General features: G+C 29.5%; 3 protein-coding genes and 1 long non-coding RNA gene across 6 annotated transcripts; 1 reads left to right on the top strand and 3 right to left on the bottom strand.

Moving 5' to 3' along the window:
• Positions 1 to 29,069: 29,069 nt before the first annotated feature.
• On the top strand, positions 29,070 to 35,862 carry LOC129315363 (uncharacterized). Its single transcript, XR_008594465.1, has 3 exons — positions 29,070 to 29,281; positions 35,369 to 35,584; positions 35,668 to 35,862. It is a non-coding gene; the product is annotated as an uncharacterized LOC129315363 (long non-coding RNA).
• A 352-nt stretch (positions 35,863 to 36,214) lies between these two features.
• On the bottom strand, positions 36,215 to 42,722 carry LOC129315362 (uncharacterized). 3 transcript variants are annotated; one of them, XM_054958998.1, is made up of 10 exons: positions 42,108 to 42,722; positions 41,552 to 42,024; positions 40,082 to 40,147; positions 38,478 to 38,560; positions 38,256 to 38,377; positions 37,559 to 37,642; positions 37,179 to 37,277; positions 37,051 to 37,094; positions 36,799 to 36,942; positions 36,215 to 36,470 (listed from the first exon to the last, which is right to left on the bottom strand). In XM_054958998.1, the coding sequence occupies exons 1-2, from the start codon at positions 42,624 to 42,626 to the stop codon at positions 41,581 to 41,583; spliced, it is 963 nt and encodes a 320-aa protein (XP_054814973.1). In that variant the 5' UTR covers positions 42,627 to 42,722; the 3' UTR covers positions 36,215 to 36,470; positions 36,799 to 36,942; positions 37,051 to 37,094; positions 37,179 to 37,277; positions 37,559 to 37,642; positions 38,256 to 38,377; positions 38,478 to 38,560; positions 40,082 to 40,147; positions 41,552 to 41,580. The 3 variants fall into 3 exon arrangements, with proteins under 3 accessions (XP_054814973.1, XP_054814974.1, XP_054814976.1); XM_054958999.1 differs by lacking the exons at positions 40,082 to 40,147; positions 41,552 to 42,024; positions 42,108 to 42,722 and having other exon boundaries at positions 38,478 to 38,715; XM_054959001.1 differs by lacking the exons at positions 36,215 to 36,470; positions 36,799 to 36,942; positions 37,051 to 37,094; positions 37,179 to 37,277; positions 37,559 to 37,642 and having other exon boundaries at positions 38,109 to 38,377.
• Positions 42,723 to 42,797: 75 nt separating this feature from the next.
• Positions 42,798 to 44,751, bottom strand: LOC129315113 (disease resistance protein RPP2B-like). The gene is made up of 3 exons (XM_054958661.1): positions 44,343 to 44,751; positions 43,007 to 43,281; positions 42,798 to 42,911 (listed from the first exon to the last, which is right to left on the bottom strand). The coding sequence occupies exons 1-3, from the start codon at positions 44,727 to 44,729 to the stop codon at positions 42,896 to 42,898; spliced, it is 678 nt and encodes a 225-aa protein (XP_054814636.1). The 5' UTR covers positions 44,730 to 44,751; the 3' UTR covers positions 42,798 to 42,895.
• LOC129316483 (TMV resistance protein N-like) lies at positions 44,730 to 45,860 on the bottom strand (the record flags this gene model as incomplete). Its single annotated transcript, XM_054960907.1, has 2 exons — positions 45,601 to 45,860; positions 44,730 to 45,444 (listed from the first exon to the last, which is right to left on the bottom strand). Coding segments are annotated over exons 1-2 (975 nt in total), but the record flags the coding sequence as incomplete, so codon positions are not given.
• Positions 45,861 to 72,089: the final 26,229 nt, after the last annotated feature.

The following is a 72,089-nucleotide window of genomic DNA, read 5'->3' as shown; positions in this document are numbered from 1 at the left end:
CGATATCGGTTCCCATTCCTTATTGTTCTTATATTACCTTAATTACAATAGTGAAAAGGTGGGGATCATATATGATAAAAAGAATAATGAAAATCTTTAATTAGTAGGTCGGGACCTTGTCTCCGAATTCCGTAACATGTTGCGACATCCACATTATTTTAATTTTTTAAATAAAAAAACATGTTTTTTTGATCAACAATAAAAAACATGTTGCCATGAAGGAAATTTTTTTTTATAAAAAAAAAATTAGCCCGTTGGATGCTTGGATTAAATGGCTAGGAAATTGATCTAACATAATTAAAAGTCTCAAGTTCAACTCCTGAATATATAGTAGTGATCATTAAATTTTCAATACGAGATGCGTCTCCTAAAGAGATACACATGCCAACTAAATTAATCTAAATCAAAAACATATGAAACCAGAGGGAAAGAAAAAAAAAATCAGAGCAAAAAGGATCATGGGATCTTGTTTAGTCAAACTTAGCATGAACGACAAAATGTATCTCTCACTCTGTTTTTTTAGGCAGTCACTTCAAGATTAAGATAGTATAAATAACCAGATAATGTAACCCTAAAATTTCCAAGAAGCATGAATTGTGGAGATGGTGCAACGAGGGGTGCAAGGTCTATCTGTGTTTGTGACGATGGTATTGAACACGGCGGCAGTTTTAGTGAAGGAGCTTAGCCGGAGCTTAGCTGTTGAACCCAACAACGGCGGTCCTCGGCCAACTGTAATGGTGAGATCTTTCAATAATGTTCGGTTCATTTGCTTCATCGGAAAGGATTAATTCAATACTATATATCGTTATGGCTTGTTTTGAACCATCCAAAACTTTCAGACCCCAAAAAAAAAAAAAAAAACAACCCATCCAAAAGTGATTTTATTTTAGCGATCTAGATCTATTTTAAATTATACTACTCTAACTTTTAATATAAGATGAAGTTAACAAACTTCACACTTATTAAAAAAAATGGTTCCTTATAACCTTAAAATTGTGAAAAAAAATTATAACTTCTAATTTTACCCTTGATCTATGCAATTAATGGCCGTCATAAATTGTAGTTTAGGAATTGATCAAATGATAATAAACAAATAAAGGATAAAATTTAAAAAAGCATTAATTATTCTAAGTTCATCTTCAATTTAGAATAAAAAAACTTTCAAACATTGTTTTATATTAAGGACCTGAAAGAGTATATAGGGAGGTTGTCATTGGGGGCGATCTCAAAAGGAACATTATTGCATTTTGAGCTTATAGAACTCTAAAATGTTTCAGCAAGCCTGTAAGATTCAAGTAAAATTGTGTTTTGATGAGTTAAAAGGTCAAAAATACCCTTGCTTTAAAAAGGTACATATGTCATATATAAGAAATGACTTGGAGAAAAAAAAATCGCGCCAAGCTCAATAAGTAATAACTGGATTATCTATGTGATGTAAATATTTTAAGGTTGCATACGTAGTAGATTTTAGTATTATTTGTTTGGAATGTTGTAAGTCTCTGGAGGATAATTGAATTTCATGTTGTGGAAATATGAATGTTGTCTTATTAATGTACGACATGTATTTGTAAATTTAGAAAGTGTTTATAATTTGGTTTACAAAATACGAATGGATTAATGAGTTGATTGTATATTGACATTAGAAATGACAAACAATTCTGGATACATTATTATCAATATCAGAATTTTTGTAGTTGATAATTTTTTTAATAGCTTGTACCCTAATTATTATCAATTCTGGACACATAATTATTTTAATTTCATCTTTTACTTAGAAATGACAAACAATTCTAAGGTGTTTCAAAGAATTAAGTATTTTCATAGGATGCAATGACTAGATATTTACTTGTGAAAACATGAGCGTTTACATGTCAATATATCTGAACATTATTTACTTGATAGCTTTCTGGATAGTTTGTAATACAAAGATGAAATAATCATATATTAGCTTGTCAAAATCCAAACATATACTTCTCAATTACAAATATTTAATTGCCAAAATCCATCTTTATTGACTTTTTACCTTGGAACGAAATTTCACTGAGTCCTTTGGGCCTACCCAGAAGCTTCAAAATTCTATGGGACCAAAATGTAATAATGTTCCTTTTTTTTTTTTTCCCTTTTGTAGTAGTATGTGTCTGAAACCAAAAATTTGACTAATTTGATTTGAGCTAGGTCCAAACCTTTAATTAAAAAGATACAACTTTCTTACCAATTGAACCAAATACTTGTTAGTGCAATAATTTCCTTCCTAGAATCCTAACCACAATCTACGTACTATATGTGTGTATATGTGTGCATGTATATATATTAAAATGATAATTGTTTTAGTGAAAATTTTTTGAAAGGTAAAAAAAAAAGGACAAAGCTCAATAAAAATAAAAAAATTAAAAAAATTCTGAGTGGTCTGCTCTTAAAAGGGCACTTGGTGAGCACTATAATCACATGACTTCATCTCTTTGTTGTGTTCAGCAGATGGAGACAGCTTCTAACAGCAACAACCGTAAACGCTACTTCTACTCAGGAAGACGACTTCCTTCTCCTGTGTTCTTCTTCTTCAATTTCAATATCTTCAATTTCTCTCATCATCAACCCTTTTCCTCCAATTTCATCTTCGCTCCCATCATTCCAATTCTACTCAGCTTCCTTCAAATTCAAAGTTCAGCAAGTACTAGCTCATCCTTCCAGCTTTACCCTGTCACTTTCATGTCTTCTGTCATATGTTCAATAGCATATTACTTCAGTTTTGCAGCTAAGTTCATGTTTCCTGGTTTCGCTGCTCTATTTGAAATTCTCATGTCAGACTCTGGCTCTTTAGCCGTTGCCTCTTTGACATCTTTGGTTCTGCAACTTCCATGGTGGTCCATTTTCTTTATCCTCTTATTTCTCGGAGGGTTCTTTAAGATTCTCAAGAAACTTCATGGCGATATTCGACATCGTCCCCAGCCAAGAATCACACTAACACTCTTACCGTTGTATAATAATGTTGTACTCAACCACTAGAATAGTTCTTAGTTCTTACCTTTGTTTAGGGTATTTTCATTTACCTTCTCCTTGATGAAGTTCTTTGTTCTTGTATTATCAAGGAAATAAAAGAGTAGAAAAAAATAATAAAACAGATATTAAAAAAAGTAGAAAAAAAATAGATTTAAAAGGGGAGGCCAATTTGTCCTAAAAATAACCCTTTCAAAAGGAGGTGGACCTTTCCACTAATTTTTTTTTCCCTCATGTTGTCGTGGAGCATCCAATACCGTAAACTTATCCTAAATTGAGTTGAGAGATAATTATATTTAATATGATCTGGACTAATTTAAATGTAGCCAGACCTATACAACTATTTTTCTAGTTTTTCTTTTCATATATATAGCAAGGTTAAATTCAAGTATTATCAAACCTATTAAGAAATAGCTATTTTAAAAGAAGTTTTTATAGAGACCTTATGTTTAAGTGGCTAGTCATTTTCTTTTTGGTAATAAAAAGTTTAGGTTGAGAGCTCAACATGGTCAAGATATATGTCTCTTGGTTCAAATAACGCTTACAAAAATGCTTACAAATCACTCACCAATAAAATTTTTATATCGATAACGTGATTTGATTCTATAACATTGTAAGTTATGGATTACATTTTTGTTACCGAAACTAACTTAAAAATAATATCAACATAAAAATTTATATACAATAAAAGAATTTGAAACTGATACAATAATTTCAGTTTTCTAACTAACCTAGTTTAATTTCTAACAAGCCTAACAAATGAAACTATTGTTATTTTTCTAACATTGAAATCTAACTTTCTATCACAAACAGCCAATAATATATTCTGACCACTCTTCAACTAAATCTTCCTTTTTGTTTCATAGTAAAATGCGAAGATCTTGCTTCAACAAAATACTACACAAGATATGAAATAAATATATAAGTAATTAACATTATATTAACTTAATTTCAAAGCTTTTGACTTACATTTTCAGGAATGATTAACTCTTGTTATGTGATTACTTCTCTCATAAACTTCATAACATAGTATCCACACTCTCAACCTTGTAATTGTGTAGGTAGCTATAAAACAATATAATATATCATTATCAAAATATGGTAGAAATAAATTCTAACTTAATTTAAAATACTTTAGGGATGAAGTTATTTATATGATACAAGTATTTGCTATCAAAAATCTGGTAGAGTCTCCCCTATAACTTGAAAGTTCTAGAATTTTTCAAAAATTTTACATTAATTCAAAACAACATATTCATAATAAAAAACATAAAATATCAATCAAACAATCATTTAGATACGACCAACTTGTTTTATTAAGAAAATAATACAAAATTTTATTCTTTTCCATGAATAAAACTCAACAAGATCAGGTCTTTCGATGTTTGAAAGGAGACCTTCACCACCTTAATAACGTGCTACAGCCCTATTATATAATGATTAAGCATATCAAGTAAAAATTAATTGTTATAATAAACATATATAAAGAATATAGAACTAAAAACTTATTGATTAAATGATATTCTCATAGATTTGTAGTTCTTAAAGTCACTATCTCTTAATGAGTTAAGATAATAAATCACATAGACGAATGAATTAATACAAACAAGCACCCAATGTTGCCTGAAAAAATAAAATATTTCATTAACTAAAATGTCAACTAAATTTAAAAATAAACAATAATAACAATTTACCCTAGATTGTGAGGAGCTAAAAATAACATGTTTCTTTTGCCTTTGGCTTTGAATATATTAGTAATCTTTTGATAATGGTTCTCAATACTATAGGTATTAGTGTTGTGAGGGCTAATAAATGAAAATTTTGTTATCAATGAGCCTAGCACCACAAAAGTATGATAGAAGTATTTAAAATGAAAACAAATATAATCATTCAAAACTAAAATTAAATAAATACCACAATAAACAATAAAATTTAGAAAGTACCTGATATATAAACTAATTTGTATGGTTTGTAGTCAATCCTTGGTCAGAATCTCGTTAATATTTTTAGCTACTAACTTTTCACTAATCATTTCACCATAAATCTCCTTTTCAAATTCTACTGCACAGATCTTATTTTTAAATGTTGTCCACATAATCACTTCAAGTGCATTTTGATGAGGATATTGCAATTGAGTAGATTCTGTGCTGGTCTTCCTTGCCTTAGTCACAGAGATAGATTCTTTCGACGGCCTTCCTTTCGCTTTGATTGGCTTCTTTACAACTTTTTTAGATTTTGAGGACTACAAGATGTAAAATGGATTGGTAAGGCCATAAAAAAACATGAATGATTTTAAAGAACCATCAATTATTATACCTGTAACTTAATGAGCTTTGTAGGCCAAGTCACATAAGTTCCAATGGCATAAAAAATCGTGAATATATCCTCATCTTCTATTTGCACTAGCAACTCAGCATCATTTTCTATTGAAATAGTTATAGTCACCTTTAAGTGATCAGCAGGCAATGGTCTGGAGTGTATAGTAACACTATTGCCATTATACACAGATCCGAGTGCCACAACATGATAATGTGGTGATTATAACCATAATTGACATTGAGACTCACCCTAAAAATAAAAAAAATTAATATTTTAGGAAAATGTGAAACATAATTTGTGAATAAAGAGATGATAATGTAAAGAAAAATTATAACCTTAGGAAAGTCTTCTTTAGTATGTAATGAGCAACTATCTTTATCATTGGGGCTACCTTGTGACACATTTACAACTCCAATCATTTGCTTAAATTTCTTTTCCATTCAAGCTTGAAATTTTTTTCCATTCTCGCCTCCATTTTTGCCATCCTTGCATTAAAATCATCTTTAGTAAAAATTTTGGACCAACGTCCAAAGTAGGTGCCTTGAAAAATGCCAAATCCAACTCCTCTAATGCGACCAGAGACCTTTGGAGCTCCCAATGCCCTACCAAGGACATCCACATGTTCACCCGCATCATCTTGTGATATTGATTGTGATAATGCTTCCTGTTAAACAAATTGTAAATTGATTATTAAGTAAATAATATAAATAAAGTAATACATTAAAATATCAATACTCACACAATCCTCCCAGACTTTTCAAGTGCGTTCATCAGGTAATTTTTCTTCTTTATCTTTTCGAGCAGTCTTCCAAACAAGATCTTGAGAAAGTGGAGCATTAGGTCCAACCTTTTCTCTCTATTTAAAGAAGATATTAGAATGATTAAAAAATATTTTCTTATATATAAAAGTAATATCAACAGACAATATTAATTAAAACTTACCAAACCATGCTCAATATTTAGATAGCTCTTTCTTGCCACTCTATATTGAAAAGGAGTACTTGCGGCTCTAGAGTAATTGACCTGGCTGACTTGCTAAAATTCAGACTGCTAGCGCATTTTAATAAATTTATCCCAATGCTCTTGTTGGATCTCTAAATATATTTTAGGAGGATGAGGATTGAATTCTTCATTTACATCTTTTAGATGATATGTTGTGAGAGTAGCTTGAAACTTTCTATGAGCATATGCTGCTTTTCTCATGATATAATGCCTATGACTCTCATCCAGGTCAAAAGATATACACAGATCCTCCTATATATTATTTTTTTCTTCTTTAAGCCGTGGGTCCTTTTTCTTTCTCCAAGCTGCAATGCAACAGGGCATATAATAACGAACTAAGACCCTTATGTAACTGACTAACTGAGGAGACTTAACTAATTGGCCCCTATCATTCCAATTTACTAGTAATTTAAAACTAGCTACTCGAGCTCGTATCACTACTTTCATAACAGTTTTACCCCACTTAACCTCCTTGAATGCTTCTTTTTCAGTGGGTAGAGCATCATTACTCTTCTCGGGTGGGGTAGCCATTTACTTGAAAGAAAAAAAAGTAAATTTTTAGCAACTAAAAGTAAATTTTTAACAACTAAAAGGAAATTTAAATAAAGATCTTACAAGTGTTAAAATTTATTTTTTCTTTTTCTTTTTGTTTTTTTCTTTTGTCTGTTCCACATATCCCTTATCAATCCAAATCCCTTTCACGCGATCTTCTCTAATATAGAAGGCATTGTTCCCAGTTGAAACATTAAATGTTCATGATGTTCCTATGAAAGGGTCATCCTCAACATTGAAATTTTCATCCTCTTTATTCCCCACTATTTTATTTGTTAAAAGAATAATTAATCAATTTTTATGCACTAGATTTGACACATAAAACACTTATTGAACTTGTGATGCCAAAATGAATGGTTCATCTTTATGACCCACCTTATTAAGATCTACTTGAATAAAACCCAACTCATCAATTCAAAAGCCATTTTTATTGTCAACCCATGTGCAACAAAAGACAGGTTCACAAAACTTGATATAATCCAATTCACAAATGTACTCTATAATCTCGAAATATGACATCATCGCATAGATTGGGTTCTTCTCTTTAAAACTAGAGACATGCATTGATTGAGCTATAGGCATTACACCACTATTTTGCATAGTACTCCGAGCATCTTGGCTTTTCGTATAAAATGTAAAGTCATTAATTACATAACCTGTATAAGAAAATACTTCAAATTTGAGACCCCTAGAGATGTGAACTCTAAACCAATATATAAAATGTTAGTTGTGATATGTTGCTAACCAAGTTTCATTTTAACCTTTATTCTGACTCTTAACTATTACCTTGTGTTCGTTGACATATGGTTGAACTTCTCAGTGTTGTGTAAAACATACAAGTGAACTTGCTCCTATCGTGTCTTGTCTATGCTAATGAGTTTCTTCCCAATGATTCCACCCTATTCACCTGTGGTGTCCTTTGTGTACTTTGGCAACCCCATGGCATCCACATTATAGAGATATCCTGTGCATAATTCAACTGCTTCTTCTATAATGTACCTCTCAATAATACACCCCTCGGACTGACTTTAATTTTTTACATATTCTTTTAATACTTTCAAGTAACGCTCTACTGGGTACATCCATCTCAAATAAGCAGGGCCACATAACTTTATCTCTCTAACCAAGTAAAATAATAAATGAACTATGATGTCGAAGAATAAAGGCAGAAAATACATTTCGAGTTTGCTTAAAATCATAGTTATTTCATAATCTAGCTTTGGCAATTTCTTCGGGTCAATCACCTTGCTACAAATTGCCTTGAAGAAGAAACAAAATCTAGTAATTGTGGCTTGCACCTTCTTCGACAAAATGGATCGTATACCTACCAGCAACAAATTTTCCATGATGATATGACAATCATGAATCTAGAGACCTACTAGTTTGAGGTCTTTCATGGATATGAGGCTACTTACATTTGAAGAACATCCTTCTGGCACTTTAACTTCATGTAAGAATTCACAGAAAGCTAATTTTTCCTTTCTAGACAAGGTGTGAGCTGCTAGAGGTAAAAAAATACATTTTCCCTTCCTCTCTAATGACAACTCTTTTCTTAACCCTATGCCAATCAAATCCATCCTTGCATTAATACCGTCTTCACTCTTTCCTAAAATGTGGAGTAACGTGCCAACAAGACTGTCATAGACATTCTTTTCATTGTGCATTGCATCCAGGAAATGCCTAACATCTAGGGTCTTCCAGTATAGTAGCTTAAAGAATATGGACTTCTTTTTCCAACCATTCTTAACAATCTTACTTGCAAATGGTTTTTTAAATTCAATATTTAAATCTTTGACCTTTTCAAAGAGCTGCTCACCAGTTAATGGCATAGGAACTTTACCTTTCTTTGAGTGGCCATTGAAGGCCTTCTTCAACCATCGGTAAGGATGTGTTTATGGCAAAAATTGCCGATGACCAATGAAGACGTTCTTCCTACAACGTTCCAATCGCACTGAACAAGTATGCTCCTCACAAATTGGACATGCATCTCGTCCTTTGATACTATATCTTGATAAATTGCCATAGGCAGGAAAGTCATTTATGGTGTCAAACAACATTGCTCATGGGATGAAATGTTCTTCTCTATACCCATCATAAACTTTCACACTTGTCTCCCACAAAATCTTTAGATCTTCAATCAAAGGAGCTAAATACACATCTATATCATTTCTTGATTGTCGAGGCCCAGAAATCAACAATGATAATATCATAAATTTGCACTTCATGCACAATGCTAGAGCGAGGTTATAGATCATCAAAATAATCGGCCATATACTATGAGTACTACATTGCATGTCATGTGGGTTCATTCCGTCAGTGGCTAGTGTGCCCCAAACTCAAGGTATATAAGATCAAATGTTTTTCATTGAGGAGAATCTGTACAGTGCTGTAGCTTGCCACCTTAATTCTCTTATCAACATGCCATGTTAAGTGTTTAGCATCTTCTGCAATGCTGTATAGGCATCTAAATCTTAGTATGATTGGAAAAAATCACAATGCCTTTGCTGGGCTACATCCATTTCTCTTGTACCATGACACATCACATTTTGGACACTTATCTAAGCTTGAATACTCTTTTTAAAAGAGGACACAATCATTTGGACATGCATGTATCTTCTCACAGCTCATCCCAATAGAATAGAGAACTTTTTTAGCTTTGTAAGTATTAGGTGGAAGCTCATTGTGCTCAGGTAACATCTCATATAAGAGTTCAAGCAAATCTGTGAAACTCTTATCACTCCATCCATTCAATGCTTTTAGGTTGTATAATTTCAAAATAATTGATAGTTTTGTGAATTTTTTACAACCGGGGTACAATGGTTTATCAGCATCACTCTTCAAACTCTTAAACATCTCAAGACAGTCCTTAAGATTCTTTTCAATCATATCAATCATTTCATTAAGACGGTCAACATCATATGTCCCACTATCACGATCAAATGCTGAGTAACTCGCATTATCCCTCCAATCATTTGTATTATTCCTTGTCTCCCATGCATGGTCCAACAAGTATAAGTTGGATCAATTCCATTATATATTAAATGATCTTTCAATTCTATTGGCTTACTCTTTTTCCATATCAACATTTCAAACAAGGACATATGACTCTATGGAGGTCTTGATCACAACAAAATGTAAATTTAATGAATTCATCCACACTATCCCAATATTCTCTAGATAGTCAATTAGCCGACATTCACTTACGATCCATATCACTAATATGATTATCAAAATTCAAGAAACAAAAGACTTAGATTTCTATTAAAAAAAATTAATAGTATCTTCCTTAAAAGAAGAACCTTCCAAATGATCAAATAATCAAATTCCACAACACAATACATTTAAACTAAAAAAATCAATTCATCCAAATAAAAATTTAGTAGCATAATGCATCTAAATTCTATCAATCAATTGTAATTTAATTAATAACAATAATATCCCTTAAAATAATATTTCATAAATAAAATAAAAATGTGCAAGTAGTTTCCTCAACTTTAATTTAAATTATCAACTACAAATACTTCATAATTCTGATATAAATAACTTTAATTCACAGATTATCTATAATATTAATTATTAAAAAAATATATATGAAATTTATTCTCAAATATATATATAAATATATCAATATATTACATTATAAATTAATTATTAAAAAAATACCTTCACAGTGTAGTCTTCACGGCGAAAAATGGCAATCTTCATGGTAGCAATGGAGGTTTTCGCGGCATCGCTTCCTCTAGTGTAAAGTAGCAATGCATGGCGGCAATGGAGGTCTTCGCAGTGTCACCTCCTCTAGTGTATAGCTGCAATGCAGATTTGGAACAGCAATGCATATCTAGAACAACGACGCAGGAGACTTTGTGATGTGATGCAAAAATGTAGAGATAGTGATGAAATGAAGATGGTGGTGATAGCAATGTAGAAATAGAGAAGGCGCGGTGCAGAAACAGATGGTGTGACACAAAAATAGAGACGACGCGATGCAGAAATGGATGATGAACAGCGACGGATGACAAAATGACAGAGGATAGATTGATACAGTAACAGACGAATTGCTCTTCTAGTGACAAATCGAGAACTCGCTGGGAATGCATGGTTGTAGCAAATGAGAGAGAAGTTTGAAAGATACTAAATGAAGAAAAGAAATCTAATAGGAAAAAGGAAAAAAAAGAGCCACTCTTCAGAAGCGCTCATCAATTGAGCACTCTGGAAGACTTGATCTTGCGAAGTGCACATTGTAGAGCACTTCGAAAGAGCTCTCTTCCTGATATCTAAGAGTGCTTTGGAAGATCGGGAGCGCATTGATGCCTTCTGGAGCACTCTTACATGAGTGCTTCTAAAGGCCTTTTTAAATTTTTTACAATATTTTATTTATATTAATTAGGAGCGCTATCTTGTTGAGCACTTTTGAAACCCTAACATATAGGAGCACTTATCTAAAAAAGCACTTCGGTAAATTTTGCATTCACATTTTAGAGTGCTTTTTAAAGAAGCACTCCTAAATACCCACTCCTAAAAATATATTTTGTAGTAGTGATTTTTCAAAAATCCCTCTCCAGCAAATTGCCCTTGAGCCTCTCATGCATATGACAGTAGTATTAAATGTGAATGAGAAAAAATTGCACATGTCTACAAGCAATGTGCACAATGGAAGACTCTTGCATCTAGTTAAAGATTCTGGCATATATGACGGAAGAAATGTTACATTTGTCTTGAGAACTTGCATACATATATATATATATATGGTTCGCAAATGTTGCAAATGCCTCAGTCACATCATTTTTCATGCAAAGTATTCTTATATCCAAACCTCGGTTAAAGGTCCACGCATTATGGAAAATAATGCTGAAGAATTTGGCTGATCATTTGATAACACGATTTAGGATCAAATTACTTTGCTGATCATTTGACTATAGGCCTCAAGTGTTTTCCTTCAATTTACTTTGCTGATCATTTGACTATATGCCATCAAGTTTATGCTCAAATTTTAACATGGTTAGAGAAAAAAAAATTATTTTCCCAATTAAAATTTGGAATATAAGTTGGAAGTGAAAATTCATTACAACGGAGTTGCAAAATTGAGAAACTGAGTTGTAAATTTCTGAAATCTAACACTTGAGACTTAATTTAAATTTATTAATCCTTTTGGGACTTCATTGTCATTCTCCCTTTTAGTTTTGTCCCCAATTATTATAAATAAAAAATTAATTTCTTTCATAAATTTATAAATACTTATTTTTTTGATAAAAAAAGTTTTAGAAAACTTGTTATATTTAGGAAGGTAGGGAGTATATTAGACTAGATAAACTAGGTATTAGATTTTAGGGGGAAATCATGTCCCCTCGTCCAAGCCTTGATGTTTTGGTTTTAATGTGAATGTGAAGACCAAAGCCACAAAAATTGTCCATTCTTTCCCACAATTTTCAACAAACTAGTCAATATGGTTAAGTCTATGAAGTCATTGATTGAAGACTGAACACTTTGATTGAAGACAACATTGAAAAGAAAAATTAATTTTTTTATCTTTATAATTCACTTATATATACATAATTTTAAAAATACTCTTCCAATTTTATTTATAAGTATTTTTAACATCCTTAATCAAAATTAAAAAAATTTAAATCTTATTAATTCTATTTAAAAATTTAATAAATTTTTAATATTATCTTCATTAAATATATATATATATATATTTGTTTTAATAATATATTTTTATTAATATTTAAATGGAATGATGTGACATAATTAACCCAACACCCGCTCCTTTTATAATAGTTTGAAGTGATTGGGGGTAGCATTGATGAATATAAACCAACGGGCCAGCCATATTTAATATTTCTAAGAATAATTAAAATTGAGACTTATTAGATACAATAATGTAGCTTTATTATATATCACGGACTTGCCAGTTGCCAGGGTTTGCTTTCTGCATTATGACATACAGGAAAATTGAGATCAGCTTCCCTCCTCCTTACCCTCCCTTCCTCTCATCCTAATTTAGATCTGTTTGTCCAAGTTAAATATTTTAATTTTAATTTTAATTTTATATTTATTAAAATAAAAAATTATAAAATATTTTATTAAATTTGATCAGTAATCTAGACTATTTGATTTAGCATATATAGTCTAAATTTCATATTAATTTTTTTATAATTTTAATATTAAATATGTATTGTTCAGAGTATATTTAAATAATTAATTTATAAAAATTACAAAAATAATTATTACATCTAATTACTAGTTTGTACAGTCTATATTTAATATAAATGGTTCAAATTTAATATTAAAATCTTTTAAAATTTTAATATTAAATATGTACTATTAAAAATATATCTGAATAGTCAATTTATAAAACTTATAAAAAATTTTAATATTATATTAAATTTGGACCACTTATATTAAATTTAAACTATCCAAATTGTTGATCAGATTTAATAAAAAATTTATAATTTTTTATTTTAATAAATATAAAATTAAAATTAAAATTAAATCATTTCATCAAGACCAATCAAATTATACGAATTTAACAAGGATGGGAGGAGAATGGGGGGATTGAGGAGGAGATTGGGTGACTCCCAAGAAAATTGTCCAAATCTCTTGAACTTGGCTTCCCTCCTCCTACACCTCTTCACATCCTCTATTAAATATGGATCATTTGAATTTAATATAGTACATTCTTGATGATTTATCACTTTAACCTTTTTTTATACTATTCATTTGATAAAATAAAGATAAACATAGAAAATACTAAAGTGTCCTATAAATATGACTAAAATTAATCTTTTTTATTTATCCCACAAACATGATTAGAGGAGTATGAGAAACTCGTGCTCATTTTCTCAAATTATAGATGATGGGGGATTTGATAATAGTATTATATTATTGAAACACTTTTTTCACTGTATAATTTTTTAAACTCTTGTTCAAAGTCAGGCTTTTGGATGTACTTTCTCTGTCTCTATATATAAAAAGTTTTTTAAAATGTTTTTATCCCTAAATAAGAGGTTATCAACATATTTTTAATAAATGGACCATTATACCCTTATTACAATGGAAAGGGAAAGAGATAAGTATTTATAAATTTACTTTGAAAAAAAATTCATTTTGTATTTACAATATTTAAGAATAAAATTGAAATATTGATGTGCTTTTAAGTAGATAACTAACTTTTATTGATTCATGTGATTTGGTTAAAAATATTTTATATATAGGAATGTAAGGAATATCTTCTTTTGCATAATTTAAATAGTGGTCCTTCTAAGAGTTGATGTGTCTACCTTAATGTGAATGTGGAGACTGAGACCCATGAAAATGGCTTATTCTTTCCTACAATTTTCAAAAAGCTGATGAATAAGGTTAAGCATACATCTTCGAAGTCATTGATTGGAGATGGAATAATTTAAATGAAAAAATTAATTTTTTTAATCATTGTAGTTACAATTCACTTAAAAGTCAATTCTCATAATATTTCTCTAATTTTATTTATAAATCATTTCTAATATATTTTATTAAAACCAAATAATTTTTAAAATTTATTAATTTTTTCTAAAAAATTAATATGCTTTTAACTTTATCATTATTACACAATCACACACACACACATGCTTTAATAATATGTTTTATCCCACCAACATTTAATGGAGTGTAAAAGAAAAAATTTATAATAAAAATTTAATGATGTGAGTAATAAATAAGATAAGAAAAATATTCTCTCTCTATCTTCTAAATTGGACTGGAGGGAGTATAATTTAGTGTGCCTCAAGTCTTGAATTTTTTACTCATTCATTTATATAACAATTTTTGAGATAACCATAATATAATGGGTGCTATATAGTGGAATATAAGACAAGTGTTTGAAACACTTGTCATATATAATAATGATGTATAATATTAGTTTTTTTAATATGTTTATTTATAGTAATGATGTATAATATAAATTTTTTTAATATTTTTAAAAGCAAGAAACTAAAAGGTATGTTATATGATAGGTGTTTTAAACACCCATTATCTATGTTAATATTAATTTTTATTATTATGAAAACCCCAATATGAAGCGTTATGTGATGGGTTTGTTAATACCCTCCATATGTTCATAATTAAATAAATGATGAGTATTTTAAGCACCCATCATTTTTTTTTGTAAGCATCACCCAACCTCTCAAATATATGACAGATTTTATTTTAATCATCATTTTTCTTAATATCATATATATAGATTTTTGTAGAAGTGTTTGCATGTTACATTTTCTAACATTACATGATAACTTGTAACTCAATTACTGAACTTGTTAAAGGCATATAGTTACTTGTTAATATATATATATACTTTACGTATAATTTACTAACATTACTTGATAACTTTTTAACTCAATTACTATATTTGTTAAATGTGTAATGCCACTTATTAATTTCCCATGGTTACTTGTTAAACTATTTACCTTACATGTTAATAAGGTTATTTTAGTCATTTTGCCTTACATTTTAATTTCAGTTGAGGTTTAAATTCCTACGGTGAAATTTTGAATTAATTTGAGCTTTATTTATAGTAATGTCACATCCATGGTCTTCTAATGAAATTCTGCCAATAATCTAATTCTGAGGAAATATTTCACAAGACTTTAAAGAATTTCTTAAAAACGAAATCGTGTTGTGTGTGATGCAATGTGAAAAGTACTAATTGAAAGAAAGAAAGGATGAATTATAATAGCAGGCTTCACATGGAGAGCCTCAAAGAAGTCTTTCATTATTGCAGTAATGGTCCCCACAAGTGAAAAGGGTAAAATATTTGACCACAAATTTCTAATGTTGATATAAAGCTTGCAGCAACCATGATCGTGGAAAGACAATGTGTATCTCATCAGCAAAAATACTAAAATACTCCACTTCAATCTTTTTTTGTTTTTGGTTTTTTTTTTTTTTTGCATTCATCATCCTTAGAATATAAGTTGTTAAAGATTCATGGATGACTTTTGAATTCCAATACATGTTGGTCCTTGTGACCATTTTCCCAAAATAACTTACAATAACCACATAATTCACATGGATTATTAGTTATTACTTTTTTTTATCCACAAGTATCCACTTATTATTGGAGGCAATCATATTTAAGGTACTATCGGGAACTAAATATTGGCACTTCTCCCAATGAAAATTCAAACTTTAGTTTGTCATATTATAAGAAATTAGCTTCTTCAACTAGATCTAACCCCATTAATCCTTATTATTATTTTATATTGGCATGTTTTTGGAATGATGAAATGGATAATAAGTATTAACGAGGATGCATGATTGGAAATGGATGAATTATAACAATGAAAAGAGATATAATAACGACAATATCATACTATTCTTAATAACAAGTTTGGGTATTTTAGAAAAAATGATATAATATGATAGATATTTTTAGGGGAGGAAGGGGAGATTAATTGCCCTTAAAAATTCATGTGTATTTGAAACAAAAGGAGTTTGGGTAAATTTTTAGGGAACATAGCATCCAAGGACTGGTAAAAAAAATTAATATCAATTAAGGACCAATTGACTTCAAAATTGCACTGTAGTCCCTTGGTCCTTGACTGATATTAATTTTCAATGTCAAAAGTCCAAACTGCCCCTCTAATTAAAAAAAAAGGAGTCATTGGAGCTGGTCGTTGGACTACCACTGGCGGTGAGGTCGCTAGAGCCCCTACCACCAACAGGGTCACTGACGGCAAGTCACTAGAGCTTCGGTGCCGTCAACATTTTATTTAAGAAATAATTAATTTTGGTTGTCAAGGAAGGGTTTGATCCCATGACTCTTGGCCACCTAGAAAGCTTGGTGGCCTGGCCACCAAGCCCTTTAATTGTTTATAGCAATATATATATATATATATAAGTAGTAAAACAAGCTTCTAACTACTTCCATGTCATAACATAATGGTGTATTATTAATTTTTGAACGAAACTTTTTATTTTATAAATGTTAGTTATTAATTTGACATGTCAAAAGTTTGAATGTATTGTTAGTATTCATGACTAACATGTGCAGCTAACCATTTCCTATCAGTTTTTCTAACTTATTAAAACCAAAATTGATTGTTGTTAATGTTGAATGAATTGTTGTAAAAATCTAAATGTACACTTATTGATGAAGGACTAACACATATTTATTCATTTTTTTAGCTTGTTAAAACTCGAATAGACTGTTGTTAATTTAGAATGAATTGTTGCCAAAATCTAAATCGATACTTGTTGTTGCTTTTCTAGCTTGTTAAATCCTAAATAGATTGTTCTTAATTTAAAATTAGTTATTATTAAAACCCAAATGGATTCTTTTTTCTGAAAGACTAACATGTACAATTATGCTTATTTTATATGTTTTTCTAACTTATTAAAACCTGAATGAATTGTTGTTAATTGATCTAGATTTTGACAACAATTCATTTTACATTAATAACAATCCATTCGAGCTTTAATTTGACACAAAGGTCCTTGGATGCTATTTTCCCAAATTTCTACATAGTGACCGAATTCATAAGTTATTTAATCTTAATGACAATAACCGTAGTACTATTCATAGGACAAAAGTTTACAACTAAAATAATATTTACAATTATTTACCACTCGAACAACATAAATTTAATTATAAGTAGAATTATGAGTATTTATCATTAGAAATAAATAATTTTAAAATTTGGTCCTTAAAATGTTCATGACAAATGTAATCATTAAATTTTATTAATTTAAAGTTAATAATTATCATTAACATGAATTTCAAATTTTTAATAATCACTTTTTTAAGATAAGTACATTAATTTTTTTAGGGCTTAAAAAAAAAAAAGAAATGTCAAGCCATCAACCATGTGAACTAGCTGGATGCACCAACGCTATTATGTGACTTTATATCTGGCATTGGCAATAATGTTTTTCTATTTTTTGAAGAAAAATTATAAGAATTTTTTTGAACTATGCATTTTGTTTTGGAAAGATTATTAGAAAGCATCACTTATTATTATTTTTTTGGGATAAAGCATACATTAGTCAAAAGCAATTAGAAAACAGAATCATCATCTGAGTTTACATTTTCATCCACCACCACCTTCTGTGAAAAAGCATCACTTTTTTTACTCCAACATTTTGTAGCACTTCATACGGAAGCCCCAGCGAAGACAAGCATATACCATGAGAAGCACTTTAAAGATTGTAATTGATCTCTTTGTCTAGTTAGTTTTAGTTATTTTTAATCACATATTGTATATTTTTATATAAAATATAATTAGGTAAGTCCATTACTCTTTATATTAGGTAAGTATTGTTAGAAATTTATGTGTGGGCTTGCATTATTTATTTTATGATTTGTTGAAAATGACTAAAATGTACGTGGGCCATTAACCTTACTAAAGCCTATAGTGGGTGAGCCCAGTAAAGATTATTAAATAAGCTAAGTCCATTCTCTAACCCTTGTGTGCTTCCCTATTAACAGCCACATAACTTTCAAAATGTACAGAAAGGAAGACCTAGGTTGACTAATTCATGTGGCTTAGAGACTATCACTACAAAAAAAAAAATATTTTTAGCGGTGACAAGTCAAAAAGTCACCAATAAAGGTTTTTAGTGGCGACTTTTTGCTGCCGAAAGGTTAAAACCAAAACTTTCATTGCTAATAGTTTTTTGTGATAATATACATAGCCGTTGCTAAAAGTAAATTTTTTCTTTTAGCAATGACAAAAGTTTATTTTTGCAAAAAGAAAAAAGAGTCATCTCGTGCCATGTCACCTGCTAAGTGTGCACCTTCTCATGCCACATCACTTGACACCTCCAAAGCTAAAGCCAAAATTTGAGCCCTTAACCTGCACCTCCAAAGCCTTAAGTCTTCCTTCTTTGCTAGTTAAGTTGAAATGCACCTACAATTATTATATATAAAATTAAATATATGTGATTTAACTATATACACACATATCAAATAATGTACTATTAAAAAGATATACATATATTTTATTTTATTTCTAATTATTAATATGGTAATTTATAGGGTAAATTGCTAATAAAAGCTTGACCAAATTTAAATTTGCTAAGAAGGACTTGGAAGTGATTCCAAATTGAGGTCCTTTGCTAGCATTAATTTGAAATGTCAAATAACTATAATGCCCTGACCGAATTCTCTTCTCTCTTAATCTCTCCTCTCTGCATCCATGGCAATTTCAGTACACAATGTATACCACCAGGCCAAGCATCAAGTACGTAATGTATCAAGTAGTTTGTAATGCCAGTTACATCTTGCCACATCTGTACAACTTTAATATCCTAATGCTTTTATGTATTTGCATGTAAATAAATATTCATGTATAATTTAGCCAAATTATAATTGAAAGTAATTAACCATTAAGTTTTTTATTATATCCTATTAAAATACTAGCTTAATAATATGAATTTTTCATAACTATGCATTTTGTTTTGAAAACATTATTGTAAAGCATCACTTTTTTGACTTCACCATGCTTTTCTAATGGACCACACATAAAGCATGGCCCACATAAGGAGAAAGAGTTCGTGCTTAAGGCCCAAGAGGAGCTAGTAGGTGTGCCAAGCCTAAAGGGAGTCCAAGAGTTTAAGTCTAATGTGCCTAAGAATCCATTACAAAGCATAGGAGGCCTAATAACTAGAGCCCGGGTGAAAGCTATGAAAGAGGCCCTAACTTGTTTCATTAAAGAAGACCAAGAGCTTGAGCCTATGTTCTTTAATGAGTTTCACATGTCCAACAAGCCCAACGAAGAAGGTCAACACTTGCTCAACATTTTAAAGATCTAAGTCCATGAAAATGCAAGCCCAATTGGTGAAGACTAAAGCCCATTTATTTCACCATGTGCTAAATAAGCTTGAGGGCTATTTTGGACAAGAGGAGCATGCCATCTATGATTAGATTCAAAGAGAGAGAAGGCGTGATTTCCATTATCTTCAAGCCTTCAATGCCAATTTGAATTGTTTCATACTTTAACCTAAGTTTGAATTTCAAGACTCAATTAGTTTCCATTTTTATTTTTAGCTTTAATGCTGATTCCTTTTCATTATTGTGGATTTTATTAAATGATTTGACTTGGCAATAAAGACTTTAGTTATTAGAAATTTTTTTGAATTCTTTCATCTAGCTTTTTTTACTGAATCTCCAAGAGTTAGCGAATCTTCCCATTTTGTAAAGAGGAAGCACCACTTTTGGAGGGAGTCATCTAGGTTAGGGTTTCTAGAGTCTTCTATTCTCTTACCTATAAATAGGCTCCCTTATTAACTCTTCCAACCATGTTATGAATAAGAATTTTCTCTTGAGTTTGGTAAAACTCTTTGTACAAGTTGTGCTTACTTGTGGGAATCTTGAAGTGAATATGGACATGATCAAGAGTCTGATCAACTCTTGTGGTATCTTGAAGGTTAAGATTGCTAAAAGCAAGTGTTCTAATTATCTTTTTCTTTGATCCTTATCTTCCTTTATCTTTACTTTCATCCCTTAACATATTTTCATCTCTATACTTCTTTGTTTCAATTTCATTTCTTATTCGTGTTTTGAGTTTTTTCTTGAACTAGCACAATTCCACTTCCACCTATGTATCAGCTGATGAGAGAGTAGAGGAATAAGGGGGTGAGGCTGAGAGTGAAATAGAGGAGAGGGGAATTAGGGATTGGTTGGAATGAGCAAAACCAAACCCAAATCAAAAATCAAATACAATCAAATTGAGCATGGGCTGATTGGTCAAATAAGAAACCAGTTGAATTGAACATTTTATTTTTTATTTTTTAATTCATAATTTTAAAATACAATTTGTACATATTTATATCTAATAAGTATTATGAAATGAAAAAAAAATGCAAAAAATATGTATGAATTATGTATATATGTATATATTTTAAAGTTATAAATTATAAATTATAAAATAATTATATATTTTTTGGATGAAAATGATGTAATATTGATAGATATTATCTTTTTTATTGTATATTATTTTGTTTGCAACTTAAATATTCATTATTCTTAATATATGTGATTATTTCTTTTTACTTTAAGCATATATTATTTAAAATATATTAATTTATTTATGACTAGTTGGACCACAATTTAAACTGCAGTCTGACCATTAAATCGTGAATTGATACCTTAATTGGTTCAATGGCTTGTCTAATTTTCATAACATTGCTTAGAAGAGTATATGAGATTTTAAACTTATTTTTATTACCCTTCAACTTTCTTTCTTTCTTCTTCTTCTTCTTTTTTTTTTTGGCCAAATTCCCATTCAACTTTCTAAAATACAATTTTAACGAGTACTTTAATCATTTTCCATTAACTACAAATGATATATTTGTTTTAACAATTTCTTATTAAAATATTAATCATTATATATATAATAATAATGTAAATATTATTATTATTATTTACAAATTTTTGCACACAATGTATAAGTTAACTTTTGAGAATAATGGCATTTTGACAATCACCCGGTAACTAGTCAAAATTGAATTATAATCAGTGTAACTTTTTATATGGTGCATTATTTGTAATTTTTGAGTCATTTTCTACAATTTTTTTATTAACTAATTGTCAAAATTAACAGTTATTAATAGTTCGAGTGATGTTACACTATTTTCAAAAGTTATAGAGAAACATGGTACCAAAAATGTATTTAGTGTTTTAGATGCTCTCAGACCTATAATTTAAAAGTAAAATTACCCACTAACAAATAAAAAATAAAAAGAAAGGGGAAAAGTAAGTCAAGTTGAAAGAGATTATTTTTTATAAAAATAGTTAAAATCTTTGGGGTAAGAGGTAAATATTAACTTGTTAACTTGATCATTTCAAAAAAAAAATTCAATAGAGAATGATTAAAATACTAATTTGCCTCAGAACTTTTCTTCGCATAAGAACGGTGTACCTTAAAGTAGGTGCAATATCACCCTTCAAGCATTAAAAATTTGGACTAGTATTGTTACTCCAATAAATATCTGCTAATTTAATCATTAGTTGAACAAAAAAATTATAGAAAATGATCTAAACAATTCTAAAGAACACAAAAAATTACAAAAAAGAACTGTATAAGAAAATGAATACTACTGATTAAGTTACTTAAATTATAAATAAATTTTAATAGACTAATGTTATTTCTTACCCATTTAAAATTTGAAAATACATCAACCACTGTGACTTACTAGTAGGTGATTATCGGATTTTTTTTTTCATTTTATTTTTTTATTTGAATGTTTCAAAAAAAAAATTTTAATAATAAAGGCAAGCATGTGATGAACTAATCAGAAGCTTATAGGAAAAAGAAAATTTGGTCATAGTGGCCATTTCAACTAAATAATCTGTTGCAATTCCTTGGTTTCCTCAAATTTCAAACCGCAACTATTCCCTAGACAAATTGCTAATTGCCTCTTGAATCCTACTCAACTTGTTGTGACTAGCTACTACACAATTCCAGCCCTGCCTTAATCGCTTCTATCTCAGCTGAAAGAAGGATCACTCAATAAAATAAGTTAGTTTACAGTACATAAGTTTGCAAGAATTCTAAAGTAAAGACGTTGAAGAGTTTTAAATTAGTTTACTATACTACATATTTATATTAAATGTTAGTCTATTTAAATTAAATTATTTAGAATCAATGATTAATAAATTATTTATATGGTACATTATTTATAATTTTTTGGATTTTTTTATAATTTTTTGATCAATCAAGAATCAAAGTTATTGCTTTTTTTTTTCTTTCAATGGTAGAAGTGAGATTGTACTATTTGTAAAAGTTGTAAATGAATATTATATTAAAAATAATTTTAATATTCTAAATACTCGTGAACATAGTTTAAGAATAAAATTATACTTTAGCTAATAAAAAAAATGAAAGAATCTCACATAGGGCCCCTTAGCACAAAATTTTGCATTTAAGGCCTAATACACTATGAAAACTCTCTGCAAGTCCAAGGTCCTAAAGTGAAAATATGTTTTAACAAAAAAGGATGCATTTAACCTTAGATATTTTGTTTTCAATTACAAGACATTATATTAAAAATTTATGAATATTGTATTGTATATTTATGGATATTTTATTGTTATTTCGTCCTGCGTAACTTATACATTTCAAATTAAACTATTTCCACTAGACCAATTATATATCATAGGACATTGTGTTGAGATTTTATAGATATGTTGTGTATTTATGGATATTTGTTGTCCTTTCATTTTGCACAACTTATGCATTTCAAATTAACCCATTTCTACTAAACCAATTATACATTATAGGATATTGTCTTGAGAATTTATGAATATTATATTGTACATTTATAGAGAGAGGGAGGGCAAATATATCTTTTCCCATTAAAACATATTTCTTTTACTTATAACCTGACCTGTAGAGAGTTTCAAATTGTATTAGGTTTCACATATAAACTTTTTTTTGCTTTGTGGGCCTTAAGTGAGGTTCTTCCCTAAAATTTTTTACAAAAGTTTATTGGTCTTTTGTTTATATGAAAATATCACAATTATCTTCTATCATATTTTAAATGAGCTAAAATATTATATTAAAGTTTCCTTGATCAAGGTTTAAGGGATATATATTGTGTATATATCCCGTGCCGGTCACTCCCATGTTGCAGGACGTGACACAAGTATTCTTTGAAAAGTTTAATCATTTGCCCCCTTTTAGGATTATCTACCATTTTTAGCTCTTTCTTATCTTCAATAGTCCCCATGTTTATTATCTCAATTATTTCTTCATGTGGAGAGATTCGTTTTTCATCTGACTCCATGATTTTTGTGTATACTTAGATTATATCATTGTCATCGTACTCGTAATTATACATGTCAGAGGTGATTAATGAACCACCATTTAGGGGCTTCAGAACTTTCACATTAGGCAAGTGTTCTAAGGAATTTGGTTTTTTGGAATAAAGTCAAACTTGTCTTCAATCTTCCAATTTTCCAATGCAATTCTAGGAGTGTCCATTAAGATCCACGCGTGAGCCCTTTCATCAACTAGAGCACCCTTGCAATGATTGGCTTATTTAGGATTTCAGTCAGTGTTAGGAAAGTATCTCTAAGGTGAGGGATTTCTTGGCCTTCAACCTTAATTTTCCTTACCAAGTTTACTTGTTCCCTTAGTTGTTCTTCTAAAGGAGGTTCATACCCTAATCCCTGACATTTATGATTCTCAAGTAATTTGATCAAGGATTTGATGCCTTGGAGGTGTGCACCTAATCCTTTCCCTTGTTCAAAACCACTCCTTTCCATTATCTTTTTGGTAATGGAGTTGACATTCTTATTACCCTCCATTTTTCCACTTCAAATGCCTAGAATGATTGTCAAATTATTTTTTTTTTCACTCCTTGTTTTTTTTACAGTATTTCCCTCCCCACAGATCCTTATTGTATATTGTAGGAATGGAATCAAACCATAAATCTTGGGTGACTGGGCCACTCCATGATTAGGGATAAAAAAAAGTCTATGTTACCCAGTCCAAGGCCATTATTAATTATTTTGGTGATATACAAAAATATTAATAATGTGCATAAAAAGATTTGGTGTACTTTATACAATGTGATAGTCCAATAGGGTTAAGAACCCTTGAACTTGAGGGAAGGTACTAGTCCAATTCATTGTGGCACATTTTAGGTGTAATGATATTAAAAAGGCCACTGTGGTTTATAGTTTGTTACTCCTAATCTAGGAATTTTAATGTAAACAAAAAATAATGCATGAAGAAATGTATATTCTCCTTTGTGCCTTATAGGAGACATGTCCAAATGTAGGATATCATATATTGCCTCTTATGGTGGCTACTAGATTCATGTAATGTGTAAAGTTCTTAAGGTAGATCTAATATATCCTAAACAAGGTCCCCAAGTTGCTTTCACCAGAGAGATGAAAAATCTACTTAACAAATTTAACCCTATAAGAGTTTAATAACTCTTCAAGGATTAAATTTTTTAAATAAATATCGACTTAGGTGAAGTATTCACGATGACTTCAAGGGACTTTAAAGTCCCTCAGGGAAATTGTTACTAACTTATACTAACTTAGGGTACTCTCTAACCTGGGTATAAGGCCCAAAATGTGTGTGAGGTTGGATGTGTGAGTGCTTAGTGTGTGTGGAGAAAATATAAACATGTTAACCAAGAAACTACAAGATATCACGAAAGTTAAATCATCTAATTAAGAGAATAAAGAATACAAAAAAAGTTTAAATAAAAAAATTAAAAAAGGATAATCAAAATAAAAAAGGCCAAATAAATTCATACAATTAACTTGAATAGGTTTGACTCTTTGATGTAAGTTCCCAATAGAGTTGCCAATAGTCATAGCCGATCTAAAATTTCTCGAGAAGGAAAATTGAATAAAAAATATAAATATCACCAAAAATTTATAAGTAGTTTTGAAAACCTTTTTAACGCGTGGCTTACGTATAGAGAAAAGGGTAAGGGAGTTGATTGTATGTAGGAAAGGTGTTAGGCACCTCACAATACTCATTTATGTGAATGGTTACCTTAAGTTAATTATATAAATTTAAATGGCATTAAAAATATTAATTATCCTTAAAAATAAGATAAAAAATAAGAAAATTAAGAAGGAAAAATTTATTTATTTATAAGTTGAACTTGAATTAAGATGAAACCCTAAGGTCTACGTACCCTTTAAGAAATCAAAGTTCACATAGTTTGGGGTAAAAATGCATGTCTATTGGTTGAGATTTTTTAGGAAAAATATTAATTTGTTAGAAAATAATTTTTAATGTTGGTTTGTAGTTTTTTATTTATGAAAAATATTTTATTTCTTTATTTGTGACAAAATCTTAAGGGATAATTTTGTGAAAAATATTTTAATAAGATTTAAGAAAGCTACGGGGACTCTGAAAGTCTTACACAACTAATAATTTTAAAACTATGTACATACGATAATTCATCGCTATGCATCAAATGGATATAAATTTGGAAGGCTGTCAAAATATTAATAAAAAATTATTGATGAAATAAAATTGAATACGTGTAAATGCCCATGCCTTATTCAGCAAGAGAGTGAATAATTTTCTCCAGTTATAATATCATGCACATGAAGACAAAGGAATAGGATTCAAGATGAGATAGGAAAAAGAAAAGAAGTACACAGGGATTATAACAAGTCCACATGGTACTATCATAAGGAGACAAAAGAATTGCAATACATATGGTAGTTAGCAGATATTAAAATCAAGCTCGTAAGCAAAGATTTAAATTTCTAAAGTGCTAAGGCTTAATGGAAGGTAAGCTTACCTCTATAAATCTCAGTTGACTTGAATCTTTATCATTTCCTCTTTCCTTCCTTGAGTTTCTCTCTCAGTCTGTTATGCTCTACCTTTGCTTTCCTTTATATAGACCCATTCATCTAGGGTTTTCTCATATCTCAATCCTATCGTGATCAATATTAGTATTTTATATATTATTATTATTATTATTATTTAGAGATTGGATATTAATTGTTATCTTTTCTATTATTATATCCTGATTATTATATTATTTTGAAATCTTCTAATCTTAATATTAGATATTAGGTTATCTTGAAATTTTCAAATTATAATATCATATTATATTATATTCTGATTATTTCAAATATTATACTATAATCTAGCATGAATTTTTTTTATCTTTGTGCCCAACTTATATATATATATATATATATATTTTCTTGTTGTAAAATTTTATTTTTTATTCTTATTATTTTTAGTTTTTATTTATTTTACTATGAATATTATCTTATTTACTTATTAGGACTCCAACAAATACAATGTTCACAATGATAGTATAACTATCAAATATATATTAAATACTTGACAGCTGTTTTGAAACAACAGTCAAGTATTTAGTACCTTTTTTTATTTGTCAATTTTAACTTATAACTGTCAAATATATGACATCATATTTAGCTTATTCTGTTATAATGAGTTTTCACTCGACCTCCAACTAAACTCAAGTTCACCACTGGTGTCACTCGTCTCTAACTCTCGAGCTCAACCTGTCCAATCCACTCTCCTCTTATTTTGAGTTATCAATACTCTCATCATCAACATTACAATATAAAGTTGAAGATTGAAGCTAAAGGCTTGACTCTGCCCTACTAGTGACTCTTCTCCCTCTCCCTTGTGCCATGATCTCCTTCCACTCCAAATCCAAAGTTGAGGCTAGCAGAGTTGTCATCACCATTGCCTCAAACTCAAGGAGCCACAATCATTGCCTCTGCTTCTCTTTCATGCTACTTTTTCAAGTAAAGTCTTTAAATTTTGCATGTAATTTTTTTTATTTTTTTGTTAAAACTTAAAACATTAATCATATTTTGTTCTCCTTAAGTGATCAAGTTCCATTGTAATAATAGAATCACATCATGATTCTATATTGAAGGGTTAAATATATACCATTGTTAAAAAAATAGAGAATAACATATAAGACCTCTTGCAAAAAAAAAAAAAGAAAAAAATAAACAATTTGTTGTCCTTGAAAGTTGAAACTTATTAACCATTAGAATTTTATAGCATGTCATCATATTTTCCTTAAATTATGATATATTTTATCTCATTTGTATATATTTTGATTACCTAAATTAAGAAAATGTGTATCTTGTTTTGGGTTTGCATACTTGGCTTTAATTCAAAACTCTGGGGTTAAGTTTATGTTATTTTGGTTTAAATTTTAATTAGATGTATTTTTAGACATTTGTTGATGCTTTTGGAAGGCTTTCAGATGAAGAAATCAATTGCATAAAGGCTAAGTTTCATTAACAGTGAAAATAGTGTAAAATTACTAAAGTCATCCTTAAAGTCGTGACCTTCGTTCGTGACTTTTGCTTCTATTAGTAAAACACTCCATTTTATTTATCTGAAAATGCTTGTGTAGGATGCATGTATACTAAAAGCTCAACCCAGAATGCATTCTGCACACTTGAAGACACTTTGGGACCTTAGTTGTGCTAGGGTTTAAGCTTTGGATGAGTTGAGTTTAGGGGTTGACGCTTTGAAGATATTTGAGGCTCCATTTCTTCGATTCCTTTGTTTCTTCTCCATTTCTCTCCTTGTAATCTAAACATGGCTATGAATATTTTCTATATTTGTAGCTTTTTGATATTTATAATTAGCTAAACTTTTTGATCTAGGATTATTTTAAATTCTTGTATGAATTAACACTAAGTTCCTCCTCTTTTTTATGATTAATGATATATATGTATTTATTTTACTCCTTTATTAATGCTTATAAGCGTTTAACCACTATTTAGATATTGGGTTGAATTGATTGATACTTGAGAGAACTAAGTCGAGTATAGAACTGGGGTAAAATAGTATAAGAACTTAATATTTGTATATTGAATGGATAGTTTTACTAGTAAGATAGAGATATATTTGCTAACCTTGTATAGTCGCATTAGAGTTAGTGTTTAAAATTGGGTTTTCTTGATTGCAACAAGAGATCGGGCAATTAATTTAACTAAGCACTTGTTCATAACTTGAGAGAGCTTGTTCAAGTATTTTTAGAATCCTAGATTAGTACTTATCTTCATTAAAAGCATTTATGAGAGGAGGTAATTTCGGAGTAATGAAATGTAAGCAGAATAAATAATCTTAGGGCTCAATTTATTCTTGAAGTTTGTGAATCATTCAGTTTTCTTCATTTTCTAGTGTAAATTAATTTAAAAATAAACTTCACCTAATTATATTTTGTTCAATATAAATATACCATTAAACATGATAATGATATAAACCGATGCAAAATTCATCACTTATCAAGTAAGCAAGGAAATATTTTCTAGTGAATTCTATTAAAAAAGAAAATCAAAAAACAATCCCTAAAAGAAAATTCCAATGTGTTCACTATTATAGAAATAGGTTATGAGAGTGCCCATACAAAAGCATTTTTAAGATAAAACGTTCTTAAAACATAAGGCGGAACATACCAGAACATTTTTAAATAAAAAAGCTCTAATAGACTATTGCCTTTGAGAGCGTTTATGGGCTGAAAAGCTCCCGTAGGTGTAATTTTAAAATTTATTTTTTTTTGAAAAGCTTATAAGAGCTTTTTGGATAAAAATTTTTCTCGTAGATCAAAGCTTATGGGAGGTTTTTTTAGTTTAAACGCCCCCATAAGCCCAATATTTTTTTAATTTCAGATTTTTTTTTTAACATTTTAATGCTTCGGTTTTTACCCCAGTGCCCACTCTATTCGAAACCCTTACCTCACTTCAGTAATTTCCTCGCTGTTCTTCTCGTCCTTTGCTGCTCAAGCTCGATGCCTCCCCCCAAACTAGATCTGCGACCCAAACCAGATCTACTGCACTAAGCTCGCCACCGGTCCTCTTCCTTTAGCTCGATGCTGCTGCTGCTCGTCGAAGACTTGCCATCGTGTCGCCACCGTGTTCTGCTGAAGCTGGTCTCTGATGCCATTTCTGGTAAAGCTCTTCTTCCCTAGCTCGTAGAACACCAGTCATGTAGCTCTTCTTCCAAATTCGATCATTTATTCACTATTTCTTCAGGTTCAGATTTAGTCACCGTGCTCTTTTTGTCTTCTTTTCTACTTGCCTTGGCCCTCAGAATTTGTAAGGACCTAAGGATTGGTTGAAAGAGCAAAAGAAAATGTAAGAAAAATTTTTATAGCCATAGCTTAGCGGAAAGAGTAAGAACCAGAAAATGACCGATCCTTTTCTTTGTGGGCTTTTCTTACGGCAATTAAACAATGCAAGCTCTGTTTCGTCTTGTAGGTTAGAAGGGAAAAGATTAGAGAGAGAATGAAATAATTGCAAGGTTTAGTACCAGATTGTAACAAAATCACAGGAAAAGCAGGCATGCTCAATGAAATCATCAATTATGTTCAATCTCTTCAATGACAAGTAGAGGTTAGACATTACCCACTTCATCATTTTCCGTTAGGTTGAAGCTACAAGCAAAGACACTACACAGATCCAAAGGGCTTGTGACTCATTATTCTGGATCTCGGTTCATTTTTTAACTTTATTTCCTAGAACATTCTTTTTTTATTAACTGAGTTCCTAGAACCTTCATAGGCTAGTTTCCCATGAAATTTTGTTAGACAAAAATTATTTTCTTGCTTGCTTCCAAGCTTAAAAATGTGTACATGCTGTGTTACTTTTGTAAACGAGCCGTTTTTCTTTTTTTTTGGTGAGAAAGGACCTGTTGATCATGAGATATGCCTTTCATGCTCATTGATGGATACCGACTTCTCAATTGATAGTAAATAGATTTTGACATGGGATTTTATATGGAATCATGCTTTATCAAAACTTGGTGGCTTCATTTGATTAAAGGTGGACGATGTTCTTCATTTTAATTTCTATTAATAGTTAGGGTTAAGACCATGTAGATGTAAGAGTGATTTTCTGCTTAAAATATGCCCTTTTCTGCAATGGCAGGAAATGATGAAACATTGAACTTTTTGAACAAATGTTGTTGGATCATGTTGCTTCTATAGTTGAGTTTTCCTACTTAGGTGTAGTCACCAGAAAGCTTTTGTTTTCACATTTTTTTTTGTGAAAAATGCCCTTGTTTGTAGTTACTCTTGCATTGCTATATTGAAGTGACCACTTGTTCCCCTTTAGCGTTGTTGGCTATTCATGAGGTGCTCCTTTCAATTAAATTTATTGGGTACACTTTCATGCAGGAATTTCGCCAAAAGACAATTGACATGGTTTCAAAATGAACATTTTAGTTTATTGCCATTTTGCCTTTTCTCTTATAGTTGTGGGACAAACAATAAACTATCATGATAAAATCTTTCATCTTATTTATCTCAGAGATATACAAAACTTTCCATAATCTTGTACTGAATAGCTTATTGCAGGACACTATTGTAGACTTTATCTATGAAGCTTACCATGATAAGAGTGGAACTCTCATTGTTCCTGAACAGTTGAGAATGTCTAGAGATGTTTCTAATGGTCGAGAAGCTAATGACCTCAAGGTCTACTACTCCAAAAATAGGTATATTTTTAAGAAGATGAAATGATGACAACGTCCCCTTGCCTTGACTCCTCTAATCTTGACATTGAATTTGTTGCATATAGGGGTGTTTATGAGAGCAAAATTAGATTTGGTACTTGAAATGTTGGGACATTGAATTGCAAATCTGTAGAGGTTGTAGGGGTTATGATTCAAAGGAAAATCAATATCCTTTGCCTGCAAGAAACAAGATGGCGTGGAGAAGAAGCTAAGGATATTCAAGGTTTCAAACTTTGATATACAAGAAAAGTAAGTACACGCAATGGAGTAGGCATCATTATAGATAAGGAGTGGAAGAAGAACGTTGTAGAAGTTAGTAGAATTGGAGACAGAATTATTTCCTTAAAAATGATAATTGGACGTAAGACTGTTAATATTGTTAGCGCTTATGCGCCGCAAGTCGGGACAGAAGCCAGTCTTAAGGAATTATTTTGGGAGGATTTGGAGGGGTTGATTCGACGCATACCACAGAGTGAAAAGATTTTTATTGGAGGAGACTTTAATGGGCATGTCGGGAGGGAAGTTGGTCAGTATGCGAGGGTGCATGGTGGTTTTGGTTTTGGAGAGCTAAACAATGAAGGACAAACTCTTCTTGATTTCTCATTGGCGTATGATTTTAAGATTGCCAACACTTGTTTCAAGAAGAGAGATAAGCATCTCATCACTTACAAAAGTGGAGCCTCAAGGTCACAGATTGATTTTCTTTTGGTTAGGAACACAGATAGAAGACTTTGTAAAAATTGCAAGGTGATCCCTGGAGATGCTGTAACGACACAACATAGGGTCTTAGTTCTTAATGTGTATTTTTTGAGTAAAATCCAAAAACGTCGACAAGTAGTAGCACCAAGGATTAGGTGGTGGCAATTAAAAGGTGAAAAGCAAGATATTTTCAAGTGAAATCTTTTGGATAAAGGAATTTTGGAATTTCAAGGAAGTGCTAACATCATGTGGGAGGATATGGCTAAAAAGATACGGGAGGTTGCAAAAGTAGTTTTGGGAGAATCAAAAGGTTTTGGTCCGAGAGATAAGGAGTCTTGGTGGTGGAATAATAGTGTACAGGACAAAATCAAGTATAAGAAGAACTGTTTTAAAGCCATACATTTGTGTAACAATAAGGAAAATTGGGAGAGGTACCGTATGGCTAAGAAGGAAACTAAGAGAGCTATGGGTGAAATTCGTTCTAAAGCTTTTGAAGAATTTTATAAGAGCCTTGAGACGAAGGAAGAAATATTTATAAGATTGCCAAGAGTAGGGAAAGAAAATTAAGAGATTTAAAATAGGTAAGGTGTATTAAGGATGAAGAGGGAAGAACTTTAGTTATAGATGATGAAATTAAAAATATATGGGAGACTTACTTTTCTAAACTTTTCAATGATGGAGAGGGTTCATCTAGTAACTTGGAGGATTTAGTAACTAGTGAAGGAGAACAAAATTTGTCATTCTATCGAATAATACGTGATAAGGAGGTAAAGGAAGCTCTTAAGAAAATGGCAAATGGTAGAGCCAACGGACCTGATTGTATATCTATCGAAGCGTGGAAATGTTTAGGTGAAGAAGGGGTGAGATGGTTAACTAAGTTATTTAATGTGATTTTACGGTCCAAGAAAATGCCTGATGAGTGGAGGAGAAGTACATTAATTCCTATTTATAAAAATAAAGGAGATATTCAGAATTGTACTAACTATAGAGGGATTAAACTCATGAGCCACACAATGAAATTATGGGAGAAAGTAATTGAGCACAGGTTGAGATTGGAGACAAGTATTTCTGAAAATCAATTTGGTTTTATGTCAGGTAGATCAACTACGGAGGCGATTTATCTACTAAGGGGATTAATGGAAAAGTATCATTGTAAAGATAAAGATCTACACATGGTTTTTATTGATTTGAAAAAAGCTTATGATCGTATACCAAGAGAAGTGCTTTGGAAAGCATTAGAAAAAAAGGAAGTACGGATTGCTTATATTAAAACCATACAAGATATGTATGAGGGGGTAAAAACTAGTATAAGAACGCCTAGTGGTCAAACAAAGGATTTTCCTATAAAGATTGGACTACATTAGGGATCATCTCTGAGTCCTTATTTGTTCAACTTGATCTTAAATGTTTTAATAGAACATATTTAAAGGGAAATTTCAAAATGTATGCTCTTCACGGATGATATAGTTCTTATAGCAGAGACAAGAGAAGAGGTTAATTGCAAACTTGAGTTATGGAGGAGGACATTGGAGTCGAAAGGTTTTCGTCTGAGTAGAAGTAAGACGGAATATTTATATTGTAAATTTGGTAAAGGACTATTCGACAATAATTTGGAAGTGAAACTAGGAGACCAAATTATACCTCAAGTGAAAAAGTTTAGATATTTGGGAGCCATTATTCAAAATGATGGCGAAATCAGTAGAGATATTTCACATAAAATTCAAGCTGGGTGGTTTAATTGGAGAAAAGCTAAAGGAGTTATTTGCGACCGTAAGGTGCCTAATAAACTTAAAGGAAAGTTTTATCGCATTGCTATCAGACCGGCAATGTTATATAATAGTGAATGCTAGACTCTAACGGGACAGCAAGAGCATAAAGTTGGAGTAGCAGAGATGAGAATGTTACGATGGATGTGCGGACATACACGTAAAGATAAAATTCGAAATGAGCACGTACGCGAAAAAGTGATGGTGGCACCTATTGAGGAAAAAATAGTAGAAAATCAGTTGAGATGGTTTGGACATGTACAAAGAAGACCAAGGGAGGCACCAGTGAGAAGAGTGGAACATATAACTTTGAGTCCGATTAAGAGAGGTAGAGGAAGGCCTAAGAGAACACTCTTAGAAGTTATTGAACGCGATCTCTTAATTAATAATATTCATAAAAGCTTGATAAATGATAGAGCACAATGGCGTCTTGCAATCCATGTAACCGACCCCACCTAGTGGGATAAAAGCTTGTTGTTGTTGTTGTTGTTGTTGTTGTAGGGGTGTTTATGGGACGGGACAAGACTGGGACATCCTTGTCCTATGTCCCGTATTGAAAAAAAGATCAGGACTGAATTTTGGTCTCGTGTCTCATTCCGTCCCAAAAGTTATCCCGTCCCGTTAGGAGTCAGGACAGGATCGGGACAAAATCGGAACATCCTGCCGCCCTGATAAATGGGATAATATCAAATAAAGATCTGGTGGATAATAACGTTCATTAAAATTTTAAATCATATAATTTATTAAGTTTAAAATCAAAATAACACAAGTACATAAATCACATTAATTTAAAGTCAATTATTGAATTATATTAATCACAACTACATATTATAATAGCAAATACAAATGATCCTTATGCTATAAGATTAGCAACAACAGGCAAGTCAAATACAACATTAAATCATTGTTTTCTACTTTAGTGGAGATGTACTAAGCTAATTACTCTTCTAAAAATAAAGCAAGAAATGTATTATAAATAAAAGTTATTAAATAAATAGATATAAGAATAAATTATATTAATATAATTAATATATTGTAAAGAAAGATATCATCATGTTTACTCCATATTATTAAAATTATCAATATAAAAAAACTTTAATTTTAAATAAGAATTGCAAGTATTGAAATTATAACTGATATAATTAATATAAGTATAAATTATATTAATATAATTAATATATTTAAAATAAAAAATAATATATATAATATTTGGGACGAGACGAAATGTCCCAATGGTAATCTTGTGTCCCATCCCGTCCCAAATCCCTTTCTTATCCCGCCCCATAAAATCCCATTCTGATTATTTTCGAGCCGGGACAAGACTCGTCCCGATATTATCAGGATGATATCAGGCCAATTGGGATGAGTGCAAGCTGAATACCCCTAATTGCGTAGGCTTTTCTTGAATAATGAAAATTGCTTTATTCAAGAAAAGCCTATACATTTTCAACCTATTCTCATTGAATGTGTAGGGATTGCAGCAAATTCTTCCATTTTCATTATGTAAAGCTGATTTGCAGAACCTGTACAATGTGGCTTTTGATCAAGCCAGAACAACCCTGACGTCCTTTCCTTCTCAACCATTCACAAGTAGCTACAAAATTCATGTACTGTCAAATCACTTTTTTCCCTCTATAACCTGATATCTTAGAACTTGAAAGTAAATATAAAGTAGGAAGGATTTTTTAATGTTGTGACAGAGACATGAGACTAAGAGCGGAGAGCCCTCCACTGACATTGATGAGTGCATATGAGTTGTGAGACCTCTTTTTAATCTTTCTGACTCTTCTTTCCCTTTCCCACTTCTTTCTCTCATAGAAATAGCAAGTAAAGGTAGTGGAGACTTTTTGCCCAATGCACGCAGTATTTAATGCTTCTTGGTGTTTTTGCATAACATGACAAAAGATATAATTAGCATATGAATATCACATTAATTAATAATTTTTCAATACATCATAATCATGGGGTTAGGATTAAGCATCTGGAATAGAAAATTGATCTTTGACTTGCTTAACATAGACTTGTTTCTGAATGTCTTGTCATGGTATATACGTGCAGGCGTAATTGAAGCTAGCAATCTAAAGATGGAGATGTGAAAAAGCTGATGTTATGCTCCAGCTTGTCGGATGAGATAAGGGAATTTGAATTTAGTCCTAGCCTTCACAAAAAGGATGTCTTTTGCATCTTTGAGAAAAAAATACAGGCTCAAAGTAATATGCCTAATGTTATATATTATTTTGAAAAAATTTATCTCAACGGGACGTGAACAGAGAGGTATGGACTTTGAACGGTGTGTTTATTCATAATTAATATGATATTTATGGTTTAATTAAATTATTTTTCTTTATATTTTGCAGATAGAATATGAACGGATACTTTGCAACTAAGTAAGAATAGCGTTAGATGTATTTATTTGTACCATGTAAGTATGAGAGTATTGCAAATGTTTTTAATTTCTTAGGTTGTAATCTACATTATAATATTATGTATATTGTAGTATTGCAAATTATTTAGTTGAACGTTTGTATATAGTGAAATTGCTTGTGTATTTATATTAATTGTGTAAAGCTCTCGTAGGATACCTACGGGAGCTTTTCCTTCCCTATGGGAGCATTTGAAAAATGCTCCCGTCTATACAGGAGCTCCTACTTTTAGAGCGTTAACAAAATGCTTTGAAAATATAAAAAGAAACGTTCCAAAAAGCTATTTTTGTTGTAGTGGTTCAAACTATTGGAAACCTTGGAGGGGCCTTGCAACTGTGCAAGTTGAAGGATTAGATTGGGCTTGAAGGCATTCAATTTTTTTTTTTTTGATGACTTTAAACCATTGCTTATTAAATTATTTTGGTCTTGTAGTTATAACCATTGACCAAAGAGTTTGATAGTCCTCCTAAGAAATGGATAATTCCCCACAGTTTCAAATTTATTTGAACCATACAACAATCATAACAATATTAATATATTTATCTATCTAGAAACTATTCCAGCTAGGTTAGCTACTTCAACAAACATAAAAAAGTACTTAAAATTAAAGGCAAATAATTTTTTCCCAACGATTACTAATTTGTCCATCTATTATCAACATGATTCTTCAAAATTGCTTGCCTCACTGACATGAAGGCAAACAGAGTCTAGATGTAGAGTGAATATCCCATAGCTAGCTGCATATTAGAAATGAAGATGAAGGGGTGAGTCAAGGAGATTATATTAGTGAATATGCATCAATAGAGTGATATCACACGCACATGTTTCTTACATATTATTTGATCCTAGTATGACCCTAAAATTGAACTTATTTAAACTATCTTTCACACACACACAAAATTTAATAATTTATCCAAATGAATAATTAGGAAAAGTTCAATTGGTGCAGAGTTTGGTTCTTGTATCCAAGAATTGAAAAAATAATTATTACATTAATTAAAAATTGCACATATCCATTAAGAGAAATGCTTCATTATTATATTTTTTTTCTAATTATAAAAATACCTGTGATAAATTGGTGATGTCATTTCTCATTTATGCTATCATTGTAAACTACAATCTCCTTTCCTTTAGCTTTTCTATCATCTTCTGAACCTCCTGGGATTTCGGCCCCACTGATGAGAGTCATATTTTGTTGTTGCTGGCATTCTGACATGCAAACACAAATTAAGATAAATTTGTTTTAACTTTCATTTGTTCAACTTACATTAATATAGCGAAATATTTATAGTTTCATGAAATCTATAGGTCTATTACCTGTTGGAATTGCTTGTTCCAAATCAATCGAGTTCATATTCAAACTGCAAAATCAATTGCAACCAATTATAAACTTGAATGTAATCTCATATCAATTCAGAGGAATAGAAAAGAATGTGAAAGCATACCTGAACAGATAAATCCATAGTCACAAGATTCCATATGTTGATGGATTGGCGTACCGTGATCTTCCAAATTATAAACATTGCAAACTTCCTTATGGTTCTCTGGAAGGAGTCAAAGAATTAGTTTCTCATTATGCTCAATCTGTGGATCACGGCCTCTATTTATAGACTTAAGTTTGTGTTATCTATGGTTTGGCCCATCAACAAATTATAAATATCGCTCCAGTCTGTACACATTAATTTCATAATAATTACACTCCCTTAAGCCTTAAAACTTTTTCAAATAGACCACTTTATTTAGGCTAAATTATAATAATGGCCACACGATACATTTTTTATTTTTACATGTGTGGCCTCATATGTTAATTTTGTTCCAAAATTACCTTGTTGACTAGTTGAACCCTCTGACAATGGTGTCTCCCAGCAAGGACGCAATGAGAGCCACTTGTTTTCTTCAAAATTGTGACCTGTTATAGTTACATTATTCTTTTTAAGAAATCTGTATATATACTATTGAGTATACTCGTTGATATTACCATATCATATATGCATGTACCTTGGTGTCATCACCATCATGCTTTGTAAATGGTAACACTGGTAATTAAGTATCATTTGCATTCAGATTGTCAAACATTGCTTCAACAGAAAAATTCAAGGAGAGCCACTTATATCCATTATTTATATCATTTGCTGTCACACAACAGTATATTTGTTGTGCTTAGATAGAGTTTTGAAGCACCTTTGAGTTATTAAGTTGAATAATGAATACAACTATGTAGGCCAATTATAATAGTACATGTAACCTATCTTGGTTGGCCATGGCATTAGCATATACCTAAAAGTCATGAAGGATTAGGACAAGTAAACTAGGTTTCTACTGCTATTATATTCTCTTTTATAGTCTTTTACATAAGATGCTAGTGGAACTTGAAATGCATGAAATGGTAAATAGAAAGTTGACAATGGGAAAAAAGGATAAAATTATAACATAAGGAAATATGTTATATATCAAAAGTTGTATTCATATAGAAATTGGTAAAAATGTAGTTTAATATTGAAGCCAGTGGGTTGAATTTGTACCTTGATTATTAATTATTTCACTAGTAGCATTGGAAAATTGGACTTCAGGTGTGATTGTGTCATTCTCATTATGATTGATTGAGCAATTTTTTCCTCTTTTTGCATCTACAGGTAGCTGAACTCTGCAAGTAAAATGTCATAAATTGAAACTCAATTAACAAGAAAGTCCAAAGTTATATGAAGTGTTAACATAAATATATATATATATATATATGAGCTTACTGATGCAATATTGTCATCCCCCATCAGCATTCGTTTCTTGCCAAGTGCTAGTTCTTTCTGATTTATCCTTGTGCCGAATTGTTCTATTGAAAGACAATTATTTTGTTCCAAATTACATCGATTAGTGCTTTACAATAGAGAATGAGAACAAAATTTTGTTGACAGTTAATTTGCCTATGTTCTTTTAACTGTTATGACATACATATTTAGTTTTAACTGAAATATTTCTTGATATATTCCAAACTATAATTATTTTCCCAAGTCACATACATTATTTTGTCTTGGCATTGCTAATTGGACATTATGAATTATGATCAAGAGAACTTTAAATGAATAAAATCATGCATATATCAAAATTATGTGTGAACATACAAAATTCAGCAACAATGGGCTTGTTTGTTTTCAGATTTTAAAAACTGTTTTTTTTTAAATAAAATTTTTTCAAAAACCTGTTTGGATAAGTGTTCTCAATCTAACTGTTTTCAAAACTGATTTTTTTTATTTTTTAAAAATAGAAATACTCAAGTTGTTTTCATTTTATTTTTCTTGTTCTCAAAGCCCATTACATTTGATTATTAGAAATTATAGTCCCCTTGATCAATTTCTATAACAAATTACCATCATTAACTACTTATAACCATTACGTTATTTTTTTCATTTTAAAATAACATAACCAAACTAATTTTTATTTTATTTTGTTTGAAAAAGTTCTAAAAATTATATTACAAAACATTTTTTAAAAACAAAAAATAAAAACAGAAACCAAACGGGCCCAATGTCTCTATTACAAGACAATTTTTTCTTGTAAATAAATGAACGAATGAAATGTAAATAGTTATTTCTAACAATTATTGCTATATATTCAATGTCAAAAACGACCTGTTTCTTTGGCTAAAATGGATCTTTATAAGTTTAAACGGTTGGATAAGAAAAGCAAGAGGAAAATAATAAACATGGAGAGGTAAAGTAATTGTCTGGTTTCTGTTTTTAAAAAACAAAAACTTGTTTAGATAAGCATTTCCAATTTAATTGTTTTCAAAAATGTTCTCATGAAAACAAAAAATAGAAACATTTTAAAACTATTTTCATTTTATTTTTCTCATTTTCAAAATACATTACATTTTATTAATGAAAATTACAATTACCATGACCAATAATTATTATAAGCCACCACTATAAACTGTTAGTAATCATCTCGGTCAATTTTTTAATTTTAAAATTGTTTTCAAATTAACACAGCCAAATATATTTTCTTTTTTCATTGTTTTGAAAAAAATTTTGAAAACTACATTCCAAAATAATTTTTAAAAATTAAAAAAAGAGAATGGAAACCAAACAAGCCCTAAATTAACGTTGATGATGGCCCATCATTGCTGGTGTATTCTGAATTCATATCATCATTATCCTCCTTTGGGGTGATCTCCTTGATTTCATAATCTATATATTAAAAAAGATTTGTTTCTTTGGAAAAAATGGGTCCTTATCCATTCAAAAGATTCCATAATAAAAAAACATTATTGAATCAGATTAATAATAAAAATTGAGGGAAATTATGCAAATCAAAGTTGATAATAGTATAAGAGAAAATGCCAAGATATCATTACCATCACTATCCATGTATCTTGAATTTATACCTTCACCATCATCCTTGATCTCTGTGATTCTGTAATCTATATGTTACAAAAATACAATCACCAATTAATACTTTTATTCTGGACAACGATTCAAGTTTGTAAACCACAACTAACAAGGTAAGTGACAATCTATATGTCTATTACCTTGGTGACTAGTAGACCCATTATAGAAGGGTGTTTCCCCACAAGGAAGCAATGAGGGCCAATTATTATCTTTAGTATTTTGACATGCAATTTACATTATTCTATTTGATTAGATAGAGATTTGGATAATGATGAAGTAAATTAGTTTATTATTAGTATTTTATAAATGTACCTTGGTTTCTGAAGGTCTCATGAGAATACCTATGATAGCATGGATAATGGAATAGTACTCAAAAGGTCGATCGCTACTACAAAATGAATAAAAGTTAAAAAATGATGCCTTAAATTTATGATTTATGCAAAAAGGTGTGGTTTAAATCAAGGCAGAAGAAATATTTGACAATTCTCAAATTAATAATAAAATATGTTAATAATAAATTTGATTTTTAATGAAATAATTGTCAAATATTGTTAACAATTTTTTATTTTTAGAAGTATTATTCATATTTATTTGAGAAAATAACATTTAAGTCCCTCTTAAAGGAAAACATGGATATGTTATTAAAAACTGAACCTTAACTTTGAGAAAGCCCTAACAAAAAATCCATGTTTAGCTTAGCCCAAACAAAAAATATAAATTAAGGTTCAGCTTTTAAGAATAATAATCCATGTTTTCACAAGATAATATCCCTTGAGAGGGCTTGAACATCATTCTCCCTATTTATTTGATAGTTATCATGTTCAACTGTCTATGGAAAAAGAATTTAACAGTTTTTTTATAGAATTAAACCATCAAATATATTATTAGATATCTCATAAGTTTCTATTGTTATTCTAAAGTAGCCTCTGCTCTAAAAAAATCTCTCAAGTATCATAGCAAGTGAATGTAAGCATGTACGTATGGTGATTTAAATTCTTAAATACATGACCTTTGAATTGGTATTAATTGCTTTTTGTGTTATATGATCCTTTTTACTATTCCCTACACCTTGTAAATTTGCTTAAATCCACTCATTACTGAATTATATAACCTACTAAGCACTTTAATTAGTCGGGGTGTGAAAGGATGGAAATATATGCATGAAGTACATTGCTGCAAATGTTGTAATTGTACATCCTCGTATTTCAAGAACTCTGCAGAATATTCAAAGATTATTCTTTATGAAAATTAAAATGAGTTTTCTTTTCATAACTTTGCCTTAAAAAAAATTTAAGAACAATAATCTGCCCCTGTAAGGCAAGCAATATATTATATATTGCATTAAAGAGAAAAACAAAAAAAATTAAAAGATATAAATAATTAAAAAGTATAGTCACATGAAATTCACAAGAATAGGGACAAGAGAGCATTATTACCTTGGTCTCCACTAGTTGAATCCAATCTTTCATATGGATCTGTGAATCTGATATGTTCTGTCTCGCAAAGTTGTTTCATTAAATAGACTCCGAACTCTTCTACTCGCTTCGGGGTCAGATTGAATGAACATGGAATATGTACATGATTCCAGGAATTTTTTTCGGAAAGCTTGTTTCTTTTGATAATTCTCAATATTGAAACTCTCCACAACTATGTGATCAGCATCACTTCGTTGACTCGAAATCCTCAACCGACACAAAAGTACAAGTTCGTTATTGATGTAAACCCACGGTGCCACAGCATCAACATATGGTTTAAGAAGAGCAGAAAGGTACAGACATGGGAAGCAGTTACGAAACCAAAAAGAAATAGATTCTCCTTTGCTACAAATATCAAACCACTTTGGAATGCTTGTCCCTGGCACTTCAAAATGGACATAGGAAGAGTGTTTGTGTGGAGCTGCAAGTAATTCCTGTGAATCAAAACGAAGGTTGAGCAACATGCACAACAAACTAAAGAGCTGTGAATATCAGACAATTATAGAGAGAAATTGACCTCACTCAATAACAATCTTCTCGACTCTAAACTCAACGAAAAGCAATTTTTCGCTCTAAGATCTATTAAGTTTGGCGGAATCCCTTCAACCTCTCTCAAATGCTTGCATTCCTCCAACAAAATATCCGTCAAATGATGACATTGTTTTACACATGCGGGCAAAACTGTGAAACTGCTACCGCTCAAGTCTAGCCGTTCGACATTGATAAATCGAGCAAGATTAATTCTAAGGACGTCATTTGATATATTAGAATACCGATACTCGAAAGTGGTCATGTTTGGACATTTCTTTGACCACAACTCTTTTTCTTGGGCTTCCTCATGATTATATGACAACAAATTTTCACCACCATAAACACTCATCTCTTTTAGTTGCGGCAATAGAGAAATGCTATCTGGGAGCTCAATCCCCTTATGCTGTCCGATATGTAAACGTTTAAGCTGAGTAAGCTTGCAAATCGACCAAGGCAATTTTTCTATTCCAGTACCTTCTAAATATAGATATTTCATCACTTCCATTTCTTCAAGTATTTCTGGAAAGTACTTTAGACTTGAGCAAAAGGTAAGAGTTATTCTTTCCAGAGAGGGTAACTTGAGATAACGTGGAAACGTCTTGAGCCGGACACACTCGCATGCACCCAAGATTTTAAGTTTTGCTAGATCGCCAATCGAATCATGAATTTCAACTAAATTCTTGCAATTTGCAAGGATTAATTCCTTCATATTTTTGAGATTGGATAGATCAGGTATCACTATAATGTATTGACAACCTTGAAGATTCAAAACACTCAAATTGTTTGAATTCTGCAATAACCAAAGCCATCTATAAAGCTTTAAAAAAATGGAGAAATTATTAAATACAATTTAGCTAACAAGAAATGGTTATAAGATAATTTTACCTGACTATTTCCATGGAACTCAAATTACTATACCCAATGTTGAATTCAACTAGCTTTTTTGGACGAAAATCAGCAGGCAAACTTGAAGAAGGATACCCTTGCCACTTGAGCACTTTTAAGCTGTTAGGAAGATATTTGAGACTTTTTGAGCATGTCACATTGTTAAAAATAAGAACTTTGAGATTTTTCATACTCTTGAAGGCTTCTCCATCCCAATCTACTTCCATGCATTTGAGCCAATTGTCTTGAATTGTAATATTGACTTCACTTGTGCCCTTTCAAGCCAATAATACATGCAAATGATGAGATATTAAAAGTTTGATGCGGTATTTTTAAATAAAAAAAATCAAAGACATACAGAAACTACCCCAAGACCCAGCTTTAAAAAAAAAAACCATTAACTCAGCTTCAAAAAAAAAAAAACCCATTAACCCAGCTTCTACACAATATATACATTAACCCAGCCCTCAAACCAACCAACGAACGGCTCCTTTTTAAGAGGCTATTCAAATGAAATTCAAACAATAGCATAAAAGTAAATATAATTTTCCTATTTATTTATTCATATATAATCTTAATTATTCTTCTTTTATTTAAAAGGAATTTACGTATTTATTCGTTTTGTATAAACATTTAAAATATCTATCTAACATTTCATTCAAATTATCTAGACAATTCTAAACCTACTGAAAATGTACACTATCATCATTTTATTTGGCAATTGAAAATTGAACCTTTTACGCTTTTTAAAATTTTTGAATTTTTTCTTATGATTGATTTACTGATTATGTATTTATTTGTGTAAGTTTGTGAACTTTTCTACAATTTTAAATCATTATATTTGATTTGTTATTCAAGGATTTTTCTTCTATAATATATCACTCTTTTGTCAAAAAAAAAGATACCAAAAATAAAAACTTGAATACTTAAAATAACAGGCATACATAATTGAATGCAAATAAGTATCACTAGACAAGAAGAGAAAATAAAATGTTGTCCGTCTATTGAAACCAACACATGACTTTAGAAAGAACAAATATACAAAATAGTCCTATAAATCCATCTTGTCATGCATAGTTAACTAAAGCCCTTTTCTTCTCTTTTTCCTGTTTGAAAACAATCTTCTAAGGAATACTATTCCATTAAACCCATTAATTCATTAAATTATATGCATTTGAAATATAAGACAAAAGCATGAGAGAATAACTTCAAATAACAAGCAATGAAATATAAATATTCACCAATAAAATGATATTTCACTGAGGAGTTATGAAAGAAGAATAAACTTACAAGGAAATATAATGAAAAGTAGATAATCTCGATTAGTGTTACTTACTGTATTGTCTTCCAAAACATGAACAATATCTTGATGAAGCCATAATATACTACGTTTTCCTAGTTCTTTTGGTGATTCTTGACGAACAATTTCTCTCCCCATGTCTTGCATCAAATCATGCATTTTAACATGAGAATATTGAACCTTTATGAGGCATTTGTTCACCAACACTCTAATACCATGACTTGGATCAAAATCATAAACATGTTTCACCATGTTTTTGACATCTTCAATATTTTGTCCTCTGAAGAAGCAAGCAATATCAAGAAAAATTTCTTTTTCAAAATCATTTAAATCATCATAGCTTACTTTCAATATCTGTTGAATATCTTTATCAGGACTTCTTTTAAATTTTTCCAATAAAGATTCCCACTCATTTATTGTCATACCATAGAATTGGGTACCAACTACTGTAAGGGCTAGTGGAAGACCTTGTGCATAAGATATAGCACTTGACATAACCTCCTTGTAACTTGATTCAACTTGGTTACCTTTAAAGGCATTCCAACCCAACAATTCAAGAGATTCTTCGTCATTGAATAACTCCATGTCATATATTCTTTCAACCCCATGTCTTTGAAGTAAATGTCTATCCCTTGTCACTATAATGATCCTACTCCCATCACCAAACCAGTTGCAATGACCAGCTAATTTTTGTAATTGCTCATCTTTGTCAACATCATCAAGAATCAAAAGGAGTTTCTTTTGTTTGAGTCTCATTTTTATGACTTCAACTCCTTTGTTGGAATTTTGTATTTTGATGTTCTCTCCAAGAATATCCAAAAGCATTGTCTCTTGCAATCCTTGTAAGCCGAGTTTCATTGAGTTTTCTTTGATGTCATTGAGAAAGCATATGCTCTCAAAATTATCAGCAATTGAATTACGCACAGCATTCGCTATTGTTGTTTTACCCAATCCTCCAATTCCACAAATTCCTACCATGTTGACATTGTCATCTAACCCAATTTGTAGTAGAGAGTTTACTTTTGACACTCGAGAGTCTAATCTAACAGGGTGTTCAACATATAGAGGAACCCTTTCAATTTTACGAGAAATTTCTTTCACAATCCTCCCAATGAACTTGTATTCATACTCATGTCTCCTGAAATTTTTATTAAAAAAAGTTATGTCAATGCTAATTTTAAGTTCATCCTATTCATTATCATATACAAGAGATTTGTCTTTATCAACTTGTAACTTGATATGAAGTTGGATAGAAGAAAAAAGAAGAGAAAAGGGGGTAATAGTTGCAATTTACCTGGAATCATAATGGAAGCCTGAAATATTAGCTATTTCATGTAACGCAAGCCTCCAATTTTGTGTCTTCTCCTCATCAGTATGCATAACTAATGCCTGTTCATAAGGCCCCTTTTGATGCCGCACTTCTAAAGGCTCAACATCATAAAAAAATGGCAAAACCATCCGATTCTTTCCCTTAACACACTGATGTATCTTAACAAGTTCATCGAGGCAAAATGTTGAGGAAGCATAGTTTTTAGAAAATATGGCAATGGCCATTCTAGAATTTTCAATTGCTTGGAGAAGTGATGGTTTAGTTTTATTCCCTTTTCTCAGTTCCTCGTCATCAATGAAGGTGCGAACTCCTGCGTTCTTTAGAGCATCATTCAGATATCCAGTAAAACCATGACGAGTATCTTCGCCTCTAAAATTGATAAAGACATCGTAGGTCCATTGGCAGTGGAAGGAAGAAGAGGTTGGTGCCAACCCTATCATGATGGCGTCCTACTCATAAAAAACGAAGAAATCATTATTAATTTACCTTAAAAAATTATGGGTATATATGATGATTACCTGGAGAAGATAATTAAGGAAATATTAAAGATCTGAATGAATTTATTACTTACCAGGAAAACTGAAGCTGCTGGTGACAAAGTAGTCGTAGGGCACACAGTAAAGCAATGGAACTACCAAGTATAAAGGATTTAATTGTATTTATCAAACTAAAATAAACAGAAAAATATAAATGTTGAGTTTGATGTGATGGCTTGGCTAATAAATAAGCCTCTAAGAAAAGAGTGCCAGTCTTTCATCTTTTTTTTTTAATTCAATTTTTAAGAATAGATTAGAACGTCTTGTACATTGTTCAGTGAATTAAAGAATTAGGATTTGCATGTATATAGAAAATAATAGCAAAAAAATACAATCAAATAATTTTTATATAATGTACTCCTGTTGATCCCTTCTATAATATAAAATATTTTCTGACAACTTTGTTTAGTTCAAAATATAAGGCATTAGATAGTTCTTACAATTTTTTTCAAATATACCCCTACTTCATCTATTATTTTTTGTAAAAAATGATTTATTAAAATTTTAATTGTCATTATTAAAATACTTATATAAAAAATTTAATAAGAGTATTAATTGAAAAGATATACAATTTTGTAATAGATTAAGGTCAACTAATTTTTTTAAAAAAATTGTGAAGTAATTAACGGTGAATTATATTATTTTACTTATAAAAAACAATAAAACATATGATAGTTTTCTTTTATAATAAAAAAAATAGAGGAAGTAAGAAATAGTGGAAAATATAATTTCATTTTTTTAATAGATTAAAAAATGTTTGAACGGCGCCCTGCTCAATTCTCAGTTCTCACCTCAGTCTTACACCTGAACTAACATAAGTTGCAATTGTAATTTCACACTCCCTCCGTTAAAAAATATATGACATTTTTAATTGAATTTTATCTTATAATAAAATAATTACCTACTTTCAAACTAACCCTATATTTTCATATTCATCCCTATTAAACACCCTATAATAAATATAAAGTCATTATCAATAGGGACACTTTTGAAAAAAAAGAGAATGATCATACCTCAAAAAACTAAAAATGCTTAACATTTTTTTAATATATAATTTCTCAAAAAATACCTTATATTTTTTAAGGGAGAGAGTATTAAGTTTGGATTAGGAGTATATTAGATAACAAATTAAAGTTCGCTATACAGGTAGCATGGAAATTAATTAGGAGTGTTTGATTAAGGGATAGAAATCAAAGGTCCACGCAAGAAACATATTTCATTAATCTAAAATTTTCTTAACCGAAGCCCATAATCTAATCTAAATATATTGATGAAGCTACCTTTTCCATTGAAGGCTTTTAGAACGAACTCCAGAATTTAAAATAACAGAGGTAGTAACTAAGTCGAAGAAATTACCAGAAAGATTGAGGCGAGAACCACAGCAAGGTTGAGATGACTAAGGACTTTGCTTGCGCCAACTCAATCAAAAGCAAGAGATTGACGCAATGGGACGACTCTCAACTGAGTGTTGGTCTTTTTTTCTTATATATTCAATTTGTTGCGACTTGTGAGAATTTTCTAGGAAACAAGTATAAGAAACCAACAAGGAAACCATAAAGAAGCTTGACAGGAAGATGATAGGAAGGACCCGCGAAGGCTGCTTTACAATATTAGAGAGGAAGGCTTCACATGGAAGCCTCAATGAAAAGCCTCGCCTTGCGTGAGTTAAAGTGTAGTCTTGATTTACTATTTTATCCTTTTTATATTATTTGATTAACTACTTCTTTTTATATTATTCATTTGAATAAATATTTTCCATCTGGGTTTTATATTGGCCAATTTTTTATATCCTTTTAACTTTCCTTTTTTATTTTGGGAATGAAAAGAAAATTCTCAAAGTAAAAATTAATAACAGTTAAGTTTTTAACAAAATTTTTTAAAATATGAGCTGTAAATATAATTTAGATAGATGTAAAAAAAATCTCAACTTGAAATTAGAGTTGCATTTAGAATTTAAATTTTTTATTTGTAACCAGAACTTCTGAATTTGTAATTATTGTATAAATTGATATTTGTAATTTATCTTAAAATCTAATTGTAATTAATTGTCTCTCTTTTGAAACTTAATTATCGTTCTTCCTTATATTTTTGTTATACCAAGAAAAGTCTAAATTATTGTTTGTGAAGTTTGTTGTTTATGAGATATCTCTACTCATTTTCTCAAATTTTTATTGATGGCGGATTTGAAAAAGGTATTATTGAAACACACAATTTTTCATCATATAATTTTTTTAAGCTCTTTTAATTAGAAAATGAGGCTTATGAATTTGAAGACAAAGACCCATGAAAATTGCCTATTCTTTTCCTACAATTTTCAGAAAGCTAATAAATATGATCAAATACTTCTTCGAGGCCATTGATTGGCAGGGACGGATCTAATTTTCAGCTCCCTTTAAAAATTATTTAATTTTTCTTTAGAAAAATTGCTAAAATTGATTCTACCTCCCATATTTCACCTTATTTAAAATTTTGCCCCCATATTTTACGCTTTGGATTCGTCCCTGTTGATTGAAGAAAAAATTTAAATGAGAGAAAAATTGTTAGTCCTTGTAATAACAATTCATTTAATATTCGGTTCTTAAAATACTTCTCTTGTTTTGGGTACATCCAATATGTTTTATGAAAATTAAAATATATAAAATATATTAAATTTATTTAAAAATTTAATAAGTTTTTGATTTTATTTCTATTGTGTGTGTGTATATATATAATTTATAACATTTTTTCTTTCACCAATGTATAATAAAAGGTAAAACAATTATAATAAAAATTTAATGATAACACTTTTGAATAAAACAAAAAATCTTGTCTCCATATTTTATAAATTGGATTAGTGTGAGTATGACTGAGTGTTCAAAATGTAGTCTTTTATCTTTTCTAAAAAATTTGTCTCTATCATTTATAACTTAGTCCAGGTCATAGCTCACTAACTCAGTTATCGTACGAGTAAAAAATGTTATTACTACCGTTAACAATTGTTGTCATTGCTGTCAAGTCAAGTAGATGATAGGAAGGACCCTCGAATACAACTTATTAGAGAGGCAGGCTGGACGTGGAAGCCTTGCGTACGTTATTCTTGATTTACTATTTTACCCTTTTTTATTTGAAGGTTTTTGACAAGAAAATTCTCAAAGTAAAAATTAACTGTAGTTAAGTTTTCAACAAATTTTTAAAAAAATTATAAATATTAATTCAAAAGGCCATAATAAAAATTTTAACTTCAAATTAGAGTTGCATTTAGAACTTCTAAATTTATAATTATTTAAATCAATATTTGCAACTTATTTTTTTAAAAAAAATATTGAAAAATTAATTATCATTAATTATTTCTTTTGAAACATAACTGTTATTCTTTTTTATATTTTTGTTAACAAAAAATTCTAAATTTTGTAACTACCCACTCTTGATTTTTATTATTGTTTGTGAAGGCTCTTGTTTAGAAGAAACTCTTCCTCATTTTTTCAAATTCTTAAGGACAGGGGATTTGAAAAAGGCATTATTGAAACACATTTTTTTAATTATATTATTTTTTAAAACTCTTGCAAAATCAAATGTTTGGATGTGTCTCCTTTTGCATAATTTGAGTGCGGAACTAGTGGTCCCTCATCTATTGATGTCTTTATTTTAATGTAAACGTGAAGACCAAGACCCATCAAATTAGGGCCAAGTAAGTCTATGAAGTCTTGGAGATGAAATAATTAAAAAAAAATCTTTTAATTTTTATCGTGATTACAATTCACTTAAAACCTGGTTCTCAAAATACTCCTATTCTGCAATATTTATTAGTCACTTTCGCCAAAATTAAAGAATATTTTAAAATTTATTAACTCTAAAAATTTAATAGATTTTTATTTTTATCTTTATTAAATATAAGGTAAATGATTAAATTATTCTTTGAACTTTAAATCCAATAGCAGACACTGAACTTGTTTATTGGACAAATTATTTCTTTAATTTTTTAAAATGGTACAATATAACTCATAAAAATTAATTGGTAGCACTGAAATTAATTGGGAGTATTTGATTGAAGGATAGAAATCAAACGTTGACGCAAGAAACATATTTTATTAATCTAAAATTTCTCTACCGAAGCCCATAATATAAATATATTGAAACTCCCTTTTCCATTGAAGGCTTTTAGAAAGATCTCCTGAATTTAAACTTACAGAGGTAGTGAGAAAGACAGATATTATCAGAAAGATTGAGACGAGAACGACAATCAAGATTGAGAAGACTAAGGACTTTGCTTGCTCCAACTCAAATCAAAAGCAAGAGATTGATGCAATAGGATGACTCTCAAATGGGTGTTGGTATTTTTCACCTTATATATTCAATTTGTTGCAAATTTACATGGCAACTCGTGAGAATTTTCTGAGAAACAAGTAGAAGAAACCACAAAGAAAACCATGAAGATGTTGGCACGAAAATGACAGGAAGACCCGCGAAACATACTTTATTTTTGTTTGTTGACTTATTACTATATATTTTACTTCTTTTTATATTATTCTTCTTTTGCATAATTTGAGGGGAGAAATAGTGATCCCTCATCCAGGTGTTGACGTTTCTTTTTTTTTTAATTAAAAAAGGCAAGCAAAAGCTTGATTACAAAATAAAACTAAACAGTGTGAGGAAATAATTCTCTGTCACGCATGACAGCAGAGGCGCATTCAGGAAGAATAACCGCATAGCAGGAGATTAAAAAGGAGCTGTAGTGAGCATTTTGGGCCAGCACATCAGCACATGCGATCCCCTATCTGTGAGTGATGAAGCTCAAAGTCAAGAAAGGAAGGTGTTGATGTTTCTAACTTTAAGGTGAATGTGAAAACCAAGACCCACGAAAATGACCTATTCTTTCCTACAATTTTCCTGAAATTGAAGGAAAAAAATGAAGTGAAAGGTAGCGTGTTCCAGTGTATTCACGAGCTTTGTAAATTTGAAGGGCCCACTTGAAGCTTTATTTGTTGGTGTACGTGTGAATTGGCAGCATGTCCTCTTTGAATTGCTAGCACTTTCATGATGTGCTTTTTCTTTGATGCAATCTAATTCTGAGGCAATATTTCACAACTTCAAATATAGAAAGGACAAAGCAAAGCCTACTTTACACATATTCTATCATAATGGCAGCCTTCACATGGATAGTCTCAAAGAAGTCTTCCATTATTATGAAAATTATCCCCACGAGTCAAAAGGCTCAAATATTCGGTCATAAATTTTTATTGTTGAGATAAAACTTGAAGCAACCATGATCTCCAACATATATTTCAGCAAAAATATTAAAATAGTCTTCTTTTCTTGTACTCATCATCCTTAGAATATAAATTATTAAAGACTCATAGATGATTTTTGATTTCCGATGCATTTGGCCCTCATGACCTATTTTCACAAAATTACTTACATAGCCACATACTTCACATGGGTTATTAGTTAGTAGTGTTTTACATGGGCATGTTTGGTAAGTTAGATTGGATAATAAATATGAATGAAAATGTGATTCGAAATGGATGAATTATAAGAATGAGAAAGATATAAGAACAATTTATGATACTATTCTTAATAACAAGTTTGGGTATTTTAGGAAAAAAAAAACGATATGATATGATAGGTATTTTAGTGGGGAAAAAGAGATTAATTACCTAGTGACCAAATTCATAAGTTATTTAGTCTTAAGGACAACAACCGTACTATTCATATGACAAAAGTTTACAAGTAAAATAATATTTACATTTATTTACCCCTCAAACAACATAAATTTATAAGTAGGATTATGAGTATTAATCATTAGGAATAAATAATTTTAAATTTAGTCCTTAAAAATAATTTTCTGTAAAATTTTATGACAAATAAAATCTTAAATTTTATAAATCTTAAGTTAATAATTATCATTAACATGAATTTTGAGTTTTTAATAATCACTTGGCTTTTCAAAAAAAAATAAGAAAGCTCTAGTCACCAACCATTGAAACTAGCTGGATGCATCAAAGCAATTATGTGGCTTTTTTAAGTGTAAAGTGATGATGCGGATAGGAAAAATAGAGGGAAAAAAAGTGAAGAGATCCTCTCTCAAAGCACTTTCACCTCACAAAAATATTATTGAAAAGCATCCTTTTTTTTAAGGTAAAAAAAAATTAAGGTAAAATTTTGAAGTCTCCAAGAAAGCACATCTCATATTCTTAATTTTTTTTTCACAGTGTCACCTCAAAGTTTTTTAATTTAGGATAAAATCTTGACCGAGTTGATTATTAATTTTCTAGCATGCTACATTCATGCAGCTTCGCCACCTCCTCCTCCTTTCTCTTTCTTTTCTTCTCCTCCTTCCCATATTCCAATCCTCACTTCAAAGTTTTAACCCTAAAAAAACAATCTAATAAAACTAGCTAATTTTTAGATTTTAAAAATTTTACATTAATTTTCTTTTAAAATTGGAGCTAATTAATGCTTATAAATATGCCTTAAAATATCTTTGTTTAACCTTTTGCAATTGAATAAAAACTTACTAGTTGAATTTGTCTCTATTTGGTGTTTTCTTTATATATATCTATTTTTTCTTCCATATTCTCTCTTCTCTCTTTCCCGTCATTCCAGTCCACCGCACCTTTTATATCAAATCATTGAATATTTGTGGAAACAAAATCAAATAATTGAATTTCATATATTTATTTAATTTACTATTTCACTACTTTTTTTAGTGCTCAAATCTAGAGAAATGGCAAAGCAGGAGCATGGACAAAATCGTGTGAGATGATACACTGTAAAAATTGTTTATTGAATGAAAATTAAAATAGGAAGTTCTGGCCCCAAAAGAAGCCTACTTTTCTATCTTTTAAGGAAAAATATAACCTTTCGCCCTTATAATTTTATTAAATTTTATTTTTAATTCTTATATTATTTTTAATATTTTTAGTTTTTATAAAAAATTAAAATCATTGAAAAATAAAAGCTATAGAAGCCTAATAATAAAAGTCATGTAATCTTTTTCAATTATAGAAAGAAAAAACATGATGAAAAAAAATAGGATTAAAAATAAAACCTTATAATACATGAGGATTAGAAATTGTGCTTTCCCATTGTTTAATGTGTAAAGCCTCATGGAAATCTGACATGGTGTACATTACTTTACAGTCTTTACGGTTAAGCAGTCGTACAATGGGGCGCTATGTTAATGGTTATCCAAAAATATTGACATTGATGGAAATGAAAAAAAAAAAAAAAAAACAGTTTACCATATTAGGCTTAATAATAAGACGTAGATTATAAGTATTAAAAAATATATTAATTAATTATTTTCAAAATTGTAAAATCTCTTATAAACTTTTTAAAGTGCATCTTATAATTTTTTTTTAAAGTGCATCTTATAATTTTTTTATTATCTAAAATATTCTCATAGCCGACAATCATAAGATTAATTCCTTTAAAAATCTAAATAACATTTGAAGGGTTTTATATCTTTTCAGATAATATTTTTTTTATATATACACACTTGAAGAAATCAAACAAAATGCCTCTATATTTTAAAGAGAGTTTAGGAAAAATTAAACCTAACGACGACATTTAAAAGTTATTTATTTTTAATGACATTGAGTTTACTATTTACATAGGGCAAAATTTAATAATCGAACTACTAGTATTTACCGTTAAAATAATGCTTTGCAAATCAAATAATATTTACTACTATTATTTATCACTCAAACAGCACAAATTTATAATTAAATGGAATTATGAGCAGTTATCATAAGGAATAATTATTATTTAGATTCGGTCCTTAAAAATAATTTCCTCCAAAAATTTTATGACATATAATGTAATCATTAAATTATATTTCTTAAGTTAATAATTATTAATTATTTTTAATTTTTATTTTTTAATAATTACTTCTCTGAAATAAGTACATTAATTTTAAAACGATTTTGTAAAAAAGAAAAAAAAAAGAAAGTTCAAATCAATTACCAGTTGTCATATAATTAAACTAGCTCGAAGGCGCAAACTTTATTCTGTGGCTTTTTTATTTGTAAACTGGTGAAGCATATTCACCTTCACAAAATATTATCAAAAAGCACCCTTTTTTTTAAAGGTTTTTTTTTTTCAAAAAAACAGAGCATTACTTTTTGACTTGATTTTGAACAGTTGTATACAACGAGATATGCACTTTGAAGGTTCTTATTGATCTTTGTTTAGAGGAAACTTCTCATGAAATTTTTTAGGAAGAATTTCATTAAAGGATCAGGATGAAACATTATTTAAATGGGAGAATCTTACTTAGACCCTCAAAACGTAAGAATTTATACTATAAGTCTAATAAACTTTGAAAACGCACTACAGGCTTGACAGTTTTTCTTGTAAATTTTGTTGTGGACAAAAAGATGTATTTGCTCCTATTTTAATAGAATGTTCATGTATATACAATATGATATCTACAAATTTTTTAACACAATATTTATGAATATACAACACATCTGATAAATATTAACTTGAAATATATTGTTTCAATAAAAGTATTTTTTTCATTATGGACTTTATGTTCTACAAATGTTACAAGATTACATATGTTCATTACATTGGAAATTGAAGGACATTGTGTTATGTATTCATGAATATTATCTTGTTCATTATTTATTTGCTTGTACATTTTACTTCAAATTAAATCATATCCATTAAATGTATTATGCATTCATGAATATCATGTTAAGAATTTGTAGACATTGTATTATACATACATGAATATGCCTTTGAGATAAGGGTAATTACGTCTTTTTCTCTACAATAAAATTTGCAAAAAAGACTCTCAGGCCTGTAGTGCAAATTTTTGTATTTTAAAGGCTTAAGTGAGATTTTTCCTACTTTTTTTTTTATAAATTGAGGCCCAAATAAATCTAAAATGTAATTGCATGAATTGGGGCCAGAATTGACATTAAAATGTAGGGGAAATAGATGGAAATAACCTTCTTGTTAATGGGAAAATGGCCGAGAGAGAGAGAGAGACAGAGAGAGAGAGAGAGAGAAAGATCGTGCATCCAGCTGCAGCTCGACATACACATTTCCTTTTCTCAACCATTGAGCTAAAGACGAGTTGGTAAATCACGGAGTGCATAATTAGAGTCTTCAAAAATCAATTTTAATTGTTTTTAATTACAGTGAGTAATTCAGGCAAGTCTAACTTATTTAAATTCAGTTTAAAATACTTGAACATATAAAAAAAACTTATATAGTCAAGCCCAATCGACCCTAACATCTCAAGCTTTTGAACTTATTCGGGTTTAATCAAATGACTTAATTATTAAATAACATTTTATTTTACTTTTTATTTTTTATTTAATTCCAATTTATATCTTACAAAATTAAGATTTTTGAATTTTAATTCTATTTTATTAATAATAAGAAAAAAAATTCTAGAATTGAGCTAAGATTGCTTAGATTTCTTGAAGCTTATTTAGGTTGCTAGAAGTAAAGAATTTCTAAACTCTTAAACCAAGCTCTAAGATTTTTTGAATTTATTTGGGCCAGTCCATAATGTTTGGCTCAAATTGCCTGTTCTATTTTTAATAGTATTAATATTTTTATAAAAAAATATAATCAAATAAGTCTATTGCTCTTTAGTTTCTTTTTCTTTTTTTGGCACTATTACTCTTTAGTTTAGGTTTAGGCAAGTCTATGAACATTTGTGGAGCAATTTATAAAAACCTAGAATAGACCAAAATAAATAATATATTGTTGAAAAAATAATTTTATAATTGATCCAATTTGTTTTTTTAAAATAATGTATTAATACATTATTATTAAAAAATTTAAATTTGATTATTAATTGGCTTAAAAAAATTATAGAGAATGACTTCAAAAATTATGCATAAAGTACCTTATGAGAACATTAATAACAATTAAGCCCCAAAAATTACATATAACTACCAATATACAAATGTTTTTTTCTTGTTAATGTAAAAGATCAAAATATAATTTTGGTTAGCTATTGGGTGATTAACGGATCACCATTGCTAGCAAAAATACCAGCAAGTAATTAAAAAAATATTATATTTGTTTTAACAATATTTTATTAAAATATACTTTGATATATTTTGATGGAGGGCTTTTAATTTTCAGATGAAGGCTTATAAATTATCACATTATTTTAAGACTTAATGAGTACTACTTTTTGGGAAAATTGTTCAAAAATGCCTCGCCAGCAAATTTCCCTAAGTCTCTCATGCATATGACAGTAGAGTATTGAAAATGAATGAGAAAAAATTGCACATGTCTACAAGAAATGTGCACAATGGAGGATTCTTGTATCCAGTTAAAGATTCTTGCATATATGACAGAAGAAATGTTACGTTTATCTTAAGAACTTGCATATATATATATATGGTTCGCAAATGTTACAAAAGCCTCAGTCACATCATTTTTCATGCAAAGTTTTCTTATATCCAAACCTCGGTTAAAGGTCCACGCATTATGGAAAATAATGCTGACCAATTTGGCTGATCATTTGATAACAAGATTTAGGATCAAATTACTTTGCTAAACATTTGACTACATGCCATCAAGTGTTTTGTTTCAAATTACTTTGCTGATCATTTGACTATATGCCATCAAGTCTATGCCCAAATTTTAACATGGTTGAAGAAAAAAAATTATTTTTTTATTAAAATTTAAAATACAAGTTAGAAGTGAAAATTTATCACAACGAAGTTGTAAAATTAAAAAAATTAAATTGTAAATTTTTGAAATTTGACACTTAAAATTTAATTTAAATTAATACGTCTTTTTAGTACCTCAATGTCATTCTCCCTTCTAGTTTTGTCCTCAATTATTATAAATAAAAAATTAATTTCTTTTGTAAATTTATAAATACTTATTTTTTTCTGATAAAAAAATTCTAAAAAATTTGCTATATTTAGGAAGGGAGGGAGTATATTAGACTAGATAGACTAGGTATTAGATTTCAGGGGGAAATAATGGTCCCTCATCCTCGAGTTGATGTTTTTGCTTTAATGTGAATGTGAAGACCAAAACCACAAAAATTTTCCTTTCTTTCCTACAATTTTCAACAAGCAAATTAATATGATCAAGTCTATGAAGCCTTTGATTGAAGACTGAAGTCTTTGATTGAAGACAACATTAAAAGAAAAATTAATTTTATAATTTTTATAATTCACTTATATATAACTCAATTTTAAAAATACTCTTTCAGTCTTATTTATAAGTATTTTTAACATATTTAATCAAAATCAAAAAAATATAAACCTTATTAATTCTATCTAGAAATTTAAATAAATTTTTAATATTATTTTTATTAAATATATATATGTTTTAATAATATATTTTTTATTAATATTTAAATGGAATGATGTGACATATAATTAACCCAGCACCCGCTCCTTTTGTAAAAGGTTGAAATGATTGGGGGCAGCATTGATGAATATAAAATTGAGACTTCTTGGATACAATAATGTAGCTTTATTAAATATCACCGACTTGCCAGTTGCCAGGTTTTGCTTTCTGCATTTTGACATGCAGGGAAATTGGGATCAGCTTCCCTCCTCCTTACCCTCCCTTGCTCTCATCCTCTTTTAGATCTGTTTGTCCAGGTTACATATTTTAATTTTAATTTTAACCTTATATTTATTAAAATAAAAAATTATAAAATATTCTATTAAATTTGATCAGTAATCTGGACTATTTGATTTAGTATATATAGTCTAAATTTCATATTCAACTTTTTATAATTTTAATATTAAATATGTATTGTTTAGAGTATATTTCAATAATTAATTTTTAAAAATTATAAAAATAATTATTACATCTAATCACCAGTCTGTACAGTCCATATTTAATATAAATGGTTTGAATTTAATATTAAATTTTTTATAATTTTAATATTAAATCTGTACTATTTAGAATATATTGAGATAGTTAATTTATAAAATTTATAAAAAATTTTAATATTATATTAAATTTGTACCACCTATATTAAATCTAGACTATCCAAATTGTTGATCAAATTTAATAAAAAAATTTATAATTTTTTATTTTAATAAATATAAAATTAAAATTAAAATTAAATCATTTCACAGGGACTATTCAAGTTATACAAATTTAACAAGGATGGGAGGAAAGTGGCGGGACTGGAAAGGAGATTAGGTGACTCCCAAGGAAATTGTCCAAGTCTCTCAAACTTGGCTTCCCTCCTCCTACCCCTCTTCCCATCCTCTATTTAATATGGGTCATTCAAATTTAATATAGTACATTCTTAATGATTTATTATTTTAACCATTTTTATACTATTCATTTGATAAGATAAAGATAAATGTAAAAAAATAATAAAGTGTCCTATAAATAAAACTAAAATTAATCTTCTTTATTTATCCCATAAACATGATTGGAGGAGTATGAGAAACTCTTGCTCATTTTCTCGAATTATAAATGACGGGGGATTTGAAAACAGTATTATATTATTGAAACACTTTTTTCATTGTATAATTTTTTAAACTCTTATACAAAGTCAGGTTTTTGGATGTACTTTCTTTGTCTCTATATATAAAAAGTTTTTTAAAAAAATTTTATTTCTAAATATAAGAGATTATTAATATATTTTTAATAAATGAACCATTATAACCTTATTATATTGAAAAGGGAAAGAGATAAGTATTCATAAATTTACTTTCAAAAAGAAATTTATTTTTTGTTTGTGATATTTAAAGATAAAATTAAAATATTGATGTGTTTTTAAGTAGATAACTAACTTTTATTGGTTCATGTGATTTAGTTAAAAATATTTTATATATAGGGATAGAAAAAGTATATTCTTGTGCATAATTTAAATAGGTGTTGATGTCTCTACTTTAATGTGAATGTGAAGACCGAGACTCATGAAAATTGCTCATTCTTTCCTACAATTTTCAAAAAGCTAATGAGTAAGGTTAAGTGTACATCTTCGAAGTCACTGATTGGAGATGGAATAATTTAAAAAAAAATTAATTTTTTAATCATTGTAGTTACAATTCAAAAGTCAGTTCTTACAATATTTTTCTAATTTTATTTATAAATTATTTTTAATATATTTTATTAAAATCAAAAATCTTAAAATTTAACTTTATTGTTATTAAATATATATATGCATGCTTTGATAATATATTTTATCCCACCAACATTTAATGGAGGGTAAAAGAAAAAATTTATAATAAAAATTTAATGATGTGAGTAATAAATAAGACAAAAAAGATATTTTCTCTCCATCTTCTAAATTAGACTGGAGGGAGTATAATTTAGTGTATCTCAAGTCTCAAAGTTTTTACTCATTCATTTATATAACAATTTTTGAGATAACTATAATATAAAGGGCACTGTATAGTGGAATATAATACAAGTGTTTGAAACACATGTCAGATATAGTAATGATGTATAATATAAATTTTTTTAATATCTTTAAAAGCAAGAAACTAAAAGGTATGTTATGTGACAGGTGTTTTAAACACCTGTTATCAATGTTAATATTAATTTTTATTTTTATGAAGAACCCAAATTTGAAGCATTATATGATGGGTTTGTTAATACCCTCCATATATTCATAATTAAATAAATGATGAATATTTTAAACACCCATCATTTATTTTGTAATCATCACCCAACCTACCAAATATATGATGTATTTTATTTAATCATCATTTTTCTTAGTGTCATATATATAGATTTTTATAGTAGTGTTTACATGTTAAATTCTCTAAGATTATGTGATAACTTATAACTCAATTATCGTACTTGTTAAAGGCATATAGATACTTGTTAATATATATATTTTACATGTAATTTACTAACATTACTTGATAACTTGTTAACTTAATTACTATATTTGTTAAATGTGTAATGCCACTTATTAATTTCCTATAGTTACTTATTAAAATATTTACCTTACATGTTAATAAGGTTATTTTAGTGATTTTGCCTTACATTTTAGTTTCAGTTGAGGTTTAAATTCCTATGGTGAAATTTTGAATTAATTTGAGCTTTATTTGTAGTAATGTCACATCCATGGTCTTCTAATGAAATTATGCCATAATCTAATTTTGGGAAAATATTTCACAAGACTTCAAAGTTTCTTAAAAACGAAACCTTGTTGTGTGTGATGCAATGTGAAAAGTGCTAATTGAAAGAAAGAAAGGATGAATTATAATGGCAGCCTTCACATGGAGAGCCTCAAAGAAGTCTTTTATTATTGTGGTAATGGTCCCCACGAGTGAAAAAGGTCAAATATTTGACCATAAATTTCTAATGTTGATATAAAACTTGCAGCAACCATGATCTTGGAAAGACAACATGTATCTCATTAGCAAAAATACTAAAATACTCCAGTTCAGTCTTTTTTTGTTTTTATTTTTGTTTTTGCACTCATCATCCTTGGAATATAAATTGTTAAAGATTCATGGATGATTTCTAAATTCCAATACATGTTGGTCCTTATGACCAATTTTTCCAAAATTACTTACAATAACCACATACTTCACATGGATTATTAGTTATTACTTTTTTTTATCCACAAGTATCCACTTATTATTAGAACCAATCATGTTTAAGGTACTGTTGGGCACTAAATATTGGCACTTCTCCCAGTGAAAATTCAGACTTTAATTAGTTCGTTATGTTATAAGAAATTAACTTCTTCAACTAGATCCAACCCCATTAATCCTTATTATTATTTTAGATTGACATGTTTTGAAATGATGGAATGGATAATAAGTATTAATGAGGATGCGTGATTGGAAATGGATGAATTATAAGAATGAAAAGAGATATAATAATGACAATATCATACTATTCTTAATAACAAGTTTGGGTATTTTAGAAAAACATGATATAATATGATAGATATTTTAGGGGACGGAGGGGAGATTAATTGCCCTTAAAAATCCATGCCTATTTGAAACAAAAGGAGATTGGGTAAATTTCTAGAGAAAATAGCATCCAAGGACCGCTGAGAAAAATTAATATTAATCAATGATCAATTGACTTTGAAATTGCACTGCAATCCTTTAGTCCTTAACCGATATTCATTGTTTAAGTCAAAAATCCAAACTGCCCTTGTAGTTAAGGAAAAAAAGAAGAAAATAAACCCCCACCATCGTCAGAGTTGGCTATTGGACTACCGCTGGCAGGGAGGTCGCTAGAGCCCCTACTGCCAGCAAGGTCACCGACGGCAGGTCACTAGAGCTTCGGCGCCATCAACATTTTATTTAAGAAATAATTGGTTTAGGTTGCCAAGAAAGGATTTGCTCCCACGAACCTTGGTCATCTAAAAAGCTTGGTGGCCTAATCACCAAGTCCTTTAATTGTATGTAGCAATATATATATATATATATATAGTCAACCAAGCTTATAACCACTTGCATGTCATATCATAACAATGTGTTGTTAATTTTATGAACACAACTTGTTATTTTACAAATGTTACTTATTAATTTGACTTATTAAAAGTCCAAATCTATTGTTGTTATTCATGAATAGCTTGTTGTCAAAACCTAATGGATGCTTGTTAATGAATAACTAACACGTACAACTAAGCCCTTCCTATCAATTTTTCTAACTTATTAATACCAAAATTGATTGTTGTTAATTTTGAATGAATTGTTGTGAAAACCTAAATGTACACTGTTGATGAAGGATTAACACATTCAATTAAGCCCATCTTATCCCTTTTTTTAGTTTGTTAAGCACGAATGGACTATTGTTAATTTAGAATGAATTGTTGTCAAAATCCAAATTGATACTTGTAGTTGACGAATAAAAGCATAGGTCTAATGGACTGTTGCTTTTCTAGCTTCTTAAATCCCAAATAGATTGTTATTAATTTAAAATTAGTTATTATTAAAACTCAAATGAATTCTTGTTTTTGAAAGACTAACATGTACAATTATGCTTATTCTATATGCTTTTCTAGCGTATTAAAGCTTGAATGGACTGTTATTAATCGATTCAGATTTTAACAATAATTCATTCTAAATTAATATAATCCATTTGAGCTTTAATTTGACACAGAGGTTGTTGGATAATATTTTCCCAAATTTCTACCTAATGACCAAATTCATAACTTATTTAGTCTTAATGACAATAACCATAGTACTATTCATAGGATAAAAGTTTACAAGTAAAATAATATTTACAATTATTTACCACTCAAACAACATAAATTTAGTTGTAAGTAGAATTATGAGCATTTAAAATTAGGAATAAATAATTTTAAAATTTAGTCCTTAAAATGTTCATGACAAATGTAATCATTAAATTTTATTAATTTAAAGTTAATAATTATCATTAACATGAATTTCAAAATTTTAATAATCACTTTTTTAAGATAAGTACATTAATTTTTTTTAGGGCTTTTCAAAAAAAGAAGAAATTTCAAGCCATCAACCATGTGAACCAGCTGGATGCACCAATGCTATCACGTGACTTTATATCTAGCATTGGCAATAATGTTTTTCTATTTTTTGAAGAAAAATTATAAGAATTTTTTTGAACCATGCATTTTGTTTTGGAAAGATTATTGAAAAGCATCACTTTTTTTAGGGGCCGGGGATAAAGCATACATTAGTCAAAAGCAATTACAAAACAGAATCATTATCCGATTTTACATTTTCATCCACCACCGCCTCCTGTGAAAAAACATCACTTTCTTGACTAACACTTCATACGGAAGCCCCAGCGAAGACAAGCATATACCACGAGAAGCACTTTAAAGATTGTAATTGATCTCTTTGTCTAGAGAAAGCTTCTCATGAAATTTCTTATTCCTTCAATAATTAGTTTTATTTATTTTAAATTTCATATTGTATATTTTTATATAAAATATAATTAGGTAAGTCTATTAATCTTTAGTTTAGGTAGTATTGTTAGAAATTTATGTGTGGGCTTACATTATTTAGTTTATGATTCGTCAAAAATGACTAAAATGTATGTGGGCCATTAACCTTACTAAAGCCCATAGTGGGTGGGCCCAATAAGGATTTTTAAATAGGCTAAATCCATTATCTAACACTTGCGTGCTTTCCTATTAAAAGCCACATAACTCTCAAAAAGTACAAAAAGGAAGCCCTAGGTCAACTGATTCATGTGGCTCCGAGGCTATCACTACAAAAAAAAAAAAGACTTCTGGCGATGACAAGTTCAAAAGTCATTGATAAAAGTTTTTAGTGATGACTTTTCATTACCAAAAGGTTGCAACCAAAACTCTCATTGCTAATAGTTTTTTGCGATAACAAATATAATCACTGCTAAAAATAAAGATTTTCTTTTAGCAATGAAAAAAGTTTATTTTTGCAAAAAAAGAAAAAAAAAAGCCATCTCGTGTTACGTTACTTGCCAATTGTGCACCTCCTCATGCCATATCACCTGACACCTCCAAAGCCAAAGCCAAAATTTGAGCCTTTAACTTGCACCTCTAAAGCCTTAAGTCTTCTTTCTTTGCTAGTTGAGCTGAAATACACTTACAATTATTATATGCAAAATTAAATATATGTTATTTAACCATATACACGCATATCAAATAATGTACTATTAAAAAGATATTCACATATTTTATTTTATTTTCAATTATTAATATGGTAATATATAGGGAAAATTGCTAATAAAAGCCTGACCAAATTTAAGTTTGTTGAGAAGGACTTGCAAGTGATTCCAAATTAAGGTCCTTTGCTGGCATTAATTTGGAATGTGAAATAACTATAATGCCCTGATCAAATTCTCTTCTCTCTCGATCTCTCCTCTCTGCATCCATGGCAATTTCAGTACGTAATGTATACCATCAGGCCAAGCATCAAATAGTTTGTAATGCCAATTGCATCTTGCACATCTATACAACTTTAATATTCTAATGCCTTTTATGTATTTGCATGTAAGCAAATATTTATGAATAATTTAACCAAATTATAATTGAAAGTAATTAACGATCAAGATTTTAATTATATCCTATTAAAATACTAGCTTAATAATATGAATTTTTCATAACCATGCATTTGTTTTGAAAACATTATTAGAAAGCATCGCTTTTTTTACTTCACCATGCTTTTTTGATGGAACATACATAGAGCATGGCCTACATAATGAGAAAGAGAATGTGCTTAAGGCTTAGGAGGAGCTAGTAGGTGTGCCAAGCCTAGAGGGAGTCTAAGAGTTTAAGTCTAATATGCCTAAGGATCCATTGCAAAGCATAGGAGGCATAATAACTAGAGCCTGGACCAAAGCTATGAAGGAGGCCCTAACTTGTCTCATTAAAGAAGTCAAAGAGCTTGAGCCTATGTTCTTTAATGAGTTTCATATGTCCAACAAGCCCAATGAAGAAGGTCAACACTTGTTCAACATCTTAAAGATCTAAGTCCATAAAAATGCAAGCTCAATGAAGACTCAAGCCTATTTAATTCATCATGTACTAAATAAGCTTGAGGGCTATTTTGGACAAGAGGAGCATGCCATCTATGATTAGATTTGAAGAGAGAGAAGGTGTGATTCCCATTATCTTCAACCCTTCAATGCAAATTTGAATTGTTTCCTACTTTAGCCTAAGTTTGAATTTCAAGACTTAATTAGCTTTCATTTTTATTTTCAGCTTTAATGTCGATTCTTTTTCATTATTGTGGCTTTTATTAGACGATTTGACTTAGCAATTAAGACTTTAGTTATTAAGAAAGTTTTTGAATTCTTCCATCTAGCTTTTTTTGCTAAATCTCCAAGAATTAAGGAATCTTCCTAATTTGTAAAGAGGAAGCGCCACTTTTGGAGGAAGACATCTAAGGTTAGGGTTTCTAGAGTCTTCCATTCTCTTGCCTATAAATAGGCCCTCTTATATACTCTTCCGACCATGTTATGAATAAGAATTTTCTTTTGAGTTAGGTAAAACTCTTTGTGTGAGTTGTGCTTGCTTGTGTGAATCTTGAGATGAATGTGGACATGATCAAGAGTCTGATCAACTATTATGATATTTTGAAGGCGAAGATTGCTAAAAGAAAATGTTCTAATTATCTTTTTCCTTGATCCTTATCTTCCTTTGTCATTCCATTTAACTTTACTTTCATCCCTTATCATATTTTCATCTCTATATTTCTTTGTTTCAATTTTATTTCTTATTCTTGTTTTGAGTTTCGTCTCGAATTAGCACAATTCTACTTCCACTCCCATATTAGCTAATGACAAAGTGGAGGAATAAGGGGGTGAGGTTGAGGGTGAAATAAAGGAGAGGGGAATTAGGGATTGGTTAGAGTGAGCAAAACCAAACCCAAACTGAAAATCAAATAGAATCTAATTGAGTTTGGTCTAATTGGTCACATGAGGAACCAGTTGAATCGGACATATTATTTTTTATTTTTGATTCATATCTCTAAAATATAATTTGTACATATTTATATCTAATAAATGTTATGAAATGAAAAAATGCAAGAAATATGTATCAATTATGTATATATGTATATATTTTAAAGTTATAAATTATAAATTACGAAATAATTACATATATTTTGGATGAAAATGATGTAATATTGATGGATATTATCTATTTTATTGTATATTATTTTGTTTGCAACTTAAATATTCATTATTCTTACCATATATGATTATTTCTTTTCACTTTAAACATATAGTATTTAAAATATATTAATTTATTTATGACCTGTTGGATCACGATTTAGACTATAGTTGGACCATTGAATCGTGAATTGGTACCTTGACTAGTTCAATAGCCTGTCTAATTTTCATAACATTGCTTAGAAGAGTATATGATATTTTAAACTTGTTTTTAGTATAAAGTTTCCCTTCAACTTTCTTTCTTTCTTCTTCTTGTTTTTTTTTGTTTGGCCAAATTCCCATTCAACTTTCTAAAATACAATTTTAACTAGCTACTTTAATCATTTACCATTAACTACAAATAATATATTTGTTTTAATAAAATCTTATTAAAAAATTAATCATTATATATATAATTATTTAAATATTATTATTATTTATAAATTTTGCATGCAGTGTATAAGTTAACTTTTGAGAATAATGGCGTTTTGGTGATCACCCGGTAACTAGTCAAATTGAATTATAATCAGTGTAACTTTTTATATGGTGCATTATTTGTAATTTTTGAGTCATCTTTTATAATTTTTCATTAACTAATCTTCAAAATTAACAGTTATTAATAGTTGGGGTGATGTTACACTATTTTCAAAAGTCATAGAGAAATATGTTACCAAAAATGCGTTTACTATTTTAGATGCCACCAGACCTATAATTTAGGAGTAAAATTACCCACTAACAAATAAAAAATAAAAAGAAAGGGGAAAAATAAGTCAAGTTGAAAGAGGTTATTTTTATAAAAATAGTTAAAATCTTTAGGGTAAGAGGTAAATATTAACCTGATAACTTGATCGTTTCAAAAAAAAAATTATTTTTGTACATTTTACTATTGAATAGAGAATAGTTAAAATACTAATTTGCCTCAGAACGTTTCTTTGCATAAGAGCCGTGTACCTTAAAGTAGGTGCAATATCACCCTTGATGCATTAAAAAATGGACGAGTATTATTATTCCATTAAATGTCTGCTAATTTCATCGTTAGTTGAGCAAAAAAATTATAAAAAACGACCCAAAAAGTTATAGAAAAGAACACAAAAAATTACAAAAAATAACTGTGATTAATACTACTGATAAAGTTCCTTAAATTACAAATAAATTTTAATAGATTAACGTTATTTCTTATCCATATAAAATATAAAAATATCATTTTAATCAACCACTGTCACTTACTAGTAGGTGATTATCGGACTTTTTTTTTTAAATTTTTTTTATTTTTGTTATTTGAATGTTTCAATTTTTTTTTAATAATAAAGGCAAGTACGTGATGAAGCAATGGAAAGCTTGAAGGAAAAAGAAAATTTGGTCATAGTGGCCATTTCAAACCGTAACTATTCCCTAGACAAATTGTTAATTGCCTCTTGAATCCTACTAAAATTATTGTGACTAACTACTACACAATTCCAGCCCTGCCTTAATCGCTTCTATCTCAGCTGAAAGAAGGATCACTTAATAACATAAATTAGTTTACAGTACACAAGTTTGCAAGAATTCTAAAGTAAAGAGGTTGAAGAGTTTTTAATTAGTTTACTATACCAGATATTTATATTAAATGTTAGTCTATTTTAATTGTATTATTTAGAATCAATGATTAATAAATTGAGGGTTTACATGACTATAGCATTATAGCGTTTCAAATCATCAATATATAATGATATACAATAGATATTGGAAATATTAAGATACTTAATTTTTTTTTTTGGGTGAAAAAGATACTTAAATTTAACCATGAGATACAATTTTTCGTTAAAATTAATATATCAGATATATAATTTTACGCTATCTGTTTTTATTTCCTTAAGATATATATTGTAACATTATACATAATTATCTTTTAATTATATTTTTAAATTATAAAATTATTTCTTAACAAATAATTATGATAACTATTAAGAAACGTAAATGAACAATATATATATATATATATTTCCAATTTTTGTATAGGGTACTGCTATGGTAACATGAATCTCTCTTTTTTAATTTTGTCAGATACCAGAAAATTAAACTCTAACATCCATGTTCCTACCTTCTTTCGCTTATATAATGTGAGGCAATATTTTATGACTTGAAAGCACATTTTAAAAAATAACAAAGCAGCAGCAACAAGGAAAGTATGAAACCGTGTGTGAAGCATTGTTAAAAGTGTTAACTTAAAAATTAAAAAGGAGAGGTCACTTTACGCCTATTATATTGGCACGCCTCACACATGCAATGTCTCATAGCAGTCCAACTTTTTCCAGCATAGCATTTTTTGGGCAGCCATGTTTTGGGGCTTTTCCAGGAAGAAATATAGGAAAAAACACCAAACGTTTTCTTCCTTCAATAAATTAATAAATTAAAAAGGTTAAACAGTAATTACATCCTCAAACGGTTCAGAAGAGTCCATAGGATTTTAAACTTTCTTTCTTTCTTTCTGGCCAATTTACCCTTCAACTTTTCAAAATACAATTTTAACTGGCTACCATTTTAACCAAAAAAAGAAATAGTATATTTGTTTTAATAACATTTACTAAAATATTAATTATTTAATATATAATAATTTAAATATTATCATTATTTACAAATTTTTGCACACAATTTACAAGTTAACTTTCAAAATAACGGTAATCTAGTAATCCCTTGATAACTAGTCAAAATTGAATTTTATTTGGTATAACTTTTTATATGGTACATTATTTATAATTTTTTGAGTCGTTTTTTTATAATTTTCTGATCAACAAATGACTAAAGTTAACTTTTTTAAGTGTTAGAGTGACATTGTACTATTTTTAAATGTTGTAAGAAAATATTGTACTAAAAATGAGTTTAATATTCTAGATGCTCCTGAACTTTAAATTTCCCTTTTAACCAATAAAAAATAAAAAAATAAGGGAAAAATAAATGAAGTTGAAAGGGATTATTTTGATAAAAATTGTTAAAATTTTGGGGTAAGATGTAAATATTAACTTGATAGCTTGATCAGTTTAAAAAATAATAATTTCTACATTTTGCTATTGAATAAAGAAGGGTTAAATTACTAATTTACTCATGAAATTTTATTTCTAGAAGTGTTAAGCACCTTGAAATCAATGGTGGTGCAAATTCCCTCTGCATATTAAAAGGTTGTGCGATATCACCCCTTCATTAAATATCCATTAATTTGACAGTTAATTGACCAAAAAAGTCACAAAAAATGATTTAGAAAATTACAAAAAATCACAAAAAAATATAGAAAAGGACCTTATAAGAAAATTAATATTAATTAAGTTCCTTAAATTATAAATAAATTGTAATAGGCTAATATTATTTCTTACCCATATAAAATAACAAAATATCATATTAATTCTCCATTTGACTGAATCGGTTGGTTATCATTTTTTTATCTTTTAAATTTTTATCTTTTATCATTTGAATGCTTCAAATCTTTTTTTTTTTTCTGTAACAAAGCAAGCTCATAGTGAATCAAGATTCAAATTTTCACTAGGAGAGATACACATATTCAATGCCTCACTAAACCTTAAGGTCACGTCTGCTTACTAGAATAAAATAGAATGAAATAAATTAAAAAAATAAAGATAAAAATGAACTAAATTATCCTTCCCCCCATATTAAGGATGATAAAACTCATTAATCTATATTAAAAATGTGGGAATCACTACACCCTTAAAAAATCTCATGAATCATGATTCCCAATCCCATGAATTAAATTACTTCTTCTTCTTATGAATGTGCCCACCTATCCCCTTTGATCATCTTATTTTTACCTTTATTTTTTCAATCCATTCCATTCCATTTTATTCTAATAAGCAAACATGACCTAAATATATGATTTTCTCTAATACAAAAATACTTATGAACAACCATGAAAAGCAAGCAAGGCTGGTTGAAGGAAAAAGGAAATGAGGGCCTAGTGGCCATTTCTTGCATTTCCTTGGTTTCCTGAATTTGAAATTGGTCAATGCTGCTATCCGTAGAGAAATTGTTAATGCCACGCGCCTAAATTGTTATTATGACTACTGTACCATTCCAGCCCTGCCTTAGTCGTGAATATCACTGCTGCATTTGGAGGAAATGTTCCCAAGTTCTTTTGGAAGCCCATGACCCATTCCCCTTTATCATTGGTGTCCAAGTAGAATACAGCTTGAGTGATTAGGGTTAGGAAAGTGTTTATGGTTGAACTCTTCATTATGAACATGCTCTATGAAACGTTCCATACGACAATGAACAATCTCCTTCAGGGATTGCACTCCACCTCTCAAACACAAAGCTGGTAATTTAGGGATGGGATTAGTAAAATTGCACATTTTAAATTTTGGGCACATTTAGTATTAGCCTAAAACCCGAATAACAATTTAAGTTTTTTAACATATATTATTAAATATTGATTAATCCTTTATGTTTTAGTTAATTTTATAAAAAAGGATCATTATTTGAGTACATTATTATAGATATTTCTTAAAATTTTACAACTATTAATATTGTTATATTTTTATTATTTTTAATATATAAAATATCTTAAAAATAATATTTAAATGTATTTTAATCTTTATTTTTAGATTTTAACACCCACAATTTTTTTTGAGTCTTCTACATTTTTCAATATAAATTTTTATAATAATATATAAAATTAATTAATTTTAAATTAAAAATTAAAATTTATTTTAAAAAATAATTTTTTTACCAATTTAAGTATTTGGGCCATTCTAAATAATCCAAAGCCCAAGAGTGTTAGAACTAAGTTTAGCTACATGAACTTTTTAACAATCATGACAGGAATGAAAGAGAAGATTCACAACTCAAATTAACAAGATGATATATTCCTATACTACACATTGCTTCCTTTAAGCAACCTGCGGCACCTTACTAAGTTGATAATTGAGACCACAGCAATTTTCTCATACAAATTATTTAGGAAGGTGAAGTAAGCAATCCTCCCAGAACGAGATATGAGCAATGACTAGAAGATGGCCCAAATCCTGTAACAAATCCCAAACTCATGCTCATGTAAAATCCCAGCGTGAAAATTGAATCATCTTGCTCTTTTTCATGTTTCTCCAACATCAATGGATTCTTCGATGCTTTTTTATATCCACATGATCTTTTTAGTGGACTCCGACAAAGAAAGGGAATGCATCAAAACCTTGGAGTTGTGTTCCTAATGGAATTTTTCTTGATAAGTTGTTTTTTATAAGTCCAAAAAAGCAAGCCTATCAATTTTGAAAGACTTGAAGGGATTGTTCCTAACAAATGGTTTCTTGATAAATTAAGATATTCAGGGGCATTCTGTAGATTTCCAAGCTCCCAAGGAATTTGACCACTTAAATTGTTACTTGATAAATCTAAAGAATTTACTTCCAAAAGATTTCCAATTTCTATTTGAATTTTCCCTAATAATTGATTATTAGATAGATCAATTAGTTTCAATAGTCTTTTGTTATCCTTAAAATGCAATTCTGTTCCTTTCTACCTCACTATAAGACAAAAATCATATCCAAATATATACGTGGGATAACCATTTACGAAAGCCAATAATTCGTCAAGGGACTTAGTGAAGCTAGGTTCTTAGTCATTGCAGAGAAATTTTGGAAACATATAGGTATTTGTCCAGACAAGTTGAGAGATCTAAAATTTGAATGGTTCTTGAGTGATAGAGATTCAATGGCAAATTTCCAAAATCACAACATGGCATGCCATGCACGCGCCGTGACATGTGGCATGGAGCCATTCCCCTCTGTTTTTATCAAACTTTAATGTTTAAGGGGCCTAACTTTTCTTCGGACTCAATTATATGTTTAAAATCACAACCCAAAATATTCGCTAGCTCTTTATAGCTGCACATCACATTAATTTACTTAATTAACCTATTTAACGTAGCTAATTAGGAGTTAAATTCTCCAAGATGTTACAAGATGGAAGATTGAGCTTGGGCCATAGAGGAGATATCAGAGATTAGAGAAGAGGAGATAGAAGAGAACTAGAGATTAGAGAAGAGTAATCACAAATCTGAGTGACTAAGCCTAAGTTTCCTTTTTTCCCCCTTTTTGAGATGTTGATCCACTTCAGTTTCTAGGTTAAATCTCTCTCTTAAGATTGCCCAGGATAACTTGGTCCAAAGGCCCAAGTGATCCAAATGGTTGAACCAAGCTATTTTGTTGACCGATTGATGGTCAGACTGGTCAGATCATCCGGTGTAGTCCGAGTTTCAAAACACTAGCATTCATGTGCTTTGTATATTTTAAGGGCCCACTTGACACTTTTTTCATCGATGTGTAAATTGGCAACATGTGCTCTTTGAATTGTTTAAAGGAAGAATTACTTCTAAAGAACTCCTAAAAGAATTATTCATTGATA

The sequence above is a fragment of the Prosopis cineraria genome, unplaced genomic scaffold, assembly GCF_029017545.1.
Source record: "Prosopis cineraria cultivar Desert tree isolate PC_DT_omini unplaced genomic scaffold, ASM2901754v1 PC7, whole genome shotgun sequence".
Classification (NCBI taxonomy): Eukaryota; Viridiplantae; Streptophyta; class Magnoliopsida; order Fabales; family Fabaceae; genus Prosopis; species Prosopis cineraria.
The sequence above is the reverse complement of the archived record's forward strand: the minus strand, read 5'-3'. Positions and strand labels throughout refer to the sequence as shown.

Excerpts from the sequence above, each read along its gene's own strand:
- LOC129315362 (XM_054958998.1), bottom strand. The coding sequence starts at position 42,626 with ATGGAAGTGATGAAATATCTATATTTAGAAGGTACTGGAATAGAAAAA. Across the intron at positions 42,025-42,107 it reads GAAGATTGTTATTGAGTGAG|GAATTACTTGCAGCTCCACA; the intron begins GTCAATTTCTCT and ends TTTGATTCACAG.
- LOC129315113 (XM_054958661.1), bottom strand. The coding sequence starts at position 44,729 with ATGACAATAAATGAGTGGGAATCTTTATTGGAAAAATTTAAAAGAAGT. Across the intron at positions 43,282-44,342 it reads ATGTTTTGGAAGACAATACA|GGCACAAGTGAAGTCAATAT; the intron begins GTAAGTAACACT and ends TTGGCTTGAAAG.